Genomic DNA, 72089 nt, shown 5'->3' with positions numbered 1-72089 from the left:
ACTAGCATGGAAATACAGTAAGATGAAAATACAAAGGAATGGGGTTCTATTTATAGGTGAGGGAGGCCACCAACCAAGCCCAACTGGGATCTAGAGGCTTCCAACTTCAGTTTGATACAATATGGACAAGTTTTAGACTAGTTAAACCCACTTTCTGATCTAGTTTGGAAGAGGAGAGATGAGAGATGAAATATCCCATGCCTTTGGAATATTTTTGAATAAAAAAATGGGGGATTGATGGGACTTCTAGGCGCCTAAGAGAAGCCCTCTTCCCACTCCACTGAGGTGTCAAAAGGCCTCCAAAAAGTCTCATTTACATATCAGAAACTCATGCTTATGAAATTTTCACCTCATGTGAGCCTTTCTTTACTATTTTTTTGAGATTATCCAATTTTTTTCCATTTTTATTTTAAATCCCATTTTCCCATTTTTGGAATAAAAATATCACATTTTTAAATTCAAAATAATTTAATAAGGCTTAGAACTTTGAACTAGGGGCCTACTTGGTCCCGTCATCCAAAACTAATGCAACTTAGAAAATTCATACTAAAATTATGTTTCAGGGGATCACTTCGGATTGGCTGGAAGAAAATACTTATCTAAAAATATTTTAAATTTTTATTACCTCTTTCTAGAATATTTTCTCTATCTAGGCCAAAAACAAGGGAAAACAATGCCTTTTTACATTCTGAAAAAGGGGATGATCACTGGGGACTGAAAGGAGAACTTACACATCTTTAGGAGCTGGGGAGGAATCTTACATCCTCTCCCACTTGAAAAATGCAAGATTCTCTCATCTCGCAAACTGGGAGTAATCCTTTACCAGTTCATCTTCTTTTTCCCAAGTGGCATCCTCTAAAGGGTAGAACTTCCACTTAACCAAAAATTCTCTGAGGACTCTATTCCTAAGAGCCTTCTCCCAAACATCTAGGATGTTTTCAGGTTGGAGTTCCATCTGACATTGAGTCGAAAAAGTCAACTGCTCATTATCTAGCACATGACTCTAGCTGGGTACATACTTTTTAAGCAAGCTCACATGAAACACATTATGTACGTTCAGATGCGGAGGTAGAAGAAGTTCGTAGGCTAGATCTCCTACTTTCTTCGTAGTAACAACGTACGGTCCACAGTATCTAGGAGACAGCTTCTTGTACTTCCCTAGAGATAAAGAACTTCTATTGGGTCGTACTCGAATGAAGACCATATATGATTCTTCAAACACTCTATACGTTCTCTTCTTAATCAGCATACTACTTCTGTCTATCCTGGGCTGCCTGAATATCCTTACGGATTGACTGCATCTGCTGCTCCATATCATCTAGCATCTCTCTGGACATCTCGACCCTAATCAATGGGTCGGACCAAGTTAATGGTGTAAGGCAATCTTGTTCGTATAATAGAGCTTTAAAAGGGCTCATCCCAATACTCCGATGATAAGAGGCATTATAGGCAAATTCAACTAGATACAAGTAGCTTAACCACTTCTTGGATTCTCTACCACAACATGACCAAAGGATATCTTCTATCACTTGGTTCACTCTTTCTGTCTGGCCATCTGTCTCGGGGTAATAGGCTTTACTGAGATCTAGGAAAGTTCCCACTGCTTCGAAGAATAATGCAGTCTAGAACCTTGACGTAAACTTAGGATCTCGATCTCTCACTATCCTTCTGGGTAATCCATGCAACTTGGAAATCTCTTTGAGGAAGACTCTGGCAACATCTACTGCAGTGTAGGTTTCTTTTATTGGAATCAGATGGGCAACCTTGGTTAGTCTGTCAACTACCACAAAAATGGATTTGTAACCTCCAATAACAAAATCCATACTGACACATTCCCACTTCATCTGTGGAATGTCTAAGGGATGCAACTTTCCTGGCATCATAACTCTCTCTTCCTTGACTCTTTGACATACTAAACATTGACGCACATGATTACGTACATCCTTTTTTAGTCCTGGCCAAAAGAAACTCTTCTTTACAGACATGTAGGTCTTTATGAAACCTCGATGTCTAGCTATCGGGCTATCATGGGCTTCTCTCATAATTTTACCCTTTGTTCCCTCAATCATTGGGAATGCATAGCCGATTATTGTAATACATGCATCTATCGACCAATCTGTACCCATGGACTCGACTCATCTCCTAAGGAGTCTTTCTTTCCTGTATAAGTAGGGTAGCAATAGGAGCAAAGAAATTGTCCTGCATGATCTTCTCTCTTGCTTCACTGACCAACGGATTTGACACCACTGTTACTGCAAACAAGGAGGCTTTCCTACTGAGCACATCTGCTACCACATTTTCCTTCACTGGCCGATACTTGATCTCAAAATTAAATTCCTGTAAGCTCTGCATCCACCTTCTTTAACGCATGATGTTGAGATCCTTCTGAGTGAAGATCCACTTCAGAATTTGATGATCTGTCATCAAGGTGAATCTCTGTCCTCCCAAGAGATAATGTCTCCACAGCTTTAGAGCATAAACTACTGAGAGTAACTCCAAGTCATTGGACAACATAATTTCTCTCATGTGTTCTGAGCTTTCTAGATTCATATGCTACTACATGATCTTCCTGCATGAGTACTCCTGCTAAGGCAAAGCCACAGGCATTTGTTACTACTTCAAAGGGTATGGAAAAATCTGGCAATTTAAGAACAAGGTTGGTTACTAAGGTAGCCTTCAGGTTATCAAAAGCACTCTGACACATAGCACTCCATTGAAATAGAGTACTCTTCTTGAGAAGGTTGGTCAAGGGAGATGCTATCAGAGCATACCTGGGTATAAAGATTCGATACCACCCAGTTAATCCTAAGAATCCTTTGACTTCTTTCATTGTCTTGGGCTCTAGCCAATCTACGTCTGCTTGGATTTTAGTGGGGTTAGGAGAAATTCCATCCTTAGATACTATAAATCCCAAGTAATCAACATGATCTACTGAGAAGGTACATTTACTCTTCTTTGCAAAGATTTTGTGCTCTCTTAAGATCTTTAAGACTTTACACACATGACCTTCATGATTTGCTGCATTCTTAGAGTATATCAGAATGTCATCGAAGAAGACAAGAACAAAATCATCCAAGTATTCTCTAAGAATATCTTGCATGAGGTGATTAAACGTGGCTGGGGCATTTGTTTATCCGAACGGCATGACTGTAAATTCATAATTCCCATAGCGAGTATTGAAGGCTATCTTTGGCATATCTTGATTCTGATCTAGTAATATCCGAATTTGAGATCTATCTTGGTGAAGATCTAGGCTCCACTTAATCGATCCAAAAGCTCATCAATCCTAGGAATAGGATACTTATTATTGATTGTCAACTGATTAATCCTCTGTAATCAATACAAAGTCTTAACTTTCCATCTTTCTTTTTCTGAAAGAGAATGGGCGCACCCCAAGGTGAAACACTGGGTCTTACAAATCCTTGCTCTAACAACTGCGTTAACTACTTCTTAAGTTCTGGACTGGCATCTTGTATGCACGCTGGGCTATCACGGGTCAGCTCTATCTCATGATTACTTCACGAGTCGGAGGTATCTCAGTCAGCTCTTCTGGAAATACATCAGCATACTCACTTAACCACTCTGGCTCCTTAGCCTTGGATTGTTTACTATTGGATTCATTTTAAATAACAACGTAGACCGCTCACTTCTTTCTAAGTCCTTTCAGCAACTTAGAAGCTTTGACTAACTGCAGAACTGGGGATCCGAAAATTCCAATTCCTTGAACTTGATTCCCGTGAAGGTCGAGGAAAGAGATGGCCCCCTTGTGATTGACAATGAATTTTAGCCTTATTCTTATGGAGCCAATCCATCCCAAGGATTCCGTCATAAATTCCCAAAAGTGAGACTCTAAAGAACTGGCAGTCTATTACATTCCCATCTAGAGTAAATTGAATACGGTCTGTCTCATGGTGTGTGAAAAGAATCTTCCCACTAGCCAATTCTACTTGCATAGGTTTCCCTCCTTTCTGATCTAGGACTAACTTACGCAAACATCCTATAAAAGAATGTGTACTGCCTGAATCAATTAAAAGCTTAAAGTGCTTACCCTTGTACTCTGCCTACTGGAGTATGAATTACCGAGAACTGACGATTCTACCCTTCATGTTCAATGGCAGCATGAATCTGTCCTCTTTCTTCCTCCACTACATCAACTACTGTGGTGGCTCTGGTTGCTGCTGTTGTCTAAGGTGGAAGTCTCTCTCTCTGGCTTCCCCAATTCTGGGAGGGGGACTTGAGACTACTCTGCACTGAGTTTGCAGGGCTGAGCTAGCATTCTTCTAGCCCTGACTTTTGCAAGAGGGACCTTGATTAGATTGATATGAAGGGGTCGGTCTCCTTTCCTTCATTGTCTTCCGCAAAATAGCACTTCTCTATAATGATAAGTTCACACTAAAAATAAACCTTCCCTGGCCCACTGACATAGGAGTTGGGCAATCCTTGAGCTAGTGCCCAAAACCTTGACAGCCAAAGCATCTGTTCTCACTTCTAAGCTCGTCCTTTGCATCATGGAAAGAGTCGAAATTCCAGAGAATGTGTTCTGAGGAAAAGACCTTCCATTCTGAAACTTCCCATATCCTGGGTTTGATTAGGACCTTGCTTTCTCTTAAGACGACGCGAAATGTTGGAAGCACTTCTCGGGGTTTGGAATCTTTTGAAAGATGAGGGTGTTGGCTTCGGCGGGACCTTGACAATAAAGGCCTTGGCAAAATCCTTTGTCATCTACACTACTTCAGCCATAGAAACTAGCTTGGCATTCTTCACCAAGGTATCCAAGGGTTTGTTCATTCCCCGAATGAACCTGGCCCCATCAGCTGTTCTTCATCCAACAGTGGTGACCCGAGTATTTGAGGAGGAGAGCAAATGCCTGGTGATATTCCTCCATAATTCGGCTCCCTTGAGCTAGCTCAAGAAACTCATTCATCTTTGTTTTCGAGAAGCCTGGAGGACAAAATCTCTTTCTGAGAGGTAGGTCTTGAGATCATCCCATGTCTGGGTGTTCTGATCCAAGCAGTTTAACTTGCAGTGGTTCCTCCACACTACTCTAGCTGTCTCTACGATCTTCAACCTCGCAAAAGCCACCTTACTTTTATTGTTGTAACGTGTGACATCAAAGTACTCCTCCATAGCTTCGATCCACTTTTCTACGGCCTCACCTAAGTGTTCCCCTTCACCCTTGAAGGGACCTAGATGAGATCTGTGTAAAGCTTTACAAACGTCAGGATCAAGCTCATCCTCATCCACGTGAGGATCTGGCTGTCTACCACGATGCACACGGTTCATGATTCTACCAAAACGATATATCATTAAATTTTCTATTCGACTTTGTTCCAAGATTCTAAGACTTAAGAAGTTCCAAAATAATTCCTTCAAACAAAGTAATTCGTTCTACTATAGATCTACGACATACATTCCTGATAAAACAGAACTTATTCCTTCAAACTCAATATCTGGTGCTCTGAAGCTTTCAACAAGGCTCTGATACCAACTGTGAGACCCCTACCCTCTCTGCACACAACTCTGGAGTGCTAGCAGCGGAAGTAGCAACCTCACGTGTAGGGTAGAGTTTCCCACTCGGGGCCTCGCCCACGAATGTCCGGGCAAGAGACTAGTCCGGCGGCTCTTCCAAAACTGAACCCAGAAAAACCTTTCCTCGCTCAAAAAGCATAGGCGATTCCTCTAGGAAAATCTTCTAACAAAAATTTATCTAACGGGGTCAAGAATCTAGGCTATCCTTCACTTGGATGACCGACTTGAAGGAGGAACAATCTTTACACTTGATTCATAGAAACCAACACTTTTTTCCCCACATCAAAAGAGGCCTAGCCCTTGATCTGATCTTTTAAAGCAGATTGTCCAGGTTTCTAAGCTACTGATCACATCCTAAATGAACTCCTACCAAGATTAACCTTTATTATTTAATTTATAAAACTTTCACCGTTCTAACCTAAACCCATCCAATCCCATGGATCAGCCGACCGCCCAACCACTGTACTTGGTGGAATATTCAGTTACTCACACACCCATAATTGAAATGCCATTCTTAACTTTAGCTTTTGAAAACAATTACGCATGCACACCTCGTATGCACACACTTCTCTTTCAAAACATGGAAGAGTAACCAAATATCACACCAATACATTGATTACAAAATAACATAGCTCAAAAATAATCAAGTTCCATTGAAGTCCAATCAAGTGTCATCCGGACTCTCCGTTGAAGACCGGCTAGTCAACCAATGAGATCGAGTTTCGTAGTTTCCAGTTTACTTAAATACATTTCTCGCCAATCCATGAAGAACACCTGGGTGTCCTGGTATCGCGAGCCCGGCACCGTCTAGTCCTGGTAATCGCGAGCCCGGTACCGTCTAGTCAGAACTCTCTGTTGAAGACCGGCTAGTCAACCAACGAGATCAAGTTTCATAGTTTCTAGTTTACTTAAATACATTTCTCGCCAATCCATGAAGATCTCCCTCGACAGACACCTAGGTGTCCTGGGGGTAATCGCGAGCCCGGGACCGTCTAGTCAGAACTCTCTAGGATCCTCCTTAGGTGTCCTAGCTCTTCACTCAAAGGTTGCTTCGTCGATCCCTCGCCCATTATACTAAGAGCACACCATTTTTAACCGTACCAAGGTTGGTCAAGACCTTGGCAGGCTTTACCCGCCCGCAAAAGAGACGTCCTTCACAGACTCTCGTCGGCTGTTGCAACATAAACTCTCCTTAGGTCCACGACCTCATTTAAACAATAAACCAAATGCTTCCTCCTCCATTCTGGCGTTCCATTCTGGCATAAGACAATCCTTTACAAAAAAAAACAGAGTTTCTATGCAAGTAGGATTTTTCCATTGAGTTTGTTTTCATCTCACAAAAAGCTATTTCACGAGAAAACATCTCTAGTATTGGTTTCACAAGACCTTTCATTCAAAACCTAGACTTTCTTAATGGAAATCACAAATCTCGTATCTCGGGTGATCCATGTTGAGATTCAAGCTCGATGGCAGTGTGTGCCAGCTGTGCTATGTGCTGGCATGTTAGGTAGGAACATGTGTGAGACATAAATGACCGTGTCCACCAACTGGTCATAGTGTGTGGACATTAGCTAGGGTTAGATGTGTGTGGACACAACTCATAGTGTGTCTTGTGTATTATGGATTATGGCTTTATGCATTGTGTGAGAAGGGAGATGGCTTCCCTCTATGGTTAGGGTTTGCAATATACATTAGGGTTTGCTCCTGTGTGTGTGTCTCCTCTTCGTCTACCTGTTTTTCAACATGGTATCAGAGCCTGGTGCTCTCTATTAGGGTTTATCAGTGAGTGAGAGAAGAGGGAGAAGAAGCTGTGAAGCTTGCCATTGCTGCTGTGAAGCTTCGATTTCTATCAGATCTGAGAGCTTGGCCTACCAGGTAAGGTATTCTAAACATCCTTGAGCGGATTGCAGGTGATTCAAGCAGAAACAAAGCAAATTAGGGCAACCCAAAACAAAGAAAATTCTGGTTTTTGAAAGCTTTCCATTGAAGCTTGGAAGCGGTGATGTATGGTGAAATAGATGAAAATCTGGCAAAGAAACATGTATGTGACAAGCAAGAATGTATTGGAAACTCATGTACAAGCCCTACACTAATTTTGGAGCAATTTTTGATGCATTTGAATGTGTGAAATTTGCTGGTTTTTGAGCTCTCACAAAATAGAGAAAAAGAGGTCAAATTTTGATGAATTTGGAGCAAGTTTTTGGCAAAAATCAGAGCATTGATGGATTGCACACTTGCCTAGGTGTGTTAGGCAACTAATTACATCATCAATTAGCAATATAATCACTCCAATTCCCCCTACAGCAGGCGGCGTAGCATCATACAGAGAAACAGAGTATTTTTCATACTATTTGATAGGTGGAGGACCAAAATCAACTCTTGTGCTTGACATATTCCAAAATTGGGTTAGCAATTAGTTGCTACATACACTTGAGAAGGAGGCTATATGATTGGATTGATCAATTATGCCTAATGGAGCTGGAAATGAGCTGATTAAATAGACTGTCTCTACTGGTTGCAGTGAAACAGAGTGTGATTAATCGACTAATTACTCTTTGATCTTAAACAATTGATCTAATTCCTTTTACATGGAGTTAGTGGACATCATTGCTAAGCTAATGAATTCCTGGTTGCTCAATTTGGACAAGGATTGAAGAAATTAGAGCAAATTTGCTATTGGTTTTTCTAGTTTTTCTAGTTTTTCTGGTTTTTCTGGTTTTTCTCAAAATAGAGAAGGGGGTGTGACAAAATTGATATGTACGCATGTTGGATGGTGTTGATATTCAACATTGAGCTTGTTTAGGTGTCAATGCAAGTTATGCACACTTGATTGAACCACTACATTACAATTTGGAGCCTTGGAAAGCGCATCAAAACAGGGTATCTTGGACTGCATGAGCCAGTTATTTTGGATGCATACAGGTTGATTTTCTACATCAAAATTGAAGTTTGTTGACTACTTTGGAGTATCTGGAACACTCATTGGAGTGTGGTTGAGCTAAGGAAGGCTCGTTTACAGATTTGGACGTGTGCGGAAGGTATATTTGCATTGAGCAATATGTCGGATAATCCAGTACAAATTATTGGTGAAAAGATGGATAGGAAGAACTTCCAGGCATGGAAGTACAGGATCAAAAGTTTTCTGAAGGGAAAAGGTTTTTGGAATCTCATTATAGGTGCTGAGCCGGAACTACCCCGACAACCTACACAGCAGCAGCAGGTTATAGCTCATAAGCAATGGTCGGAAAGAGTATACAAAGTGTTGCATTATCTGTCTATATGTATTTCGGATGCTATGCTCATACACATACATGATGCTGAGAATCCCAAGGATGCATGGGATACATTGGTAAAGCTGTTTGATACAGACACGAGTGCTCTCGCAAGTCTCAGTTGCGACAAACAGATACATAATGTGAAGCGGAATAGAAGGAGCATCCATGATTATGTGCAAGAGATAAAGAAGTATGCAGATGCATTGGCAACAATCAATGCCCCCATGCCTGATGATGATTTGGTAGACATTACCTTACGTGGTTTTGGCAAGGAATATAAATCTTTTAATACATCCATCTCGGTTCGGAGTACAGGTTTACCAGACTTTGATGAGTTGGTTTCACTCTTGCTTGTTGAGGAAATCAAACTCAGTGATTCTTTTCATGATGCATCTACTAGCCATGATGATAATGGCAGAAATCAGGCTTTCTATTCTCATAGAGGATCTAGAGACAGGGGGAGATTTGCATCATGTGGCTGTGGTAATGGTCGTGGATGGTAGGACAGGTCACCACAACAGAATTTTCAGCCTACATATGGTGCTAGAGGTGGTCGTGGATATACACCGTAGAGAGGCAGAGGTAATCCTCGTGGTAGAGGACGTTGGCAAGGCCAACAAACATCTATGCAAGATGTGGAATGCCATTACTATGGGAAATTTGGTCATATGGCATGTGATTGTTTCCGCAAACAAAATGATTTGAGAGGGGGTAGAGCACAACATCGTGGACATTATGTAGAACATGGTGGAAATTATGCATCAAGCAATAATGATGGCAACGCAAATCACTTGTTTGCCATGAAACATGTTGTGGGATCTATGATGACAAATGCTGAAAATGATGACACTTGGTATATGGATTCTGGAGCATCAAACCATATGACTTGTCATGGTGAATGTTTTGTGCATATGAAACCTATGGATGTGAAAGGATATGTGGAAACAGGAGATGATACCCATCATGCCATTACGCATGTTGGAAGTGTACCATTGGTTATGCACAATGGTCAAACAAAATCTATGTCAGATGTATTGTATGTGCCTTCTATTACAGAAAGTTTGGCCTCAGTTAGTCAAATGGTGGAACAGGGATTACAGGTTCATTTCAACGAGCATGGTTGCTTCGTTGAGGATTTCAAACATGGATGTAGAGTCATTGTTGCTAAAGGCAAGAAAGAAGGCAGGTTGTTTAAGCTGTGGATGCTGGGATTCCTGAGTTAAAATCAGCCATATTCTCTAAAAGCCGAAATGTGGTACAGGACATTGATATGTGGCATAAGAGGATTAAACATGTGAATATACAAAGATTAAAGAACATGCAGGCAAGAGGCATTGTTAGTGGGTTGCCTAGATTCAAGTATGATGGGAATATGCATGTTTGTGAAGCCTGTCAGTTTGGAAAGCAGGCGAGGTTGTGGTTCCCTAGAGAAGGCAACATGAGTAGCATGCCACTTGAGATAGTACATAGCGATGTTTGGGATCCTGCACAAAACCCATCCATCAAAGGCAGTTTATATTATGTGACATTCATTGATGACTTTAGCAGAATGACATGGATATACTTTCTCAGAGAGAAAAGTGAAGTGTTGGGAAAGTTTATGGATTTCAAAGTTTTTGCAGAGAAGCAATATGGTTGTTGGATTAAATGTTTGAGGACAGATGGAGGTGGTGAATACACCTCAAATGCTTTTGAGCATTTCTTGAGAAAGCATGGAATAAGAAGGCAATTGACTTGCAGGTATACACCTTAGTAAAATGGTGTGGCTGAGAGAAAGAATAGAGTCATTTGTGAAGTGGCCAGGGCGATGCTCAATGAAAAGAGCATGCCAGATTATTATTGGGCAGAAGCTTGTGCTACCGCGGTGTATATACTTATTAATAAGACACCCACAGTAGCCATACATGGAAGTACGCCAGAGATGCGGCTTACAGGTTTTCGGCCAGACATTGGACACCTCAAAGTATTTGGTTGCATAGCTTATGTACATGTGCCTGACGAGAGAAGGAGGAAGTTGGATCCTAAGGCAGAAAAGTGTGTGTTTGTTGGATATGCACAAGATCGTAAGGCATACAAATGTTAAATCCACAAACTAGGCAAGTGGTCATCTCACGAGATGTGGTGTTTGATGAGCTTGCTAGTTGGTACAAAGCAAAGGATGAGGGTTTCATTGATTCACTTGAAGCTGATGTGCATGTGAACTTGCCACAAGCAAGTTCTAGTTCTACTTCTATGTCTGGGCCAGCAGAGCAGAGACTGAAAGTAACACTGTACGTCCATGGTCAGGACGGTTGAGGCATGAGAGTGTGAGCACTGGGAGTAGTGCTGTGGATAAAGGAAAGAAGAAAGTCGAAGGAATTGGAATTACAGGTTATGAGTCGTCAAGTTCAAAGAGTTTGGATGAGGAACTTGGCATACCTGTTTTACGCACACCTGGTGCTAGGCAGGATAGATATGTGCCACCACATGCTAGAGTGACAGGTGTTCAGAGTGATCCGCATACATTGAGGAGATCCCAAAGAGTCAGATATCTAGTTGTTGACAGGTTGACATACCGTGATTTTGCTATGCATTATGCATTATACATATATAACGTCTTTGGTGAAGCATGTGGAACCTACATGCTATACAGAAGCTATTGGAAAGCATGTATGGGAGAAAGCAATGGATGTTGAGATGGACGCATTGGTTCATAATGACACATGGGATTTGGTTGCATTACCACAGGACAAAAATGTCATTGGTTGTAAATGGGTTTACAAAGTGAAGTGCAAGTGAGATGGTTCCATTGAGTGACATAAAGCAAGATTGGTAGCTAAGGGTTATGCACAAACCCAAGGCTTGGACTATGATAAAACATTTAGTCCAGTGGCAAAGATGGAAACAGTGAGAGCAGTCATTGCTATGGCTACAGCAAATGGTTGGGAAACGCATCAAATGGATGTGAAAAATGCATTTCTAAATGGTGATCTACAAGAAGAGGTTTATATGGCACAGCCAGAAGGATATGTACACCCAAAGTATCCCACTCATGTATGCAAATTGAAGAAAGCTTTATATGGTTTGAAGCAAGCACCTCGTGCTTGGAGTGATAAGATGAGCAGATATCTTATCTCCCTTGGATTTCAGGTTTCTACAGCAGATTCTTCACTCTATGTGAAGAAAACAGATCATGGGATTGTTTTACTTGTCATCTATGTGGATGACTTGATTATCACAGGTGATCATGGTATAGATGTGATGCATGTCAAGAAAGCATTGAGTGGGCAATTTGACATGAAAGTCTTGGGTGAGTTGAGATACTTTCTTGGAATTGAAGTGATCAAAGACCATGTAGGTACATGGTTAGTGCAATGCCAATATGCATTGGATATGTTGGCAAAATATGGCATGACAGGGTGTAAGCCAATGAGTACACCTTTGGAGCAGAATGTGAAGCTGCGGGCTGATTTTGGTGAAGTGTTGGATGATCCATCTATGTACAGAAAGATGGTTGGTAGTCTCATTTACATGACCATTTACATGACTATCACACGCCCGGATTTGAGTTATGCTGTGGGGCTAGTAAGCCAATTTATGCATGTTGAGATATCGAGCTCGTCTAGTGAGGCAGTGGAGACTGATGACCCGCCTGGGGGATAGGCCCCACACTTACAACACTAGCATGGTTGGTGAGATCATGGGTGATATGCGGCCAGTGGGATGACAGGCTATGTGACAGCCATTCTAGAGACTAGCATAGTTATAGCACCATCTCATTTAGTTGGGTTCACACTATAGAGAACCCGTGTATGTATTGGTTGAGGACCTTTCATATTGTGTGTACTCTTATCTTGTATATGGTGTGTTGAGTGTTGAGTGAAGGAGAAGAAGATTTTCAGCCTCTCACCTTGTGTGTTCTCTATTAGGGTTTTGTGAGTGTGTGTGTGCTTGCAAGAGCTCAAGCTCTCTTCCCCCCTGCATCTTTTCAATGCAGAGCCCCAGAAAACCTTATTTGGATGCAGTGAGACGCATTATGCGATATGTAAAGACCACTGCACATTATGGTCTTCTTTATGAGAGTGGTAAAGGCTTGGATATACATGGCTACACAGATGCTGATTGTGCAAGTAGCTCATATGATAGGAGGTCTACTAGTGGTTATGCCTTTACACTTGGAAGTGCCGTGGTGAGTTGAAGTAGCAAGAAGCAACCTACAGTTGCTTTATCTAGTACAGAGGCTGAATACAGAGGTGCAGCCATTGCTACTTTGTGAAGGAATATGGTTAAAGAGTCTCTTGGCTAATTTGGGTGAGCCTATTGATGGTGTCAAAGTTGTCATTCATTGTGACAACATGAGCAGCATATAGTTGGCCAAGAATCCAGTGTTTCATGCGCGGACCAAACACATAGAGGTCCGTTATCACTTTGTCAGAGAGAAGGTGCTGGATGGTACAATGGATCTACAGTATGTGAAGACTGAAGAGTAGGTGGCCGATATCTTTACAAAGCCACTTAGCAGGGAGAAGTTTTAGTACTTCCGTACTATGTTGGGAGTACATGGGATGAGCTTGAGGGGGAGTGTTGAGAGCTTTGATATCCCAAGCTCATCAACATCTTCATCTATGGCAGTACATCATGAGCTTGAGAGGGGCTGTTGAGATTCAAGCTCGATGTCAGTGTGTGCCAGCTGTGCTATGTGCTGGCATGTTAGGTAGGAACATGTGTGAGACATAAATGACCGTGTCCAGCTGGTCATAGTGTGTAGACATTAGCTGGGGTTAGATGTGTGTGGACACAACTCATAGTGTGTCTTGTGTATTATGGATTATGGCTTTATGCATTGTGTGAGAAGGGAGGTGGCTTCCCTCTATGGTTAGGGTTTGTAATATATATTAGGGTTTTCTCCTCTCTGTGTGTCTCCTCTTCCTCTACCTGTTTTTCAACAATCCATCCATCAAATACAAATCAAAACGAATTTCTAACTTATTGCTAAACGATTTCAGGTCTTAGGGGAAACTTCTCTAAATCAGGGCGGGTATCCCTTCTTCATACTAAAGAAATGGGAATGGTCACAAGTCTTTAGCTTAATTGACGATTCAAGAGATGGGCAGGCATCTTACTGTCCCACTTTTCTCACGTGGTCATGGTCTAGCACCAAAATACTTGAATTTATTCCTAGATTTATTTCCTATAGATATTTCTCCATTTCTCATAAAATAAATGTGAATTCTAATCACATGGATAAACATCCAATAATATGAAAATTCATTCTACTTTGGATATAAAAGAATTATAAATAATTCTACTCATGAATAATGAAATTTAAACATGGATATTTCTTTTCTAAATTATCCTTCAATAAATATGCATGCATCATTTCATTAAAATATCCGCATGAAAATATTCTTAAACATTCTCTTTTCGATTTAAACCTAGGCATCAACATGCCATAAATATATACATGGAAATATGATGAAACATTCTCTTTTGGCTAAAATTAATTATGCATATTCATATTTAAAAATATGATGAAAATTCTTCTTTTGATAAACAAAAATATTCATGTATATACATATCATGAATATACATATTTTAAATATATTCACACATCTACTTGTAATATTTAAAATGTCTAGGCATAAGCATACCATGAATATACATAATAATAGATTCACATAACCTCTTTTGTCATCTAAATAATCATGCATACACATGCATGAATATAATTATGAAAATATAGTAAACATTTCTCTTTTTGACACTTACACATTTATGTATACACATACTAAGAATGTATACACATAAATATAATGAAAATCCTTCTTTTAGCATTTATAATATTTATGCATAGAAATACATAAATATTTATACATAAAAGTATCATGAAACTTCCTCTTTTAGCATTAGAGTATTTATGCATAAAGTATCATGAAAATTCCTTTTTTAGTAATATAATATTTATGCATAACATGCTTTGAATATGATGAGACTTCCTCTTTTAATATATAAATTATTTATGCTTAAACCTAAGCATAAACATAAACATAAATGCATCTAAACATCCTGTTTATTTAATAAAAATATTCAAATATAACTTCCATATGAAAATAGATATATAAATGTTATCATAAGCTCTCTTTCATCATAAAATGAATAAATATAAGATTTCTTATCATAAAAACAAGCTTAAATGAATTAATCTCATTCTAAGTAGGTTAATAAACATCAAAATGTTTAACCTTCATCAACAATACACTTAAGCATAGGAGATTAACATTACTTCATCTAAACAACAACATAAATCAAGAAGGGCATGGTTTTAAGAAGAAACCATGAGATAGAATGCTTCTTAAGCATGTAGAGGAGAAGAAGATAGTATAAACATCATAGTTTTGATTTGGACTTGATTCCTTATCTTGCAAGGAGATGTGTAGCCCTCAAGGAAGAGGCTTGGCCACCAAGAGAAGAGGGTAGCCTTCAAGAGAAGAGGGTAGCCTTCAAGAGAAGAAGAGGTTTAGTGAAGCACCAAAGCTTCACAATGGAGAGGCAAGGAAGAGGGATGAAGGAAATACACTAAAATGAAAATTACACTATCATGGAAATACACTAAAATGAATGGGGTTCTATTTATAGGTGAGGGAGGACATCAACCAAGCCCAACTAGGATCTAGAGGTTTCCAGCATTAGTTTAATCCAATTTGGACAAGTTTTAGACTAGTTAAACCCACTTTCTGATCTAGTTTGGAAGAGGAGAGATAAGAGATGAAATATCCCATGCCTTTGGAGTATTTTTGAATCAAAAAAATAGGGGATTGATGGGACTTCTAGGCGCCTGAGAGAAGCTCTCTTCCCACTCCATTGAGGTGTCAAAAGGCCTCCAAAAAGTCTCCTTTACATATATCAGAAACTCTTTATTATTATGAAATCTCCACCTCATGTGAGCCTTTCTTTACTATTTTTTGAGATTATACAATTTTTTTCCATTTTTATTTTATATCCCATTTTCCCATTTTTTGGAATGAAAAGGGGATGATCACTGGGGACTGAAAGGAGAACTTACACATCTTTAGGAGCTGGGGAGGAATCTTACACTCCGGGTAACCTGTATCCTCAAAACCAGGTGGCTGATCCATATACACTTCTTCTTTTGCAAGTCACCATGCAAGAATGCATTTTTTACATCCATCTGATGTAAAAACTAGCCTTTAGCTACAGCCACCACAATCATAGCTCTCACAGTTGCCATCTTTGCAACCGGGGCAAATGTCTCCTTATAATCAATCCCATGTGTTTGTGCATATCCTTTGGCACCAATCTAGCCTTGTACCTGCTTATGCTACCATTACTGTTATGTTTCACCTTATACACCCACTTACAACCAATAGCTTTCTTGCCTTTAGGCAATGGCACCAAATCCCAAGTCTCATTTCCATACAATGCATCCATCTCCTCATCCATAGCTTTCTTCGAACACACATTTCCAAAAACCTCATCAAAATATGTGGGTTCTATAACCTGCACAACTTTTGCCATATAAGCATAGGAATGTGCCACATAACCATCGTAAGTCAACCTCTGCACAGGATTTTTGACTCTTCCAAATCTTCATAACTTTGCATTCATGGCTTCCATAGCCTTCTTCACACCAGGTGTCCTCATTGGTGGAATCCCAAGCTCCATCAAGACTCATCTCCAAGCCACTAGACTCTCCATCAACAAGAGAATGCCCTGCAGAAATATCGGGCATACCAAGGGGATCAACCACTTTTTCTTTGCCTTTATGTGATGTACCAACATTTCTCGGACTGGTATTATGACGTAGCTTGCCACTCCATGGTCTATCACCAACAGAACTGCTGGATGAGGACTCTCGTGGTCCACTCAATGACTGTGATAGCTAACTTGCATTCTGTGCAACCACATTTCCACTTACATCAGCCCCAATAGCATCTTTTTCAACAACATACTAGCTACTCATCTCATCAAATACAACATCCATGCTTACCGTCAATTCACGTGTAGCAGGATTAGAGCATCTATATCCCTTTTGCTCAAGGGAATACCCAATAAACTTACATTTTTCTACCTTTGGATCCAGCTTAGTACGCAACTAATCTAGCATACACACATGCAATACATACAAAAACTTTCAAGTGAGACAAATAAGGTTTCTTGCCAGTAAACTTCTCCTCCGGAGTTACATTATGCTGCAGTAGGAGTCCTGTTCATGATATAAACTGTTATAGACATAGCCTCAGCCCAATAGGTATGTGGCATATTCTTCTCTGCCATCAATGCTCGTGTTATCTCTGCAATGTGCCTGATTTTCTGCTTATAGCAACTCCATTTTGTTGCCGAGTGTATCTACATGTAAATTGTCTCTGAATGCCATTATATCGCAAGAATTCAAAGAACTCATTGGAGAAGTATTATCCCCCTCTATCTGACCTTAGGCACTTCACATGCTTTCCTGTCTGATTTTCAGCCACCATCACTCTGAAATTCTAAAAATGAGTGAAAACTTCACTCTTCTCCTTCATGAAATACACCCCCACTTTCCTCGTGTGGTCATCAATGAATGTTACGTAGTACTTGCCACCCCCATAGACATAGTCTTCATAGGACCCCATACATCTAGTACATTCCTGCTCACATTTTTGTCATGTGGAAATACATGCTTTGTTTGCTTTCTAAATTGACATGCTTCACATACTTTCTGCAAACCTTCAACCTTAAACTTAGGCAACCCTATCACAATTTCTTTAGTCTGCATAGACTTCATTCTTTGCACATTTACATGCCCAATTCTCTTATGCCAAATGTATGTATCTGCAACAACTCCTGAACCATTTGCAAACATTGCAGCACTCACTTCACGCATACTTACATTCAATGTAAACATTCTGTCCACGCTGTTGCCTTTTGCAACCAACCTAAACTTATCTTTAAAGTCTTCTACATAACAGCCATAAGGGTTAAACCGGACCTACAAACTCTGCTCAATCATTGGGTCAACTGAAACCAGATTCTTTGTAATGTTCGGAACATGAAGTACATCTGCAAGGTACTTCACCTTACCATCCTACATAGACAATAGCACATCTCCAACATGGGCAATCAGATGAGCAGTGTCGTTCCCTGTTTCAATAAAACGTGTCTTTCAAGACTCTTCATTTCCTTGAACCACTCACCATGACTTGTCATGTGGTTTGAAGCACCTAAATCAACATACCTTACATCATCCTTACATGCTGCTACATCATTTCCAGACACAACATTAACTAAATGTTGCATAACAAACAATCTCTCATTATCCTCATTATTTTTGCTAGAGGACACATAGTTATTTTGCTGCACTTTTCCATTTCGCATGTCACTTTGTTTCTTATAGCAATCTACCTGCACATGTCCAGGCTTACCTTAATAAAAACAACCTCGTGTATCATTATGCTGCCTTTGCTAATTACCACGACCTCGTTGACTCCCCTGCCTCTAAACTGACCTCTTTCGCCTATGTGTTGTTGCGAATCCTAGGACTAGTGACCATAATTCTTATTACCTGTTCGGCCACCACCTTGGCCACGTCCACGACCTCTACCTACACTTGTGTAGAAGGCCTACTTCTCTGAACTGTTTTTGTTTTGTGAAGACTGTTGATCTTCACCCAAATTCTTCTCTTCAATGATCAGCATTAACACCAAATTTGTGAAGTTGGGAATGTTCTCCCGAGTCTAAATAGACGTCTTAAACGCCTTGTATTGTGGCCCGAGACCACATAGACACACTTCCACCTTATCATCATCATCAACAGAAATACCAATTGATGCAAGGGATTCCACAATACCCTTGATCTTCAAGGCATAATCATTCACATACATTTTTTTCTTCTCCACAATATAAAGCTCATTCTTCAACTGAATCTTTCATGCCTTGGTGTTGGTTTCATACAGCTTCACCAAGCTGTCCCATGCCTCCTTAGGTGACTTGGCATCCTGTATATGCTCAATCATAGTGTCATGTATGCTGATGGAAAGCCAATACATGACTTTCCTTGCTCCTTGATTCCAATCCTTGAATTCTTTTACATCTGCAGAGCAGTTGGATCAATCTTCAGTATCTCTGGTGTCTCCTCATGTTCACCTTCAATCTAGTCCCAGTAACCTTTTCCCATTAGTAAATTTGTCAATCTAAACCTCCAACCATGGAAGTTGTTCTTGTCAAGCTTCTCTACAACAATCTGGTTTATTCCATGATTCAATATCCTGTTTGCAACACAAATTTACCAAAAACAGCACTCTTGTTTGACCTGCACAAACTGTTATATTCTCTGCGGTACTATACTACACCCAACCAGTGACCTAAATGTGCATACATACACCCAATGGCAACTTTAACACCTCTTTGTAGTACACACAGTGTCTGCACAACCAATCGCCTTCCTGCAGTTCCAAAAACAGAGTTCTGTGAAGAATCAAAACTTACCCATAGTGTCCGTGAACGCCTGTGAACTAAAAAACGGAGATTCAGACGCACCGAAAATGCATTTTTGGCCTGAAAAATCACATCCAACACAAACGATATAGGTACTCTGTAGCTCTACTCTCACGAAGAAAGCTCCTCAATTGGAGTTCGTTTGTCGGTGCCTCCCAAAGAGCTCCCGCCGACAAGGGTGTAGTAGCCAACACAAAGGGGAAAGAGTAGATGAAGCTCTTACCCTCGTACCACTTCATGTGCTTCTCTTGCGTGCCGCTCAACCCTTAGCATGAACTAGGCTCTGATACCATGAAAAGATGCAATGGATAAGAGAGCTTGAGCTCTTGCACGCACACACACAGACACTCACATAAACCCTAGAAAGAACACACAAGGTGAGAGACTGAAAATTATTCTTCTTCTTCACACAACAAAAGAGGTCTACAAAGCAGATAAAGTGACTAACACACATAATAGAGTATATAAAAGTGGTCCATAATGTGAACACGCTAAGTGGAGTGGGTAGATGTGGACTAGTCGGTGTAGTCCAACTGTAGAATCTCTGGCGAAGATATGTCGATGCCAGCTACCAAACCCGCCAGTGATGTAAATGTCGAACGGTCATGCAGGCACCTCGTGAGTGTCAGCTCATGTTGAGCTTGACATCTCAACAAGGATCACCCTTGAACCTTTGAAGTATCTTTTCTCATGTAGACAACTTCGTTGTATCTCTCTTGCTTGTGCCATATGTATTGAACCGACCACAATCAGCTAAAAAGAGGCAAAGCATTAAGTGAAGAAAGAAGATGCAAACCATATAGTAACACAAGAGAGAAGTACAAAGAGGACAAAAGAACGAATATAGAAAGCAGGGCAAGGAACCATCACCTAGTTCTTGCTTTTGCATAAAGAATTCAAGTAACGTCCCTCCCATCCGAGTACCGATGAGAGAATCCCCTACAAGCGCATGTAGTGATTCAAGGATAGATCTATTTATCCTAGCATCAAGATTGTGTCCTTAATGTATTGCTACAATCTCTCCACCAAATTACTCATGTCAACATTGCCATGTGGAAACAAGCGTCCAAAATTTGGCCAACTTTCTCGCCATATGCATGTCTTGCACACCATCCATTCAAGATGTACTGTTATACATTCACATGCAAGGAGTAGCTCAGCATGAGAAGTTGATAGCTTGCTTTGAACATTTATAAGTGTGTGCATAAGTTCCGATAAGGCATTGTAGATATGGTCTCTCATCTTGTGGGACTTGAGGGAGAAGATTCTCTACCCATGCCTTCTTCGTGTGAAACCAACACACTAAAACATGGCATTCAATTCGTACTCTGACGCCCTTCATGATCTTCTGTTCAGCAAATGAGGATCCTCATTGACCACTTTCAAAATAGCCTCAAGCTCTCTCGTATGGACTTGTCTATGACAATAGCCTTTGGTCAAATAGCACTCATCCTTAAGAAGATGACCCACATGGTTACCTGAAGCAGATGCTCTCTTGGTTGGCGCCAGGGTCCTTTGTGCACATCACAAATCATATAAGCAAGCCAATGCCTTGTTGGTTTGGTAAGGCAGCAGCATAAAATGGCAATCCAAAAATGTCTGTTTTGAATGTGTTGTCCAAGGCTCGGTTGTGGAGGGAGAAACGAATAGCATTTTGTAGCATCCTCTCATTCTTGGCTAGACGTACAACACCAGACAATACAAGTATTAAGTGCACAAAGTCACCCATCCATCACAGGTTTATATTCTCACCACAACAAAGAAGGCATGTTTACCAAGCAAAGCAAAGAAAGTGACTTAAAATCTGAAAAATACCTCTTTTGGGCCCTCAGCTTCAATGACTCCACAAACATTTCCACCCAGTCATCCTATGAAGAAAATGGTTGTCACCGTCCCCGCTCATGTTAGCGAAAGTTAAAGAGCAATGCTTGCACATTTACCTTGTATGCGCAATTGGTAAGACATCGTTTAAACTTCCTTAGGCTCATGAAGAACCTGAGGGTGACATGATCCAATGGCGAGGCACTTTGCATGTGGAAGCTTTCTTTCGATGTGAATATCCTTGCATCATGATGTTGACATGTGCCGACATCGAACAGATCATTCATGCAAGACTGAAGCACTTGTGGATTCACAGGCAAATGATACAAATCATTGCGCAAGCCCAAAAAATGACCCTCCTTGTATTTTTAATTTGTGTTGCAAAGTGTTCTGTATTTTTTGAAAGTTTTGAAGTTATGAATATTACATGTGTAAATGTGAACGGAACTGAGACGAGGCGTCAAGTGTCTTTTAGAAACTTTTAATATTTCTTATTTTCCAATTACTTCTCTTGTGGCTACTTAAGTGCAATATTATTAGTAAAGCGAAAGAAGCTGAGGGGTAGAATTAATGTTAATGACCTTACTGGTTGTTCGAACAAGCAGAACTCTATAACTAGAGGCCTAATTGACCAAAATGAAAAACTCTGACAGAATCTAAGCCTAGTTAAGAGAACCGCTTCAAGAACTGTCATCAAGCGCGGAGGTGATCTAGGGCTAGAGAATATTCAAGAAGAGGGTTGTGTACAACTTAGAAACGGAAGTTTCAAGGGATAGATTCCACATAAGGGGATCTCAATTTTGAGAATGAACAGAGAGAAGGTCAATGCATAGACCTTAATGAAATTAGGATGGGAAACCAAGCCATACATATTTTCAATAGATTTGGTAATAGGAGGTTTCATGAGAGAGAAGACGCACCCCTTAGACTAGTATTCAAGAGGGCTAGGCTTTTTGAATTTGATAGGGTGTAGAAAATTAGAGAAGAGATCGAATCTTGGATCGAGAAGTTCGAAGATCACCTTGATTTAAGGGAGTTTGATGAAGTGGGAAAGGCCAAAGTGGCAGCCTGACAACTTAGAGACCAATCCTTGGAGTTAAAAAGATATGGCATGATAGATCCTAATCAAATTTGTTGAGAACTTGGATGATGCTATTTGTGTGTGTACATGCGTGTGTGTGTGTGTGTGTGTGTGTGTGTGTGAGAGAGAGAGAGAGAGAGAGAGGCGCACAGAGGTATGTGTGCATGTGTGTACATCTCTCACGATTGAACATGATGTTATGTAACAAGGCAAAAGCTAGACTAGCTCCAAGCACTAGTGCCATCTAACTACAATGGAATTACAACCTTTCAAAGGTCAAGATGGTGAGTTCTCATCAAAAGACATGTCCACAATCCCTCTTTGCACCCTCTATGACCACACCTCTGGGTAGTGGATGCGGTTCCAAGAATTTCATGTCCATGGGACAATATGCATTTTTGAAATGTTTGTGGGTATCTAGATGTAGCTTCTTGTATGTAGGTCGTCATTCAAGAGGCCATGATTAGTACTCTCTTAGACAGGTCTTTTGAGGCATATTCTAATTGTCCATGTGTCTCCAAGGTCTTATTATCTATTTCTCTGCCTCAACATTACCAAACATGTTTTTAAAAGCAAGGCATAGTTCCTTTGCCCCCTCCCAAAGTTTTTCCATGTGTTCCTTCATTTACTCTCTGACTTAGAAAAAGAAGATGAAACCCTTTACAAAACAGATGAAGGTGACCGCCAATTGCGTGTTGCTCAAAGAAGATTCTTGTCCTAGAGAAGAACCTCAATATTGCATACGCATAGCTTTACATGCTACTCAATTATTTCCTTGCATACTTGTACATTTAATGCTCCTCTTGCATAGGTGCCACCTCTCTCTATCATCATTTCGTATTCTGTACAGGAGTATAGCATACAAAGGAAGGTAACGCACTCAAATGGTCTCTGCAAGCCTTTTGCTTTGTGTGACAATACTGTTGCATCAAATGAATAGAAGAGAACGGTAAGCAGTGTCTCAATTAAGATGTGGACCTTGTCAATAAAGTCTGCCAGCACTTTGCCAAGCCAGCTCATCTCTGCATAGCCCAAAGAGTGTCCAAGTGAGGGCACCCTTGTTTCACCCCAATCCCAGGCCTAAATACTCTCTGGATACTCAACCCAAAACCCACTCTTACAGAGAGCAACTCCTCAACCCCAACATTTTTCAGCTTAATAATTTGAGGTCCTAGTTACCTGAAAGAAAACAGATTCTCTCAGTTGTAGTAAGGTAGGATGTGGTCTACCTCCATATTTTTATGCTTTCCCCACTCCGTCTATTGTTGTACTCTGTTAAGTATTTTCCAAGTGTGCAAATACTTCACACTCCAGCACAGGCCACATGCAAACCTATGGTACGGTGGCAGGGCTGATTTAAAACTTCTGGTTTGATTATTAAATTGCCCAAGCATGTCACATAATTCAAATCCATGTCACTTATGCTGGAATGTCACATAATTGAGACACTTGGTGACAAATTGTTAAGTGTTGAGTAGCTTGACTCAGGCATACAATTAGAATCTGCGATCTGCGAGCAAGGCTTTAGTGAGTAGGTTACCCCAAATAGGAATGCATGAAAGTGCGTTTGTTAGTTACAAGTAGTAGCAGCCACTTCTGGAAAGGGTCTTGCATCCCCATGTGCCACAAAGACCCCCGTTATCCAAGGTACATGGCAACAAATTTCAAATAGATGCCAAGGGTATATGTAGGAGCCAAAAGCTCACTACACTACACTTCTATCACACAAAGTTGTGACTTTATCCTCATAACCACCAGCACTTCCACAATTAAGAGGTGCCCGTGTGTGCTGCAAGAAATGTGGGAGAGAAACAAAGAGAAGGTAACATCTTGTGCAACAACTACATGCAGGAATGAAGAACTCATTTAAGACCACAACACTGGATATTTCAGAAGAAAGTATACCAGGACAAATCTATGCAATTACATCAGTTTCGTATTTATCATGAGACTATTAATCGCAATATCTTCCCAGAGTTCTTGAAAGACTTCTCTGTCTCTTGTAGGCAACGATTCTTCTCATCCCTTGTCCAGCCCTGAAATCAGAAAGGGATCTTTGTAAATAACTATGGAGGCATCACGGCCATGCTACTCCTATACCAACACCCGAGCACTTGTACCATGAGAATTGGTAATTACCTCAGCTACTTTGTTTAGTTTTTCTTTTACACGTGTAAGCATCTCCTTCAGATCTCCATCCCATTTGTAGAACTCCAGATCCACTCCATCCAAGATCTTGTTAGCAACCTACAAAAAAGAGCATTGATAGCCCAAAAAATAGAGATGAGAGAACCCACGCAAGTTTTAACCACACCTTTCTATCCGCACTCTGACTAAGAAACCATACCTGCTTTCCAATCATTCGACCCCCTGCTGAATGCGCAAAGTACACGTTGTAAAAGTGACAAATAAAAGCAGGAGGATCCTTATCAGCCAACTCTTTCAAGTAAGCTGAGTAGGTTAATCCAGGTTCACCAGGTTCGGGAATTTCATAGCCTTGGCTTTTGAACCACTCAAGATCTTTAGAAAGCGGTGCAGCCCTCTCCAGACCAGTGTTTCTAAATTCTGCATCTGCACAGAGACACTCCAAAGGTGTAAATCTCAACCATAATAACTCTCTGCAATCACGTGATACAAAAGAACAAAGTGATGTCAACACCCGAACTCTCATGCCGAACCTGATATAAGAGCCTGACCACTAGATAACAGCCTACATCGGTCTAACAAGACAATCCACGACCACTCCCCCCCCCCCCCCCCCCCCCCCCCCCCCGCTCTATGCAGGGGTATGGAGCCACAAAAAGAAAACAAATACAAAATATTTAATTCAAATTTTGGGGAGCTTCCCGGGCAAAGAATCCATGACTAAAACATAATAGGAAAAAATATAATTTTGGAAGTTTAAAAACTTCCCCTCAGAATGCATGTCGGTGAAGAGTAGTCTCTTTCGGCAACATTTCCATGCCAGAGCCAACGCAAATTAAAAAAGTCTGCAAAAGCTCTAAATTAGTAGCTTCAATTTCATGGGTTGGTGTGCTGGGCAACTTCATATAGTGGCCATCGGCAAGCAAAAAGTTGGTGTCTTGGGCTTAACACTGGCCCTCTGATGTGGCATCTACTGGGCAACTTTGTGATGTATGTTTTGTTGTATGAATGAGTGCACAGAGCGGAAGCAAACAAGCACTAGAGTGTGCAAAGAGAGTGCAAGAGAGAGAGATATGAAGCAACTATGCTGAATATACTGAAGTGATACAGTGCCAAGCAAGAGACATGAAGAGTCTCATAAGTGAGGGAGCAAAGCAGACTAGACTATGAGAAAAGAGGGAGGCCAGCCCACCTATTTATAGGTAAGAGGGGGTGGCCGACTGGACATCTGAACCTGGCCGACTGGGAAAAAGGTACCCGACCTAGGAAAAATGCCAAAAAAATATACAAAAATAGGGTGGCCAGCCCACAACCAAGGGCCATGAAAAGGGACCAAAAAGGGGACTCCAATGATGAGCAGAATCAGGGGATGAATGTGCTAACACCCCCTCTCAGCACCAGATGCTGAACATACTCCGAGAAGCTGAAGATGAGGAGCCAAGGAACCCTGAGAAACCGGCTTGGTGAACAAATCTGTTGCATTCTCCGCTGAAGGTCAATACTCCAAACGCAAATCTCCAGCAAGAACCCGTTCACGAACATAGTGATACTATATCTCAATGTGTTTTGTACGAGCATGAAACACAGGGTTCTTGGCAATGGCGATTCAACTCTGATTGTCACACCAAAGAAGAGTAGATCCGGTAGGAGGACAGCCAAGCTCCCCCAATAATCTCCGCAACCAAATCGCCTCACATGCAACATAACAAACTGCATGATACTCCGCCTCTGTAGAGGAAAGCACCACAGTAGGTTACTTTTTATTGCTCCATGAAATGGCTCCAGACCCAAGTGAAAAAACACAACCGGTGGTCGAACGCCGAGTATCTGGATCTCCAGCCCAATCTGAATCAGACCATCCAAGAAGAGTACATCCTTGGCCATAGAAGATGCCAAAGTCCAAAGTACCATGCAAGTACCGAAGAACTCTGAGAGCACACCGCCAATGCTACTGACAAGGTTTGGACGAGAAAGAGCTCAATAAGCTGACTGCGAAACACACGTCCAATCGGGAGTAGGTCAACCAAACCAAACAACTGACAAGAACCCGATACTATCCCTGATCAATCCCTATAGAAGCATCAAGAAGAGAGAGTTTCTCACTAGTATTCATAGGAGAAGATACTGGTTTGCATCCAGTCATCAAAAATCTGTCAAGTATCTCCCGTGTGTACTTCTGCTGAGAGAAGAAAATGCCCTTCGAGGTCTGCCAAATCTCAAAGCCAAGAAAATAATGCAAAAGGCCAAGATCCGTCATCTCAAACTCTATGTCCAAAGCATCCATGACTGAATGGATCCTCACAGAATAAGAACATGTAAAGATGAGGTCATCAACATAGACCATAATGATAACAATCAACCCCCTCTAAAGGAGGATATAAAGGTTCGAATATGCATGAGAACGGCGCAAGCCGGGCTTCTGAAAGAACTCATCAATCCACTGGTACCAAGCCCGTGGAGCCTGCTTCAAACCATATAAAGCTTTCTTCAGCCGGTACACCTGATCTTGTTTGCCTGGAACAACAAATCTCGGCAGCTGATCAACATAAACCTCCTGTGTAAGCTCTCCATTCAGGAAAGCCGACTTGACGTCCATCTGGAATACGAGCCATCTATGTTGTCCTCCAAGAGCAAGAACGGTGCAAATGGTAGTCATCCGGGCCGTCAAAGCGAAGGTCTCATCGAAGTCGACTCCAGGGCGCTGAGCATAACCGTTGGCAACCAACCTGGCCTTGTACTTGTCCAAGCTGCCATCAGCTCAGAACTTCGATTTGAAGATCTAGCGCACACCAATCACCTTACGCTGCAGTGGCCTAGGCACCAAAATCCAAGTGCCATTCCGTTCAATAGCATCCAGCTCTGCCTGCATAGCACGATGCCAAGGCTCATGTGAAAGAGCCTCGTCCACAGAACTGGGATCAGAAGGACCATGAATGATAGAGGACATAAGAGCATAGTTAACAAACATGTTGCCCTCGTGAATGAGAACCAGGCAGAGAAGCAGAAGAAAGCTCACGTAACCCAGAATCACTAACTGTCTGAAAATACCATCCAAGCAGCACAGATCTGCTCTAACTCGCTGAAGGTGGAGCAGAGTCATCATCATGTGACTGAGGAAGGAGGAGGCGGCGGCGGCGGAGAAGGGGACGGAGGAAGTAGAAGCTCACCACCCCCCTCTGAAGATGTAGGTGTCTCGTCGAACACCACATCACGGCTCACAACAACTTTCCCAGCTTGCTGATCATAAAGACAATATGCCTTGGACACAGTACTGTATCCAAGAAAAGTCATGCACTGAGACTTTGAGTCCAACTTGGAGCGATGCTCCTTAGGCACATGTGTTAGAAGTCATCTCCTGTCTATATCTATACACCAGGGCCTCTATTGTGGGTGTGCCCGCCCTTAAGTGTTTTCTCATTTTTCCCCACTCTCTGCATTTTTTCCCTATTTTTCTTGGCTTGGGGGGGTTGCCCTGTGTTGGCAGAAGGGCCCATGAGCTGGCCGACTGATTCTTCAGGTCCACGCCCTCTCACAGTTGCTGGCCGACTTGATACAGCTGGCCGACTGGTGCACTTTGCTGGTCGTGGAGTTTTCAGTCCATGTCGGCTGCCTTTCTACAGGCTGACTGCTTGTTTGGGGCCATATAAAATGGCCCCATAGCCCCTTGCCATTGTATCTTGTATTTTCTCGGGATCTTGTGTATATAGAGCAGAGTTACACGCCTCTCTCTCTCCTGCTCTCGTGCTGTCTATTTTCTGCACTGTTCTTGCTCGTGTTCTCAGATTTGGTCATCATCTCCGCTGCATATTCTGACATGGTATCAAAGCTCTAGGCTCTTGATAAATCGTGGAACTTGTGTGAGCAAGAGGGGGACTGTTGGTTGCTGATTGGTGTACTGTTCGGGAAGAGGAGAAGCAAGAGGACGGCGGGCTGATTTGCTGGACAGCCACTTGCAAGTGTAAGTTCTTTTTTTCCCCACCCACCCACTCTTTTTCAGTTACATCCCCGTAGTGGCAGATTTATTAGAGATGGCTGAGAAGCATGTGAAGATCCCAACTCTCCCCACGTTCCCAGTGGACCATCAGTTGGACGACGGAAATAACTACGGCATATGGAAGGTTATGATGGAATCTATTCTGGAGTCATATGACCTTGCTGATTTCATCGTTGTTGGGGTTCCACGGCTGGAAGCAGAGGAAGGGGAGTTACCATCAACCAGAAAGAACCACGAGGCACATGCAAAGTTGTGGGATCATGTCAACGCCAGGGTCCGTTCATTTATCTTCCTCAATTGCACACCGCAGGTAATCAATCATGTAAAGCATATGACGTTGGCCAGAGGCATATGGCAGCACTTGGCTTCTCTTTATAACAAGGTATCGCCCATGAAAAGGATTTCCTTGAAAGTACAGATGCGGGTTATGAACCCTGCAAAGTCATCGACGACGCGGGAGCATATTAACAAGCTGCAGGCCCTTCAACAGGAAGTCCTTCAAGCTGGGAAGGAGATATCGTCAGAAGATATGGCCATCACTTTGTTGTCACACTTGCCTTCTCAGTATTCCGCTTTCTACTCTTCTTTGATTACCAGTGGCAGGCTCAGCACCATTACATGGGAGGAGCTTGTGCCCATGGTCTTGGACCAGGAGGAAAGATTCACGAAACCTCCTCAAGGTGGGGGTTAAGAGGCCTTAACTGGCCAACGGTCAAAAGTCCGGAATAACAACAAGGGCAAAGGGAAGGCTTCATCGGGGAAGTCTTTAGAGAAGAAGCCTGATGCATACCGAGAGAAACTGAAGGCCGAGCGAACCTGCAACGATTGTGGCGAGAAAGGCCACTATTGGAGGAAGTGTCCTAAGCGGACTGGGAAGAGTGCTGATTCTTCAGCCTCAACTGCAAAGACTCCGGCATTTGTGCACTTAGAGATGATGGACTCAGATACTTCATCGTCTTCGAGCGAGGAGGCAGTTGGCTTCACCGCAAAGGATTCTCAAACGGCAATCAGGTCGCATTTTCATTGGCGACAACTCCACTATTCCGATTCACAATGAGGGCCGGATGGAGATTATTCCCAACGGCAAGGGGGGTAAGCATTCCTCCCATGTTCTTTACGTCCCTGCTCTTGGCTTTCATCTTCTGTCAATGCATGAAGTATGCAAGACTGGCTTTCGGGTGGAATTTGAGGAGCATTCAGTTGCTCTATGGGACCGCGAGACTGGCCAAGTTGTTTGGGAAGGTGGCGTGGAGAATGGTATCTACAAACTCTCCTCATTGACAGGTTCTCAGGTCGGAGATCTGTGGCACTTTCGGTTTGGCCACTTAAATGTGGGCGCACTACGGCGAGCTTTCCGGGACCAGATGGTGGTTGGCTTGCCAAATGTTGGCAACAGGCAAGGACGTTGCAGTTCTTGCATACGTGATAAGCAGCACAAGGAATCCTTTCCGAAGCAGGCTTCCAGGCGGGCTTCAAAACCATTGGAGTTGGTTCACACTGACTTGTGTGGACCTCGGCAAACACCATCATTGGGAGATTCTCTATATTTCATGCTGCTTGTTGATGACTGTTCCAGATTCACATGGGTCTATTTTCTTTCCCAGAAGGACCAAGCTTTTGCACAGTTCAAGGATTGGCATGTGATGGTGGAGAAAGAGTCTGGATTGCAAGTAAAGACTCTCAGGGCTGACAAAGGAGGTGAATTCTCTTCGAATGCTTTCGTCAGATTTTGTGCAGATCATGGTATCAAGAGGGAACTGGCCAATACAGGATCGCCTTCAGAGAATGGAGTGGTAGAACGCAAAAACACGACTGTGGTGGAGATGGCGATGCTAGAGCATCGTGATCTTCCTCGTCCACTTTGGGGAGAGGCTGTGGCAACGGCTGTCCATACCCTCAACGACTTCAGTACCTAATATGACTCCCTTTGAGGCATACTTTGGCAGGAAACCTGGTGTCTCCCACTTCTGTGTGTTTGGGAGCGATGTGTATGTACATATTCCGAAGAAGCAGAGGGGGAAGCTTGACTCCAAGTCCCGTAAGCTTATATTTGTGGGGTATAACTCTCTTTCCAAGGGATACAGATTGTATGATCCAGAAAGGAATGAGATTATTGTCAGCAAGGATGTGGTCTTTGATGAGCATGTTCCAGTTTCCACTGTCGAGGAGCCGCCACTGCTTGGAGACCCAGAGGAGTCTAATGATGATTCCCAGTCCATTGTTCCAGCTGGACAACCACAGTCAGTACAAGAGGTTAAGCCCGCAGTTGGAGTTGAGCCCCCGCAGCAGCAGGAGGCTCCGTGTTCTGTTCGAGTACCCAGGTGGTTAATAGACACCCTTCGGGAGTCGGGTGTCACGGAGCTTCCCTCTGAATGGACCACAGAGCACAGCCCTCGAAGATCGCACAGAGTCCGAGACAAAAGTCATGCAGCGGAGCTTCTTCAAGTAAACTATGCTTTGATGTCTCGTATCATGCGGGACAAGGAGCCCACTTCCGTCAAGGAAGCCCTTTCACAGGATACTTGGAAGAAAGCCATGCAGGTGAAACTTGATGCCATCGAGAAGAACAACATATGGGAGTTGGTACCGAGGCCGTCGAAACGGTCAGTCATTGGTGTCAAATGGGTCTTTAAGACCAAATATGCGTCTGATGGGTCGGTGGACAAACACAAAGCCAGGCTCGTGGCTAAGGGTTATGCTCAGCAACCAAGCATCAACTATGAGGATACCTTTGCACCGACAGCAAGGATGACCACGATTCAGACCGTTCTTGCCCTTGCTTCTTCTCAGAGGTGGCCTGTGTATCAAATGGATGTAAAATATGCGTTCCTTAATGGTGACTTGCAGGAGGAGGTGCATGTTGAGCAACCTCCAGGCTTTGTTGTTCCAAGATCAGAAGGGATGGTTTACAGGTTACGTAAGGCCTTGTATGGTCTTAAACAAGCTCCCAGGGCTTGGAATCAGAAGATTGATTCCTTCTTTCTTCGCACTGGTTTTCAGAGATCGGTTGCAGATCCCAACCTGTATCTCTTTCGGGAACGCGGCATGGTTGTATCATCCTTTATGTGGATGATCTCATTCTCACCGGCGGTCATGTGGAGCACATTGGCGTGACGAAGGCTGCCTTGTCAAAGGAGTTTGAGATGACCGACCTAGGCTTACTCCACTACTTTTTGGGATTGGAGATCTGGCGACCCAGAGGGGGTTTTTCGTCTCTCACAGCAGTGGTATGTTCATGAGTTACTTGAGGCCTTTGGGATGGAAAACTGCAAGCCTATTACTTCGCCGATGGACCCGAATACAAAGTTAACTGTTAATGATCCTTGTGAGCTAGTTGATGCCTCTCAGTATCGGAAGCTAGTTGGTTCATTGATCTGGTTGCTGAACACCAGATTGGACTTGAGCTTTTCCGTGGGGCTGTTGAGCTCATTCATGCAAACGCCATTGAAGTCTCATTGGGACGCAAGATTGCGGATCTTGCGGTATCTCCAGAGTACGAAGGATCTTGGACTCTTCTACACAGGAGGGGGATTGATGGATGGAGTTCGACTCCAAGGTTGGAGTGACTCAGATTGGGGAGGAGATCCAGACACGAGGAGATCTACTTTAGGTTACAGTTTTACCCTCGTCTCAGGAGCAATTTCTTGGAGTAGTAAGAGGTAGCCAACTATTGCCTTATCTTCGACAGAGGCAGAGTACAAGGCTGCTTGTGGTGCCGCTTGCGAGGTTGTGTGGGTGCGGAGGTTGCTTGGCGAGATTGGGTTTCCACAGAAGGAGCCCACAGTCATCCAGTGCAATAACTAGAGCTGTATAGCTATTGCTCGGAACCCGGTCTTCCATGCCCGGACCAAGCACATAGAGATACAATACCACTTTGTACGTGAGAAGATCTTGGCTGGTGACATCTTGCTACTTTATTGTTCGACCGAGGACAATGCGGCGGACCTCTTCACGAAGTCTCTACCTCAAGCTATGCTCCGGTGGCACTCCAGCTCCCTGGGGTTGGTTTCACAGCCAAGAGCTGAGAGGGGGTGTTAGAAGTCATCTCCTGTCTATATCTATACACCAGGGCCTCTATTGTGGGTGTGCTCACCCTTATTAGGTGTTTTCTCATTTTTCCCCACTCTCCGTATTTTTTTCCCATTTTTCCCTATTTTTCTTGGCTTGGGTGGTTGCCCTGTGTTGGCAAGAGGGCCAATGAGCTAGCCGACTGATTCTTCAGGTCCACGACCTCTCACAGTTGTTGGCCGACTTGATACAACTGGTCGACTGGTGCACTTTGCTGGTCGTGGAGTTTTCAGTCCCTGTCGGCTGCCTTTCTACAGGCCGACTGCTTGTTTGGGGCCATATAAAATGCCCCTTGCCACTGTATCTTGTATTTTCTCGGGATCTTGTGTATATAGAGCACAGTTACACGCCTCTCTCTCTCCTTCTCTTGTGCTATCTATTTTCTGCATTGTTCTTGCTCTTGTGTTTTCAGATTTGGTCATCATCTCCGCTGCATATTGTGACAACATGTACTGTAACACACGGAAGCTCTGGGGGTCTTCTTTCAGCCCTAAACACTCCTCGAAACCATCTGATGCAAAACGCAGATATAGAGAGAGAGTAGAGAGAGAGAGAGAGAGAGAGAGAGAGAGAGAGAGAGATGTGCTGGAAATTCAGTATATTTCATATGGTACAAAAAGGGTACTTTGCTACAGTCCTAGGCTGCCTTCATAAAAAGGTGTAAACACCCAAAAATCTCGTCCTACTATAGGACTCCTACTGACCCAATCCCTAGGAGATTGAATGAAAAGAATGATGAGCCTTGAGTGCCTTTTATAGGCCCTTGGGAAAAGAGAAGTGCTGGCCGACCAGCAGTCGGCCAGCCGACTGGCTAATAAATCCCAACATGCTATTATTTGCAGCCGCCTTGCCATGTCTGGATGCCCCTTGAGTCGCCTTGGTTTCTGGTGCAGCCGACCCCTCCTGGAAGCAGCCGACGGTACCCTTTTCATGCAGCCGACAGCATCCTAGTATTCTCCAAGTCCCCTCTAGCCAATCTGCACTCTGTGCTCCATAACCCTGGCTCTAATGGTCTTTTTTTGGTTACCTCTGCTGGAGAATCTCTGAGAATGTCCATGGCATATTCATGCACATGACATCCCCCTCTGCTAAACTTGATGACGGGATTCCAACCTGTTCTTGGATGACTGTCATCATCCCACTCTATTCTCGGAGTCCCTCTGTCATCCATCCATCCCTGGCAACCCTTTTCTCTCAAAGCCCGGCCCGGTCTCCAAAACCACTCTGTCTCATAATAAGATCTATGCATCTGTTCCATCTAGTCCACAATCCATTCCTGCCCTAACTTTGAACACTGTCTTGGTCTTCATTCCTGAGAAATGAGTCTGGCACTCTCACATCACCCCTTGGAGGATAAACCTCCCTTGGGACCGTTGCCCAAGAACCTATCTGGCTCACAGGACTGCCATCCCCTTTGGCACTGTGGAACACCACCAACAAACCTCCTAGGAGTTCTTCCCGGTTCTGTGCTCCTTGCCTTGGGCTTCGTATCCGTGTACTTTCCTATACCTTGGACTTGTACACCATCATATGGGACTGAGTCAGTGTTTAGCTTTGCTGAGCCTGATGCTCTGATACCAATGTAACACGCGGAAGCTCTGGGAGTCTTCTTTCAGCCCTAAACACTCCTGGAAACCATCTGATGCAAAACGCGGATATAGAGAGAGAGTAGAGAGAGAGAGAGAGATGTGCTGGACATCTCCATTTCCTGGAGCCACCAGATCCTGCATAACCCCCCACTTGCTCCACATGCTGCCAAAAAGGATCCGGAGTCCGAGCCATGTTACTTAACTTACTTGTGCGGTTCGAGGTCGGAAGACTCGGAGAGATTCGAGAAGTGGAGGCTGTTTTTCTGGTCCTGCAGGCTGCGAGCAAGGTGTGACTCCTTCTTGCTTGGTAGAGCTTAGATGGCAAAGGTGGAGGCCCCAAGTAGAGAGGTAGAGGGCGTGGTAGAGGGCTGATGTGGAGGTAGAGGAGTAGAGGGCAAGGTAGATGGGTAGAGCAGCTCCAAACAGGCGGCGGAAAGCGGCGGAAAGAAGGCCGAAAATGCCGGCGAAAGAGAGCACGCGGGTTTCTAAACCTTGGAAAAAATAAAACTTGGAAACGCCGTTAACGTTTCCGAAACGTTTCCACGTTTCGGTGGTCCAGAAACGCCGTTTCTGGAAACTATGCCTGGAAGCAGCCGACGGTACCCTTTTCATGCAGCCGACAGCATCCTGGTATTCTCCAAGTCCCCTCTAGCCAATCTGCACTCTGTGCTCCATAACCCTGGCTCTAATGGTCTTTTTCTGGTTACCGCTGCTAGAGAATCTCTAAGAATGTCCATGGCATATTCATGCACATGACATGTACATACGCCGAACAACCAAACACCCGTAAATGAACAACAAAGGGCTTCTCACCATGCAAAGCCTCATATGGAGTTTTATGTCAAAGAACAGCAGTAGGAGACCTGTTCTGAATGTAGACAGCAATAGAAGCCGCCTCAGCCCAGAAATGTCGAGGTAACGAAGAATGCTCAAGCATAGCACGGGCCATCTCCATAATGGTCCTATTCTTCCTCTCTGCAACTCCATTATGTGATGGAGTATACGCTGTAGTAAGCTGTCTCCGAATGCCATGAGCCTTGCAATATTGCTGACTCCTAGGATGTAAACTCACCCCCTCTGTCGGTCCTGAGAGCCTTGACGGAGGAACCGGTCTCTTTTTCCACCTCAACCCTCCAATCACAAAAGCGCTAAAAAGTCTCATCCTTGGACTTCAGAAAGAAGACCCAAGTATATCTGGAGAAGTCATCCACCATCACGAGCATGTACAACGCCTTACTCAAAGACGCGGTACTCATAGGACCACATAAGTTTGCATGAACAAGAGCAAGTGATATCGAAGATCTGTGTGTCGCCTCCTTCGGAAAGGCAGCTCGGTGTTGCTTCTCTTATAAACAAGAGGAACAAACAAAAGATGGGAGCCTTGATGGTCGGTAAACCCTCAAGTTTCAACCAACCCATCCTTCAAAGCTCGCTGTAGAAGCTGATAGCTCAAATGGCCAAACCGAGCATGCCAAAGAGCTAAAGAAGAACCAGAAGAAAGCAAAGCAGTCAACTTATACAAACCACTATCTTGGACTCCCTGAGCCAAGATGCTACCAGTCTCCTTATCACAAATGGTAATCTCATAACAAGAGAAGATCACCTCCGCACCCTGAGTTATAAGAGCACTCACTGACAAAAGGTTAAATGCCAAATCTGGAGTGTACAGAACGTCAGAGAAGTACCTCTTGTCCTCGGAGAAGCGGAAGATGGGGATGGTGCCATGTCCATGCACCGGCACGGAAGAAGAATCACCCAAAGTGATCTCGCCTGTCCTGGCAGTGAAGTCCTCAAACCAATCTCGATGGAGTGCCATGTGAGTAGTAGCACCGCTATCCACAATCCACGACCGCGACTGAGAAGTCACAAGAGCAAGTACACAACGAGTACCTAATAATAGAAGAATACCATCATCCTTCTTGGTCTGAGACACCGCTGTAGAGAAAGTGTTCTTTGCTTCTTCATCCCGCTTCTTCTTGTGACATTGGGGCAATTTATGACCCTTCGTGCCACAATAATGACACTCAATGTCCTTGTTTTTTGAAGATTTGCTTTTGTCTTTGTCTTTGTCTTTATCCTTGTCGTTATCCTTGGAGTTCTTGTCAGAACCCCCTTTCCCTTTCTTCTGTTGATTCTTCCCTTTATCTCGTGCAGCCAAAGCTCCATCAGAACCACCAGAGGTGCCAGACCGCTCCTCAAAGCGAGACTCAATTTGCATAATGGAGGGGAGAACTTCCTCCCAAGTGACTGGAACAAGACGAGGAGAAGAAACAAGAGACTGAAAATAAGCATCAAACCTCTTTGGAAGCTTGGAGAGAAGCCGAAAGCCATATCCTCTGTAGCGATATCCTTGCCACAAACAGCAAGCTCGTCCCAGAGAGATTTCATCTTCGAGATGAAAGCAAATAAAGATGGAAAGGCAGAAACTAACAAGTTCATAAGCTGCTTTTCCAAAGCCAAAATCCGTCCCGAAGACTTAATCTCGTAAAGATCTGCAAATGCCTTCCAAACTTCATGTGCAGTGTTTGTTGTGCGCACATGAGAGAGAACAAAATCCTGACAATTCAACATCCGAAAAGAAAAAACACAACGATCATTTTCCTGCCAAATATCAATCTGTGTCTGAGTCACACCACCGGAAGCAAGGGTGGGAGGGCTGGCATTGGCAGGTGTAACAAGCCAATCCCAGAGATCCACGCCACCCAAGGCTGATTTCACCTTCACCTTCCACAAAGTGTAGTTGGAGCCATCCAACTTTGCAGTGTAGTCGGGGCAGCCATCACAAGAGCTTGGGCTGAATCTCATTAAAAAATGCACAGTCTCAGAAGGAGTGTCCACCACAGGTACCAAAAGCCACCAATCCTCAACTCAAAACACCAAAAACTGCAAGAGCCACCTTTAGGGAAGGAAACGCAGCAAGACAAATGCTGCAGCCCTGAAAAGGAGCAGCCAACAGGTGAAAAGGGGGATCTCAGAGATCAAACCAGTGAGGGAAGACCAGAATCTGCAGTGGAGAGGCGCCGGAAGAAGCCAGCCAACCAGCAGCAGATCTGAGAAGAAAATGCAGATGTGAAGGTGCTGAAAACTGAGGCAGATCTGGGGTGGAAAGTTAAAGCTGACTGGGGCAGCAGATTAACGCTGAACCACGAGCGATGATACCATGAATGAGTGCACAGAGCCATAACGCGAAGCATGCCCTGACTTTTCAGATCTCTTGCTTGAGCTTTTACTTCCTTTAAATCCAAATGAGACCCCAGTGAGTAACGCATTTGCCGTCATAGCATTCTCTATCATCTGCAACATATTTGTTACTCCAGTCTTTATGCAATAGTCACGCACTTCCTTGGGCAACCCACAACAATACTTCTCCACCTGCTCAGACAAAGGCACTGCACGATAGGAGGTAACTGGGAGTAAAGCTTCCCAAAACTTCTCTAAATAATCCTCAAGATTTTCACACTTTGATGCATCCAACTTGTGCCATGTTGTCATTACATCCACCTCAAAAGTAGATGTGAGCCATACGGAGGAGAACACCTGCATAAACTGTACCCAAGTAGATGGTGCTATGCCTTGTAAAAGAAGAGTGGACAACCACTGCAATGCATTGCCCTCGAGAAAAGTCGCAGCTTTTCTCACCTTAGAGGATTCCGTGTAATTACCACCAGAAAAAGCAGCATCAAACTGCTGTAAAAAAGTAAGTGCCTTTAACTTATCTTTGGCCCCACTGAACGTGTCAAATTTCACAGCAACTCCCCCTTCCTTATAATCCTTCGCCTTACCCATAGGCGTTAGATTATCGTAAGGAAGTGGCTTCACAAGATTGCTACCCCCGGCATTCATGCCCATCATAGGGTCAATATTGCCAGTTCCCACACCTGGCATTCCATACATTCCAGCCATGTTTCCAAACATACCACTATGCATACCGGGCTGCATGCCTCCATACATGTTTCCTTGCATTCCGGGCTGCATGCCCCCAAACATGTTTCCTTGCATTCCGGACTGCATACCACCATACATATTCCCTTGCATACCAGGCTGAAAACTAGCTCCAAAATTCCCTGGAATACCCATGCCTCCCTGAGGATAACCCCCAGTCATGGATTGGAACACAGAGCCACCACCAAAATAGCCTAGATGCATAGACTGTTGTGGAATAGATGGCTGTCCGAAAAAGGAACTCTGTGAGTTAGCACCAAAGACATGTTGCATGTTCGAAAACTGTCCAAAAGATGGATCCTCTGTCCAGTCTCTGTTTCCACCCTTCAAACTGCTATACCCTTCCTCTCACAAAGGGCCAGATGAAACAACTCTGCAGACAGCAGACATAAGCCAGTGGAAAGAAAGAAAGAAAGATATGTTCAGAGCTTACCAACTTTTATGCGCAGTTCTGCACCGGAGGGATTGATTGTACCAGTCTATACTTGCAGCCGCCTGTATCAACAACTCTGCATCACACGTGTGCACTTGTCTGTATGGGTCTGTACTTGCAGCACGTGTGTACCTATCTGTACTTTCCCTCCCTGCAGTCACCTGACTGATGCACCACCTGAACTGCTGGACTGAACTCGACTGTACCCACCTGTACCTGTCTGTACAGAAGTGTACCTGCAGCCGCCTGACTGATGCGCTGCCTGCAGACATGGACAGATGTACCCGCCTGTACCTGCTGGACAGGACTGTCCGTACAGTTTCCACCTGTATCTGCTGGACAGGACTATCAGTTCAGTTTCCGTATGCGTAAGTGGACCGCAGCCCCCTGCGTCAGAAAGTCTGCAGTAGCCGTACCAGCCTGTACCAATCTGCGTCAGATGTCCTGCAGCAACTGTATTGTTCTGTCCGTATAGTACCCGCCTGCAGCACCTGTACAGTAGCAACCTGTACCTGGTCACCCTGCAGCCACCTGCGCCAGTAGACGTGCAGCAGCCTGTACCTGCTATCGTACAGCAGCCCTGCGCCAGATGACGTGCAGCAGCCTGTATGTCCTCTCCTCCACGCAGCCAACCAGCACGTCCTCTCTTCCACGCAGCCAACCGACCAGCATGTCCTCCCTTCCACGCAGCCAGTCGACTTTCTCCAAAAAGTAAAAGAGAGAGTGAAGGGGGAGGCGTGTACCTCCAAAAATGGAGTAGCCCCCTCCAATAATATCCTAGTGGCCCCTTTATAAAGTTTATCAAACTTTCTAAGGGCCTCTTATGCCTAGGGGCCACCCAAGGTTAAAACATTATAAATATTAAAGTCCTTGGTCCCCCTTCACACTTGAGGATATCCACACATATAACGATTTGACCGGGCACCCAAGTACGAATCATTAAATATTTATCTTGCTCACCAACCACCATGCTGACACTCATGCTGTTCCACTTTCACAGAGTCATGACAGAGGAACCGACTCGGGGTAGAGCGAGCCAATGACCTTGTCTTCGTCAGCGCGAATGCTTTGTAAGAGCGTGACCAAGAAGGCAGATTCCTTCACCGAGTGGGAGATGAGTCAACAAGAAGAGCAACAAGAGGATGAGGTGCAGGAGCAGCATGCCAGTGAGGATGAGGCTGAGGATGAGCTTGATGCTTCTTTGGCACAAGCTACCCATGACCATGAGGCAAGCACTTCACGTGGATGATCATTCATGGATCATGATTCATGGGCCTTACTACTTAGCTCTAGCCTCTAGCCTCTAGTCTTTAGCACTTTTTTGACTCATTTGAGACTGTCCATGTATTCTGCCTCCTTAAGGCTTAGTCCTGACTCCTGACTCTTGAGTCATGACTCATTTTGTATCTACTTAATAATTAATATGACTCAAAAGCTTACCATTTTAGTGTAAATTTGTGCTCATTTTGATGTACTTCCAAAGTAGAATAAGTGTAGAGTAGAAAAAATTTTAAAAAAAGTATTTTTTGAGTGCCGTTCCCTCCCCCGTCCCCGTTCCCTACTTATGGCCGTCCCCCATCCCGTCCCCGTCCCTTGTGACTATGCTTAGCTTATATGCTGAGCGAGCAAGTTTACGCTCATCAGGGCAGGCAGGCTTCAGGAGAGCTTTCTCTACCACTGACCATGTATTCACTTTGAGATGTATGATTGATCAGGCCAGAGTGAGGAAGAGAAAGCTCTATTGCTGCTTTGTGGATTTCCGCAAGGCATTTGACACAGTACCACGAGAGAGGCTCTTTCAGCGCCTGCAGTCTCTTGGCATACCAGCAGATATGACATGGGGCATCTATGCATTATATGAGCAGGTTTTTGGGCGAGTCAGATGTCCAGGAGGTATGTCTGAGACTATTGCTAACACCATTGGTGTGAAGCAAGGATGCCCACTTTCCCCCATTCTATTTGGGTTATACATTGATGAGGTGGCTGACTTCATTACACGGGGAGGCAGAGATGGAGTTGATTTAGCAGGTACCTCAGTACATATTATGCTTTATGCCGATGATATTGTATTAGTGTCTGAGTCTCCAAAAGGTCTGCAGCAGCATCTACATGCACTCGATGATTACTGCAGACAGAGGGGTCTTATTGTGAACCTTGTGAAAACCAAGGTTATGGTCTTTCATACATCAAGACAGGGCAGGAGTCAGCTGACGCCAGGTGGAGGTGGTGACATCATACGTGTACCTAGGGGTTACCTTCTCTGCAGCAGCCACACGCTTCACCATGGGTTCAACAGCCAGAGCTAGATTGACATGGGGATATGCAGCATGGAGTGACTGGCTCGCTTCAAAGCAGACACAGGCATGTTCTTCAGGGAGCTATGGACACCCCCTTCATTGATGTATACCGTTTTATAACCCCAGTATGGTACAGGATGGAGCTAGCTAGGTTGCATATCATGATTGTATACTCCATGCATATAGCTTTGCATTCTCCTAGTAGTAGAGCTCCATCCCCTCCCCCACTCATTGTACTTATTGCATTCTCCTAGTAGTAGAGCTCCATCCCCTCCCCCACTCATTGTACTTATTGCACACCCACATTCAGCTTTTTAGTTCAATACTTTTTCATTTTGTTGGGATGACAGAGGATACCCCATTCAGGTACACCGATTTGTCTCATAGACCGAGTTTGGTCTTTTGGAAGACGTTAATAAAATCTTTCTCTCTCTCTCTCTCTCTCTCTCTCTCTCTCTCTCGTTTGTTCATGATTAGCCCAGCCATGGACTATCCTGTCTTAACCAAATGAATGAAAGCTTGGGTGAGATAAATCAATAACAAGGCCCCACACATAAACCGGCCATCCCTCTTGTCAAAGGATCTCACGACACGTGGGGGTGGCTACTCATGCATGGGCAATCAAGCCCCTCCAGAACCCACCTATCCAACTGTTGCCCAACCCTTGATAGTAAAGCATTTGATAAGATCGCCAGCCTTATAGCCAATCCAAGGTAAAACACCTTAACAAAAATAGGCAAACTCAAGGACATTATTTTTACAACCCGCACAAGCCTAAAAGTCAAGACATAATCCGATAAACATTCTCATGAAAAGCCCACAAAGAATTAACACCAAATTAGGTCACATAGCCAGCACAAAAGCCTTATCATGATGGTAGCCAGCATGATATGGACAGTAAATGACCACATGACCACACCTGGGCACAAAAATTAACTATAAACCATTTCTAGCATGATTGTGTGTCCATAAGATGATTTTATTAGTATGTTCCAAAAATAATAATAGGTAATGTAATGCTGGAGTATGTAAGTAAAAAGCTGTTTATACTGGAATTCAGAAAAAGCTAGCCCTATTGAAGAACAAAAACAGAAGTTATTTACTTAATATACCCAAGATCAACAACAAGCTTGTGTAGCTTAGTGGTAGAGTGCATGAGACTATGAGTTTCGATGTATTCAAGGGCTCAACCCATTCTCCTATCTAGAGGATCAACCCATCCTAAGATAGAGGTATACCCTTACAGATCAATTGACCATCATAGATAAATTACTTCATTAAGCATTTTTTGAAGAAGAATTAAAAAAGCATAGCAGCCTTGAGACAAAACCAAGTGCCATGACCAGGACTTACAGCTAGGGTGAGGGGCTTCCTGCACAATGCTCTCCATGGTGTCGTACACGGCCTTGCTGTCGACCAGGAACTTGATGTAGCCATGGACGGATGGCTCCCACTTGGCAAGGGGCTTGTCATCAGCTTCAGCTTCTTTCTCGCCCTCGGAGGACTGGTCTTTGCGGTGGAGCTTCATAGCCACGAAACGCATCTCCTCGACGAAGCCCTTGTCCTCGCCCGGGTAAAATGCCTTGCGCTTCTCGGCCGTGGCGGCCGCCCGAGCGGCACCCACTTTCGCCCATCTCTGTTGTGGCAGCCTTCTGCTGTTGTTGCTCAGAAGATGCAGAACGGAGCGGCCGCTTCTGCTGCTACATAGGGTTCGTCGCCGTGGCTCGCACGAGAGCCTATTTGCGAGGACAGGCCTCGCGTCCACGAAACGAAGCTCGTTCATGGAGGCAGTGGCTGTGGCCATGGTTGTACGAATAATAGAGCAGTCTGAAAGAGGCAAAAATCACTGGTGATGTATACAAGTAACGTTGCCAGAGCGGACAATGCTATACGTGGTGGTGGTGGGTTGCGAATCTCGATCGCATTTCTGAAAGCAAGGAAGAATCTCCTAAATATGATTTTCTGATTGCGGTTTGCTCCGCGTGGGAGGTTTTTTTTTTTTTTTAAGTTGATAGTACCGCATTAGGACGCAGCTGCCTCAACACGAACTACTTGCACTGAAGAAAAGCAACGATAAGAACTATGCTCTCTTTGCCCGCCGCCATGGTTGCACCAGCTCTACTTGGCCTTGCGAGCTCCACCGATAAGCCCCGTGCGTGCCAACGCACCTCACTCAGGGTAGTATGTGCCCCACAAAAGAGTCCTAAGAGTCCCAAAACTACCCCTACTGCCTACACTATTACCAGAGCGGACAATGCTATACGTGGTGGTGGTGGGTTGCGAATCTCGATCGCATTTCTGAAAGCAAGGAAGAATCTCCTAAATATGATTTTCTGATTGCGGTTTGCTCTGCGTGGGAGGTTTTTTTTTTTTTAAGTTGATAGTACCGCATTAGGACGCAGCTGCCTCAACACGAACTACTTGCACTGAAGAAAAGCAACGATAAGAACTATGCTCTCTTTGCCCGCCGCCATGGTTGCACCAGCTCTACTTGGCCTTGCGAGCTCCACCGATAAGCCCCGTGCGTGCCAACGCACCTCACTCAGGGTAGTATGTGCCCCACAAAAGAGTCCTAAGAGTCCCAAAACTACCCCTACTGCCTACACTATTACCATAACAACCACCCATTCCCCGAATGACCCCCGTGAACCAATTGACCCTGATAGAAATCTCTGAGGGGGGGAGAAGAAATAGTAGGGGACACTAACTACCTAGAACCACTAGATGTTCAGCGTCCCTCAAGTCAGATTCTAAGCCACTATGTTCAAGAAGGCGATATTGTCTACCCTATATATATTGCCGCAGTACAATCAAATACAATCAAATAGGGAAGAGACATCAATGCCCTAGGATCCCACATACCATTATAGTGCTATCACTGTAAAGGACCCCACCAAGTGGCAAATAGGAAAGAGACATCAATGCCCTAGGATCCCACATACCATTATAGTGCTATCACTGTAAAGGACCCCACCAAGTGGCAAAGTGTTCCATCAAGACAGCTATGGCAACATGAACCAACCCTCTAGTCTTTAGTACTGTAAGATCCCTCCCAAGCCATGTAATGATTCTCTTTTAATATAGATTTCAAGAAGAAAGAGAGTGCACTTAGAGAGAGAGACTATAAGGTTAGAAATATTAAGAAAGTGATAGAGTACAAATATTAGCTCCAAAATCTGAAAATAATTAAGAAGACAAGAATAGATGTATTAAGAGATAAATATCTCCAAAAATAGAATTTCAAATTTAGGTGATAAGAGGTCGAATTTAGGTCATAAGAGGTGAATATTTTGCTGTAGGAACTGTTTAATGTAAATATTGTTCTTAAAGGCTGTTGTAAGGAACACTGTGGACCATCTTTAATTAAAGAATGTGTTTTTATATGTTTCACAGTGTGGTAGGACCTAATTAAATAACAAAAATGATCGGGTGCGTGGGTGGAAAGTGCGTGGATGGATGGATGCCCCGATGGTGCCATCCTATGGATGGGTGGACCCGATAAGTCAGGTAACATAATTATTTTTTACGATCCGTGATAGAATAGCACCCGAACAAGTTCCGTTTTAGGAGAAAGAGTTAATGGTCGTGCCTCATAAAGAAAAGAGGAAAAAGGCATTGGCTTCCACGCACTAAGTGCGAAGTTGTTCCATCCTCGATCACACACATTGAGTGCCGATAAATCAGAGGAATAGATTCCTATTAGAATATGTTTCCCTGTGACGAGAGAGAGTTATCTCCCTCTGTTTGCTCGTATCCTCGTATTTCCAAGAGATCGAGGTGTCGACAATCGAAGACAAGGGGACTTAGCTACCTATCAAAAGGATCCCCTTAACCTAGCTAGGGCGGGGACCTTACAAGTACCACTCTACATTGTTGAAAGAACGGTAGAGGGAGAGGAGACACACACACAGGAGCAAACCCTAATGTATATTGCAAACCCTAACCATAGAGGGAAGCCATCTCCCTTCTCACACAATGCATAAAGCCATAATCCATAATACACACAACACTCTATGAGTTGTGTCCACACACATCTAACCCTAGCTAATGTCCACACACTATGACCACCTGGACACGCGGTCATTTATGTCTCACACATGTTCCTACCTAACATGCCAGCACATAGCATAGCTGGCTCACACTGACATCGAGCTTGAATCTCAACAGCCCCTCTCAAGCTCATGATGTACTGCCGATGAAGATGTAGATGAGCTTGGGATATCATGACTTGAATCTCAATAGCCCCTCTCAAGCTCATGATGTACTGCCATAGATGAAGATGTAGATGAGCTTGGGATATCATGACTCTCAACACTCCCCCTCAAGCTCATCCCATGAGCTTGAGGGGGAGTGTTGAGAGTCATGATGTACTGCCATAGATGAAGATGTAGATGAGCTTGGGATATCATGACTCTCAACACTCCCCCTCAAGCTCATCCCATGTACTCCCAACATAGTACGGAAGTACTCAAACTTCTCCCTGCTAAGTGGCTTTGTAAAGATGTCTGCCACCTGCTCATCAGTCTTCACATACTGTAGATCAACTGTGCCATCCAGCACCTTCTCTCTGACAAAGTGATAATGGACCTCTATGTGTTTGGTCCGCGCATGAAATACTGGATTCTTGGCCAACTGTATACTGCTCATGTTGTCACAATGAATAACAACTTTGCCATCAATAGGCTCACCCAAGTCTGCCAAAAGATTCTTTAACCATACTGCCTCACAAGTAGCAATGGCTGCACCTCTGTATTCAGCCTCTGTACTGGATAAAGCAACTGTAGGTTGCTTCTTGCTACTCCAACTCACCACGGCACTTCCAAGTGTAAAAGCATATCCACTAGTAGACCTCCTGTCATATGAGCTACCTGCCCAATCAGCATCTGTGTAGCCATGTATATCCAAGCTTTTACCACTCTCATAAAGAAGACCATAATGTGCAGTGGTCGTTACATATCGCATGATGCGTCTCACTGCATCCAAATGAGGTTTTCTGGGGCTCTACATAAACTGGCTTACTAGCCCCACAACATAACTCAAATCCGGGCGTGTGATAGTCATGTAAATGAGACTACCAACCATCTTTCTGTACATAGATGGATCATCCAACTCCTCACCATAATCAGCCCGCAACTTCACATTTTGCTCCAAAGGTGTACTCATAGGCTTACACCCTGTCATGCCATATTTTGCCAACATATCCAATGCATATTGGCGCTGTACTAACCATGTACCTGCATGGTCTTTAATCACTTCAATTCCAAGAAAGTATCTCAACTCACCAAGGTCTTTCATGTCAAATTGCCCACTCAATGCTTTCTTGTTGACATGCATCACATCTGCACCATGATCACCTGTGATAATCAAGTCATCCACATAGATGACAAGTAAAACAATCCCATGATCTGTCTTCTTCACATAGAGTGAAGAATCTGCTGTAGAAATCTGAAATCCAAGAGAGATAAGATATCTGCTCATCTTATCACTCCAAGCACGAGGTGCTTGCTTCAAACCATATAGTGCCTTTTTCAATCTGCATACATGAGTGGGATATCTTGGGTGTACATACCCTTCTGGCTATGCCATATACACTTCTTCTTGTAGATCTCCATTTAGAAATACATTTTTGACATCCATCTGATGCATTTCCCAACCATTAGCTGTAGCCATAGCAATGACTGCTCTTACTGTCCCCATCTTTGCCACTGGACTAAAAGTTTCATCATAGTCCAAACCTTGGGTTTGTGCATAACCCTTAGCTACCAATCTTGCTTTATGTCTCTTAATAGAACCATCAGATTTGCACTTCACTTTGTAAGCCCATTTACATCCAATAACATTTTTGTCCTTTGGTAATGCAACCAAGTCCCATGTGTCATTATGAACCAATGCGTCCATCTCAACGTCCATTGCTTTCTCCCATACATGCTTTCCAACAGCTTCTGTATAGCATGTAGGTTCCACATGCTTCACCATAGATGTCATATATGTATAGTGCATAGCAAAATCATGGTATGTCAATCTGTCAACTGGATATCTGACTCTTTGGGATCTCCGCAATGCCTGCGGATCACTCTGAACACCTGCCACTCTAGCATGCGGTGGCACATATCTATACTGCCTAGCACCAGGTGTGCGTAAAACAGGTATGCCAAGTTCCTCATCCAAACTTTCTAAACTCGATGACATAACCTGTAATTCCAATTCCTTCGACTTTCTTTTTGCCTTTATCCATAGCACTACTCCCAGTGCTCACACTCTCATGCCTCAAACGTCCTGACCATGGACGTACACTGCTACTCTCAGCCTCTGCTCTGCTGGCCCAGACATAGAAGTAGAACTAGAACTTGTTTGTGGCAAGTTCACAGGCACATCTGCTTCAAGTGACTCAATGACACCCTCATCCTTTGCTTTGTACCAACTAGCAAGCTCATCAAACACCACATCTCGTGAGATAACAACTTGCCTAGTTTGTGGATTGTAACATTTGTATGCCTTACGATCCTGTGCATATCCAACAAATACACATTTCTCTGCCTTATGATCCAACTTCCTTCTTCTTTCATCAGGCACATGTACATAAGCTATGTACATAAGCTATGCATCCAAAAACTTTGAGGTGTCCAATGTCTGGCCTATAACCTGTAAGCTGCATCTCTGGCGTACTTCCATGAATGGCTGTTGTAGGTGTTTTGTTCAGTATATACACTGCAGTAGCACATGCTTCTGCCCAATAATAATCTGGCATGCTCTTTTCATTGAGCATTACCCTGGCCACTTCACATATGACTCTATTCTTTCTCTCAGCCACACCATCTTGCTGAGGTGTATACCTGCAAGTTAATTGTCTTCTTATTCCATGCTTCCTCAAGAAATGCTCAAAAGCCTTTGAGGTGTATTCACCACCTCCATCTGTTCTTAAACATTTAATCCAACAGCCATATTGCTTTTCTGCAAAAGCTTTGAAATTCATAAACTTTTCCAATACTTCACTCTTCTCTCTGAGAAAGTATATCCATGTCATCCTGCTGAAATCATCTATGAATGTCACATAGTATAAATTGCCTTTGATAGATGGGTTTTGTGCAGGGCCCCATACATCACTATGTACTATCTCAAGTGGCCTGCTACTCATATTTCCTTCTCTAGGAAACCGCAACCTTGCCTGCTTTCCAAACTGACAGGCTTCACAAACATGCATATTCCCATCATACTTGAATCTAGGCAATCCACTGACAATGTCTCTTGTCTGCATGTTCTTCAATCTTTGTATATTGACATGTCCAATCCTCTTATGCCACATATCAATGTCCTGTACCACATTTCTGCTTTTAGAGAACATGGCTGATTTTAACTCAGGAATTCCAGCATCGAGCTTAAACAACCTGCCTTCTTTCTTGCCTTTAGCAATGACTCTACATCCATGTTTGAAATCCTCAATGAAGCAACCATGCTCGTTGAACCGAACCTGTAATCCCTGTTCCACCATTTGACCAACTGAGGCCAAGCTTTTTGTGATAGAAGGCACGTACAATACATTAGACATAGATTTTGTTTGACGATTGTGCATAACCAATGGTACACTTCCAACATGTGTAATGGCATGCTGAGTATCATCTCCTGTTTCCACATAGCCTTTCACATCCATAGGCTTCATATGCTCAAACCATTCACCATGACAAGTCATATGGTTTGATGCTCCAGAGTCCATATACCAAGTATCATCATTCTCAGCATTTGTCATCATAGATCCCACAACATGTTTCATGGCAAACAAGTGATTTGCAGTGCCATCATTACTGCTTGATGCATAATTTCCACCATGTTGTGCATAATTTCCACCATAATGACCACCACGTTGTGCTCTACCCCCTCTCAAATCATTCTGTTTGTGGAAACAATCTCTCGCCATATGACCAAATTTCCCACAATAATGGCATTCCACATCTTGCATAGATGTTTGTTGGCCTTGCCAACGTCCTCTACCACGAGGATTACCTCTGCCTCTCTGAGGTGCATATCCACGACCACCTCTAGTACCATATGTGGGCTGAAAATTCTGTTGTGGTGACCTGTCCTGCCATCCACGACCATTACCACCACGGCCACGTGATGCGAATCTCCCCCTGCCTCTAAAACCTCTTTGCGAGTAGAAAGCCTAATTTCTGCCATTATCATCATGGCTAGTAGATGCATCCAGAAATGAATCACTCAGTTTGATTTCCTCAACAAGCAAGAGTGAAACCAACTCATCAAAGTCTGGTAAACCTGTACTCCGAACCGAGATGGATGTATCAAAAGATTTATATTCCTTGCCAAGACCACACAAGGTAATGTCCACCAAATCATCATCAGGCATGGGGGCATTTATTGTTGCCAATGCATCTGCAAACTTCTTTATTTCTTGCACATAATCATGGATGCTCCTTTTATTCCGCTTCACATTATGTATCTGCTGTCGCAACTGAGACTTGCGAGCACTCGTGTCTGTATCAAACATCTTTACCAAAGTATCCCATGCATCTTTGGGATTCTCAGCATCCTGTATGTGTATGAGCATAGCATCAGAAATACATATAGATAGATAATGCAGCACTTTGAATGCTCTTTCTGACCATTGCTTATGAGCAATAACCTGCTGTGCTGTGTAGGTTGTCGGGGTAGTTCAGGCTCTGGCTCAGCACCTGTAATGAGATTCCAAAAACCTTTACCCTTCAAGAAACTTTTGATCCTGTACTTCCATGCCTGGAAGTTCTTCCTATCCAGCTTTTCACCAACAATCTGTACTGGATTATCCGACATGTTTGCTCAATGCAAAAACACCTTGCGTACACTTCCAAATCTGTAAACGAGCCTTCCTCAGCTCAACCACACTCCAATGAATGTTCCAGATACTCCGAAGTAGCCAACAATCTTCAAATTTGATGTAGAAAATCAACCTGTATGCATCCAAAATGAACTGGCTCACGCAGTCCGAGATACCCTATTTTGATGCGCCTTCCAAGGCTCCAAATCACAATGTAGTGGTGTAATCAAGTATGGGTAACTTGCATTGACACCTAAACAACCTCAATGTTGAATATCAACACCATTTGACATGTGTACATATCAATTTTTGAAAACCCCTTTCTCTGTTTTGGGAAAAAAACCAGAAAAACCATAAAAACCAGTAGTAATTTTGCTCTAATTTCTTCAATATTTGTCCAAATTGAGCAACCAGGCATTCAATAGCTTAGCAATGATGTCCACTAACTCCATGTAAGAGGAATTTGTCCAATTGTTTAAGACCAAAGATTAATTGCTCGATTAATCACTCTGTTTCTCTGTAACCAGTGGACAGGCTTTTTAATCAGCTCATTCCCAGCTCAATTAGGCATAATTGATCAAACCAACCATTAGCCCTCTTCTCAAGTATGTGTAGCAACCAATTGCTAAAGCAATTTTGAAATATATCAAGCACAGAAGTTGTAATCGATCTCCTCTTTTGCAAAATATTCAAAAAACTGCCCTGTTTCACTGTTGATTCTGCGCCGCCTGCTGTAGGAGGGTTTGGGAGTGTTTAAAGTGTTAATTGAAGAGGTATACAAGTGCCCAACACACTTAGGTATGTGTGCAACCAGTCAATGCCTTGATTTTTGCCAAAAACATGCTCCAAATGCATCAAATTTTGAGTTGCTTTTCTCTGTTTTGTGAGAGCTCAAAAACTAGAATTTTTCACTCATTCAAATGCTTCCAAATTGCTCCAAAATTAGTTTAAGGCTTGCATAGGAGTTGCCAATACATTCCTCCTTGTCAGATACATGTGTCTTTTGCCAGATTTACATGTATTTCCACCATACATCAGTGCTTCCAAGCTTTAATGGAAAGCTTCCAAAAACCAAAAATTTGCTTTGCTTTGGGTTGCCCTAAATTGCTTTGTTTTTGCCTGAATCACCTGCAATCCGCTCAAGGATGTTTAGAAGACCTTACTCGGTAGGCCAAGCTCTCAGATCTGATAGTAATCGGTGTGCTCCAAGCTTCACAGCTTCAATGGCAAGCTTCACAGCTTCTCTTCACAGCTTCTTCTCCCTCTTCTCTCACTCACTCATAAACCCTAATAGACAGCACAAGGCTCTGATACCATGTTGAAAGAATGGTAGAGGGAGAGGAGACACACACACAGGAGCAAACCCTAATGTATATTGCAAACCCTAACCATAGAGGGAAGCCATCTCCCTTCTCACACAATGCATAAAGCCATAATCCATAATACACACAACACTCTATGAGTTGTGTCCACACACATCTAACCCTAGCTAATGTCCACACACTATGACCACCTGGACACGCGGTCATTTATGTCTCACACATGTTCCTACCTAACATGCCAGCACATAGCATAGCTGGCTCACACTGACATCGAGCTTGAATCTCAACATACATAGGATGTGACATTGACCACATATACAAGGATTTCTCGTTAAAAGTATCCAATCCAGGTTAGCCCATGAGCATAAATCAAGCACGAGCCTTAATTTACTAAGCGTTAGGGATGGGCTATTACAAACAAGTCCTCTCAATGTTGTGACTAGAATGCATAATAGGAGGAGAATGAAGCTGGACAGGCTCTAGATCCCAGTACTCAAAGGGCACATAAGTTGGCATGACTCCTGCCAATCGGATGAAGTTTCAGAACAGGCTAGAGTTTCCCCTAAGACTTGAAGATGAAGAACCAAGAAGATAGGACAAGGGGAAGACCACATGACAGTCTAAGAGGGATCAGGTGAGGACACAGTTTCCAACAACTCATCATCCTCTTCGGAGGAAGAAGTAAATCCTTAGCCCGCTAGAGACCTAAAGGAACAAGTCATGAACCCTAGCAACCTACCCAAGAAGCTGACTGAGTATCCCAATCCTATTGGGGGGGAAAAGCAAACTCAAAGAAGCCCAAGGATTGGTAAGACCATGCCAAGGTCAATTGGAGGCTAAAAGAACTAGTCTACCCCATGACCCAAGGAAACTTAGAACATGGATTACGAAATAAGGACAAAAGCTTTGAGACGAGGCTTAGCAACGAGTGAGTTTGGTGAAGGGAGCTATTGGAGGGAGCTTCTTGTGTCAAACTCTCTCTCTCTCTCTCTCTCTCTCTCTCTCTCAAAAAATGATATTCTCTCACTAGCCTTCTACAAGTAGCTCCTCCCATCTTCACCACCACTATAGTCGTCTCACTGCTCAGCCTAGCCCAACTCACCTCCACCACCACCACCACCACTGCTGCTCAACCCAGCTCAGCTCCTCCTCCACCAACTTTGCTCTCTCTCCCTATTTGTCGCCCTATCACCATCTCTCTTATTCTCGCTCTCTCTCCCTCTTGTCTCTATCTTTCTCCCTGTCTCTTCCTCTTTTTCTCTGTTACCCTTAACCCTCTCCCTATCTGTCTCCATCTCACCCTCGCCTCCCTTGCATTGAAGTTATCACCCTCTGCTCTCATGATTTCAGTGTAAGTGCACCCCTCTTATCTTATTTTTATATTGTAATCCCTCTCGCTCTCTCCCTCTCACCGTATGACTATGCTGTTTTTCCTCTTCATGATTTCAGTGAGCGCACCCCTCTTTCCTCTTTTTTATATTGCAATTCATCTCGCTCTCTTTATCTTTTCTTCTCCATGTTATCACCTCTTGCATCTCTCTTGCTCTTCATGTTCTTTGTCTCTTATCCTTTGGATCATTTGAGCCTACAAACTTATCATTAATTTATTCACACATTACACACAATGTCATAACTTCATTTATCCTACAATTCAATTATCCCCTATGGATCCTTTGAGTCTACAAACTTAACACTACTTTATTCGTCTACACAATACACACAATGTCATTACTTTATTTGTTTATTTGACATGTTGAGCACAAACATAAAAGAAACTCTTATTCACATTTCTCTTTTAAACCTAGCACACATCTCTCTCTCTCTCTCTCTCTCTCTCTCTCTCTCTCTCATGGCATAATCACAAACAATTGTTAAAACCAATCACTTGAATATTTGTAAACACATGTTTATTGAACTACAATGACATGTTTGTTTAGATAGGCTTCACAATGTCCTCTTCGGGATCAAGTGTAATCTCCACATCCTACGTAAAGCTCAACAATCACTTGTCCTTGTTTTTGTATGCTGCCTCAAGAGACTATCCCAAAGCTCTTTTCCACGTTGACATCCACCTGCAAGGAAAGCATTTCTCTAAATTTCAAATAATGTGCAATACCCATAATTTAGAGTACTCATATGTTTATTTTATTTACCTCGCCATGCAGTCCTATATCTAGGCATCTTCCCTAATGCATAGTGGACCAAGGATTAATGATATAATCAGGTGAAAACGGTTATGCATTGTTTGTTCCAACTATGCTCGAGAAGGTAGTAGTGGTAATGAGGGTATGTGTCTCTGCACAAGAGTATTAAAAGATTTATTGTAATAGAAAGTGTTGTTCAATGACAACCTTTTATGAGAATCATAAGTACCTCTATGGTTAGTGTTACTTACCTCTTATCCAAATGCTTTTCCAATATTCGTTGTACACTATACATTCAATAGCGTGTCCAATATGAAGCTATATTGTTTGGCCTTGCTTATCATGGTTGTCACTTGATACATTGTACCGATGACAATAAGGGAGCCATTGTCGTCAAGGATGGTCTCACAAAACCTGAGTAATAAAGACTCATCTCTATCTACGTGACATTGACGCAAAAACATGAGAGTTTGTAACAGCTTACACAGTAACACGTAAGGTTTTATATTGAATAATTCCTCGTAATCACTCACATGTACAAAGATTCCATGGTGGGATTACGTCATCAAGGAAGCCATAAACGAAACCTCCTACGGGCAAACTCACTATAATAAAATCACATCCTATGCTTGAGATCCCAAACTCACATCGAAATTCTGGACTGCGTTCTTTGAAGCAATAGGAACTTTCTTGGATCTCAGCACAGCCTATCACCCCCAATTAGATGACCAGATGGAAAGGGTGAATCAGGTAATAGAAGATATCCTTCGGTCATGCTGCGCGGCGGCGGCAGGGAACCCAAGAAGCGGTTAAGTCATCTGCATCTGGTTGAATTTGCTTACAATGCTTCTTATCATCGGAGCATTGGGATGAGTCCTTTCAAAGCTTTGTATGGACAAGATTGCCATACACCGTTGACTTTGTCTGACCCATTGATCAGAGTCGAAATGTCCAGACAAATGCTTGATGACATGGACCAACAGATGCAATCAATCCATAAAGATATAAAGGCAGCCCAAAACAGACAAAAGCATTATGCAAATAAAAGCAGGTCAGAGAGAGTTTGAAGAGTCAGATATGGTCTTCATTCAAGTATGACCAAAAAGAAGTTCCTTATCCTTAGGGAAGTACAAGAAGCTCTCTCCCAAATACTGTGGGCCGTATGCTGTCATAAAGAAAGTGGACGATCTAGCCTACAAACTTCTTCTGCCTCCCCATCTCAAGATACATGATGTAATCCATGTCAGTATGCTTAAAAAGTATGTACCTAGCCCGAGTCACATGCTTGATGATGATGAACAATTGATCTCTCCGACTCAAGGCTAGATGGTACTCCAACCTGAAGAAATCCTTGACATTCGGGAGAAGATTCTTAGGAGCAGAGTCCTCAGAGAATTCTTAGTAAAGTGGAAGTTCTTTCCTCTAAAAGATGCCACCTAGGCAAAAGAAGAAGAGTTGGCGAAGGATTACCCCCACTTTGCGAGATGAGGACATCTCGCGTTTTTCAAGTGGGAGAGGATGTAAGATTCTGCCTCAGCCTGAATAATAAATAAGCCTCTACTTCAACCTCTTTTAATCATTCTATGTTTCTGAATACAAGAAAATATTATTTTTTCTTGTTTGGCCTAGTGAGATAAAAATTTCTAGAGAGTGGTAAATCAATATTGGGATATTTTTGGATAAAAAAATTCTACAAATATCAAAAAAATGTTTTCGTAAAACAAAAAATTAAAATAGATTTTCCAAGGTACAATTGGAATTAATTAAAAATGATTTAGAAGACCTTAGCCTAAGGGTCAAGATTTTCTGAAAATTTTGGATTAAGGTTCTTATGGACCAATAAGATTAGTTCAAGTGTTGGGATAAGATAAATCCAAAGAATAAAAGAAAATACCCAAAAATGAGTAAACGCCCACATAAGATGAAGAGTTGACTAAGTACTAGATTTATTAGTTAACAATTATGGAGTATTAATTTAAAAAAATGAGATATTTTGGAGTAATCATTCATTTTTGACAAAAGAAGAATTTTAAATAGATTTAATTTATGGTAAAAGAGGAATTCCTATGATAATTGGATTGCACTCATTAAAATGAGAAAAAGAGGGATTTCAAGTTTATTCAAGAAAAATAGGTATGATATTTAGTTAAAAAGAAGAATTTTTATGATAATTAAGAAAAGATGGATTTGAATTAAATTTTAGTGTCAAAAGATGAATTTCCACCATAATTCTACCTAATGAATTAAGGTTGAGAAATTATGTGATAGAAGAAATATCTTTGGATATTTTAATTTGTAAAATCACTAAATGGATATTTACCCAAATCTAGATGTTTATCTGAAGGGAATCCTTGTAGAACTAAACCGAATGAATTTGGTTAGACTACGAGAGGGACGGACAGTAAACCTACTTGTCCATCTCTCTCGATCTGAATCAAGTAAAAACTTTGTGTGACCAATTCCAATTTCTAATTACAAAGAATAGACTACTGGAACTAAACTAGTTTTTCCTGACCGAACTCACCAAGAATCTAGTTGGATAATCAGACTAAATGATGGGTAGATTACCCTGATGAGAGATCAAGGATCCTCATTATGAAACTGGGAATTATGGAAAAAGGGTTTTGGAAACCAATCTCAAATTGGAATTTTACTTGCATTGGAATCTCTATTTTTTATTCAAAGGACTGTTTTATGCCAGAATGCTGGAGGAAGCATTTGGCTTATGTTTTTCTAAGAAGAGGTTCGTTGGAACAACTGGCGGGGAGTCGTCAAGGGACATCGCTCGTAGCAAAGCCTGCCAAGGTCTTGACCAGCCTCGGTACGGTTAAAATGGTGCACTTCCTATACAATGGACGAGGACCGAAGAAGCGATCCGTGAGTGAAGTGCTAGGACACCTAAGGAGGATCTTAGAGGGTTCTGACCAGGTGATGCACGGGCTCGCGGTTGTTAGGACACCCATGCGTACATCGAGGAAGATTTCGGATGGACTAAAAGGAAAGATTTTTGGGAACCAAATTTTGATACTGGATCTCGTTGGTTGGCCAGCTGGTCTTCAATGAAGAGTCCACAGGATATTATTGTAATACAATGGACTCGGAATTTTGGAAAATGATGATCAGAAATATTATGATTTCTATTAAAGGATTGTTTTAAAGCCAGTCAAATCTGTTATAAATGGTAATTTCATATTGGGTGTGTACGTGGTATGCCTACCTTAATTTTTGCATGAATCGCTGGCTAGGGGACCTGGGAACTCTTTTCCTCGCTACCCGGGCAAAAACACAACCAAATCTTTATAAAGGAATCCCACCAATACAGTGGTCGGGTGGTTGGCTAACCCATGGGCCGGATGGGGTTAGGCTGGATTGGGGGATTCGTGAGAAACAACTAGATACGATTAGTTACGTTAATTAGTTTAAATCCTGAGAAGACCTTCGTGTAGGAGGGGATCAGTGATGGCTGTGCCTCGTAAATGAGAAAAAAAGGCAGTGATTCCATGGACCAAGTGCAAGTCTCTTCTTGATCTGACTATGTGACTTCAGGTTCGGTCAGATCAGTTTAACTAGTTAAGACTTTGACTCCTTAGAGTAATTCCACCGTTAGAAGATTTTTCCCTTGGCGGAATCGCCCGTGGGCGAGGGGAGTCTTGTGGGCCCGGTCTCAGAGGGACCGCCCGGGCTAGCCTCTCGTCTCGGACATCAGTGGGCGAGGCCCGGAGTGTGGATCCCCGCTCGCGCGGGAGGCCGACGCCACTTCTGCCGCCGCCAGCATGGGCACCGCGGAGGGGGCAAGGACTTCACAGGTAAGATGGTAAAAGCACCTTAGTAGGTTTGGCAAGCAAAACTATGTTAACCAATAACATACCCTTCATAATAGTCCTCACATCGCTCGTGTCAATGGTGGTCAAGTTGCTGCCAAGAAGTGGATGGTGTGGATAGTCTAGGATATAACATGGAGGTGGCAGTTGAGGTGGAGTCATTAGTTCAAGACTGATCAACAATCAAATGATAGGGCAAGGTGATGGGTAGCTTTGGGTAGCCGCGATGGTAGGTATCGAGGAAAGTGATAGGCGATGTAGAGGTTGTTCATATCGGGCCTCTTTTGGGCCCTTGTTGGTATCGAGGAAAGTGGTAGGTATCGAGGCGACATGGAAAGTGATAGGCGAGGTAGAGGTTGTTCATATCGGGCCTCTTTTGGGCCCTTGTTGATTGTGGAAGTGGTGTGGAGCCTTCAACATGAGGTAGTTTTAATAAAATCAGGATTGCCTTGGAATGATTGGCATGGCTAGATCGAGACAACTTGGCACAATAGGGTATTATGCCTAGATGGGGCTTTTCTTGATGAATAGATTGGCCAAGGCAAGGATTTGTTGGTGGTAAATTGGAGTTGAAGCAGAGGATATAGGCATGGAAGCTTGTTTGGCAAGGTTAAGGGTTCTCCAAGCAATGGGTCATACCATGGGCCACACCATGGTTCTCCCATCTAGAGTTAGTGTTAACAAGGTTAGGTGCATCTATTTGTGTGTGACATGAGATGCAAGAAGCAAGAAAATTGTGATGCCCCTAGTGAAATATGCGGGTGATGTGCATGGGCAATTTGGATGGAAGGTGTGCTTGTGTGGGTGCACTTCTTCAACAACATAAGGACTGCTCCAACACAACTTATTTCTTCAACATAAGGACTACTTCTACACGACTGCTTCAACACAACTACTTCAACACAAATACTTTCTTCAACAACACAAGGACTGCTCCAATACAACTTATTTCTTCAACATAAGGACTACTTCAACATAAGGACTACTTCAACATGACTGCTTCAACACAACTACTTCAACACAACTACTTTCTTCAATTCCTGGTTTCATTTCTGTTCCAAACATAGATGGGGTCCGTGTCCCAATCATGGGCCATTCGGAGACACATAGAGAGAGAGAGAGAGAGAGAGAGAGAGAGAGAGAGAGAGAGAGAGAAAGAAAGAAAGATTAACGTCTCCAAAAGGCCAAAATTGGCCTATGAGACAAACAAGTAGTACAATGATGTTCCTCTAGTCATCAAGAGGAAAATGTGGAGTGAGAATAAAATGTACAAGTATAACACGACCATAGGGGACTCAATGGTGGTGTACAAATGAGAGGGTGTGGATGGAGTACTAGGGCTACTAATGCATCTCTATATGCTGAAGGGGTGATACAAGTATGATATGTTATCTACTCCTAACTCCATCCAATCCCATAGTCTGGGTACAATATGTCATACATCTGATCTGAGGATGCCGTAAATGTCTGGAACGTGCGTCCTGGATCAGAACGAAAATGTGCTAGCTGCTCCTAGACCTCCTGCTGGTGTTGAGACTGGATGGCTGCGATCTCTCTGTGGTGTAGTCGTGGTGTCTGGTAGCCGGCTAGTGTGGGTCATCGCCTAGCTCGAATCTCCTCCGCTCGCTCTGAGATGTCACTCCCAATGTGTGTGGCTGGGCTACTGGTGCCAATCTCTAGAAGAAGTCAGTCAACTGGGACTGTCTTCCTCTGCTATGATGTGCAGGTGTCTGAAGTAAGATCTCCCTGTGTCTCTATAGTGCTAGTAGTAGTCTGCCTAGCTGTCTCTGGTCCGATCTCTCCCAGATCTGTCTAAGTGATGTGGTCCCTCTAAAAACCTCAGGATAGCATGCCCTGATCTCCTGCAAAGCACCACACTGGCAAACAAAATGCTCCTCTGTCTCTACCCTCGTCGTCTGGCATAATCTGCAAATGCACTCTGCTCGAGGGATGCATGCTGCTCTCCCAGTCTCGATCTCCAGTTGGTGTGATGAGACCCTTAGTCGGCCAATGGCTACTTTGGCTCCATGTGATAAGTGGACCTCCAAGTATCGTGGTCGCTAAATGAAGCCATCTGTGGAGGTGCTCAAGAAGTGGTCTCTGTATAGTAGAGCATCTTCGTCGGGAGTGGCTGACTGGGAGATAGCCAAGTCTCCTGTATGTGGCCCTGCCAAATGTCATGTCTCATGACTCTGTTCCTCTCTGTCTGAGAGAGGCGTCTGTGTGGTGTAGCTAGGTCATACTGTAAGGGTGGTAATCTGTCAATATCAATCATGTGTGATGATATCCACTGTACCACGTGGGAGTACCATGACCAGGTGTGTCCCTCCTCAGCAAGCTGTCTAGATGCCTCAAAAGCAACCCGAGATACCTGATTTAGTGGGAGCTCCCGCATCTTGTGTATAAAAGATATAGTCTAGAACATGGCCTCTACTAACATAGGTGGTACAGCAAACTCCGCTCGAAGGATATCATGTGGTACTGAAGGTTTGCTGCGGATCATCCGTGAGACATCAAAATCTGAGGGCGCTCCATCTGAGGGCGCTCTATCTGTGTCCATGAGGATGTAGCCAAACCTGATGCCCATACTGCTGCTTCATACATCAATGCTAGAGTAACTAGTGTATCAAATAGCCACCCCTTAGTACGAGGCTCCTGGAATGGTGACACTGGCGTTCCAAAATTGCTAGTGCTGTGTACCCTCGTGTCACTCTATCTCTCTGGCTGCCTGTGCCATAAAGAATCTCCCTGATGAGCTAGTAAATGTGACCCCAAGGTATACATATGAGTCCACCACCTCTACCTATCCCCGGGCTAGTGTAAGGATAGTCTGGCATCTGGCTGCTGCTACTGATGTATGAAAGACCATAACCTTGGTTTTCCCAAGGTTCACTGTGAGTCCTTGCTCCACACAGAAAGTATCCAGGGCCTGTAGATGCCTTTGTAGCCCTGTCCGAGTATCTGACACAAGAATGATATCATCAGCATATAATAGAATGTGTATAGTCGTACCTGAGATGTCAATCCCAGAGCCTCCTCTGTGTATGATGTAGTCTGCTACCTTGTCGATGTATAAGCCAAAGAGTGTCGGGGAGAGAGGGCAGCCTTGCTTCACACCAATGGTGCTGGCAATCATATCTGATAGTCCCCCTGGGCATCTAACTCATCCAAACGCTTGCTTGTATAATATGTAAATCCCCCACCACATCATGTCAGGGGGTATGCCTAGTGTCTATAAGCGGTGGAAGAGGTGCTTTCTCGGGACTATGTCGAAGGCTTTGTGGAAGTCCACAAAACAGCAATAGAGTCTTTGTCTCCGTGCCCGAGTTTGGTCAATCAAGCATCTCAGGGTGAAAATGTGATTAATAGTAGAGAAGGCTCGCCAAAAACTTGCCTGACCAGGGGCATGAAGCCCCTCCCTCTCAGCGTGTGTGCTCAATTCTGCCTCCAGGATATACCCATAGAGTTTGGTATGACCAATCATGATAGTCCTGTAATTACCAGGGTCCAACATGTCCCCAGCTTTGTGGATCGATACAATAGTGTGCATCGTCCACTCAGCCGAGAAACCTTCTACCAGAGCCCTATTAAAGAGGTAAGCAATAAAAGGAGAGAGTGTGTCAGCTGCATAAATGAAATGCTCACCCTATAAGCCGGTGTGATCCTCAGCTCTCCCATGTTGGAATCTATGTATGCTCGAGATACCATATCGGTAGTAAAGAAAGCCGATGAGGTCGGTGGAGTCTCGGTGGGGTGAGGGATGAGTGGTTGGTGCGGAACATCATAAAGCCCTTCTGCATAACTCTGCCAGCGTTAAGGATCAGTAATCGGGGTGGGGGGGCGTGGCTCTCTAAGTCATCGTGCCAAGCAGTGGCTACATCTTTGCTCATGAGCATGTGGTAGATGTCCCAGTATTGAGCCTCCTCATATGTGTCTTACGGCGTGTAAGAGACCGCATCTGTCTACTGGCCTGCTGCTATGTTATTTCCCCTTTTGCTATCTGGGCTTGGAGATGTCGATAAAGCTCTCTGCACTCATTATCATACCATCTATTCTGGGGCATGTCCCCGGATCTAGGTGGCTTCCCTGTCTAGAGATGGTGTGGAAAATTGTGGCTAGCTGTTGCTATGTGCAGTATGTGTGAATGCTGGGCCGTCAGTACATCGATGGGTGCTGTAGGGTCCATACCAAAAAGGCCATCATGTACTTTTGAATCATAAACGTCTGCAAGCTCTCGGGTAAAGTGGAAGATGGTACGAGATGCCTGAGTGGTCGGGGGTGGCTGATCAAGAGAGCTCCTAAGAGAAAAAGCCAAAAAAGTATGATCCACACCAATGGGGCATGTCGAGATAGTGAAAGAGTCTATCAGGTCTGTGCTCTCCCGCGAGCCCAATATGTAGTCCACAGTGCTGCTGCCTCCTAATGACGGGAAACATGTGAATCTTCCCGATTCTGGCCATTGTGACATCTCGTTACAAATAACGAGATGATGTCTAGCTCCTAGGTCCAGAAGGTGTTGCCCATAACCTGTACTGTCTGGCCCACTGTCCTCTGACATCCTCGTGGTCCCTGCAACTACATCGTCTAGTGCCTGTAGGATGAGGGGATCTATGAAGTCGAATGATTCACACTGTCGATTCTGTGTGCGTGCATTGAAGTCCCCCATCAGGAGAACCTCCCCCGTGGTCGAATAGTGTAGGATATCTGCGGATAGAGTGGCATATGGAGACTCACTACTAGGAAGGGCCCCTCTCTCCTCTCCTCCTCCAATTTGGTCCTCCATGTGACCTGTGTTGAATCTCGACCCCTTCGGTGCGGGAAGTAGCATATTGCCAAGTAAACTTTTCTCACCTCTGAGAGCTGTAGGCTAATCCACATGTAGCGTGCCTCTGGGTCTCTCGACACCACCCTGATACGTTGGTGTAGTGCTCGTCTGAATAGTATAGCGATCCCACCTGAGCCTTTGGAAGTGCCCTGTCGTATCCCTTGTCTATACACTGATTCCCACTGGTACCCTGCTACCTGTGGTAAGCCTCTCTCTGGGCTTTCATGTGTCTCTATCATAAACATGATGTCTCGGTTCTCCATAACCTCCTCTAGTCTGCCTGGATGTGTCCATAGAGCCCCATTGCACTTCCAAACTGCTACATATATCTCCTTGTGCTTCTTGATAATTTCCTGTGTCCCATTGGCCATATGGCGCTATGCCACCATCTTGCCCTCTATGTATACATGGCCGTCTCTGTAATGTGCCTTTTTCCCTTCAGCATGTGCTGCTTTAATTTGTGGCATGCATGATTTCCTATGTTATCTCTGCATCCAAGTTAGGTCATCATCAAAGTAGATGGGGTCCCTTGAGAGGTTTCTCAGAATAACTCTCTTTCTCATGAAGGTTTGCCTGCTCACTTCGTCTGCGAATTGTAGCACTAGGGCTTTACTTTGGGTGGGGTCCTTGGGTGGGGTTGTCCTCCATATCTTGGTGAATGGAAGTGGTGCATCCTCCGCATGGCCTAATTTTATGCATAAGTTTCGGCCGTCCACCTCAGGGGTGCACCCCTATGTCTCTGGAATACCTGTCGCGTGTATGTTCAGGCGATGGATTCTTCTCATCTTCTCTTCATCTAGTGTGGATTGGACCATGTGCGTGTCCTCTTGCACTTCTTTCTTAATGTTTTTCTTGACCACTTCCACCCATCCTTCTCTTACTGCTTCCATCTTGCCCTCTAGGGTTTTGGTAATCGTCTGGGTGAGCTCCTCCTTCATGGCTTCTTTGTCTGTCGCCTCAAGGATTTCCCTTCTTCTGGTGGGCGTTCATGCAGTGAAGCTACTTCGCATTGTTTCCTTTTCTTTCTTCCATGTTTCTGCCTCGGTCTCCAGCTTAGCAATGCGATCGAGGAGGCTCTTCTGGACAGTGTTGAGGTTGCTGTCCGTGGTTTTCTTCAAATCCTTCACTTCAAATCCTTCAGCATCTTTTCGAGCTTTTCCATACGTGCCTCCATGACGTTTCTTCTCTCGCGTTAATCCTTGTGGGCTGTGACTGTTACTTCAGCAGACCAGGGTTGGCCTCAACATGGTGCTGACCTTCAGGAGAGAGAGGGGGGGCGAAGGGCAGGCAGCGGGAGGGGGGCGCAGGCAGCGGGAGAGGGGGGCGTAGGCAGGCAGCAGGAGGGGGGGCGCAGAGAGAGAGAGAGAGAGAGAGAGAGCGCATTATGTTGCTGCCTTGGGGGCCCGAGCAAGGGTGGCTGGGGAAAGGGGCGAAGCAAACAGAGCAAGGGTGGTTGGGGAAAGGCGCGAAGCAAACAGAAGGCGGTTGCCAATAGCAGCGCAGCGTGGGGCGAAGCGAGCAGAAGGTGGTTGTAGTAGCGAAGCGAGTAGTTGCGGGGGCAACGAACAGTAGCAGAGCGTGGGTGGGAAAAGGGCGGCCAACAGCAGCGCAGCGTGGGTGGGAAACGGTAGCGAACAGTAGTGGAGCGTGGGTGGGAAAAGGGTGGCCAACAGCAGCACAGCATGGGTGAGAGAGAGAGAGAGAGAGAGAGGGACAAGTATGAGAGAGGGGAAGAGTGGGAGATCCGAACATGGAGAGGAGGAGAGATATAAGGGGAGGAGCTAGGCAGTGAATGATGGTACCTAAGCTAGGGGGGATCAAGGAAAACAATGGAAATCGTGATTGGAAAATGATGAGGGTAATTAACTCTTAAAATCACTAATCAAGACATCAACTCATATTAATCAAGCTCACACAATGAGCCAAGGATTACATGTTTTTATAGCTCTCAAGGAGCTCCATCCCACAAGATATGTGAACCCTTGTGCCATCCATCTCTCTATGAATGCCCACATGCTTTGTGCACCCTTACACTTTCCATGTGCCTACTTTTTGACCATTGACCACCTTTCTTACATTCATCCATTCACATTCTCTACTATTAGCCTTCATCCACCTCCTCAAAGGAATTTAGGTTCTCCCAAGCCTTGCATGCCTCTTCAGTGATCTGGAAACGTTCCTTAAGCTCCTCCCATTTCTCAGATTTTTCTTTGATTTGTGTTTTCAAAAATGCACACACACATTCCATCGCCTTGGTCACAGTGACCCTTGGAGTGCTGAGAGGCTTGAATGTGGATGCCATTGTGAGAGAAAGAGAGGGATAGCTTTGATCAGAGAGAGAGAGAGAGAGAGAGAGAGGCAAAGCCAACGAGAGAGAGATCTATGTTGTGATATTAAATGGTGAGAGACAAAGGGTGAAGGCCCTTTATAAGAGGAAGCCCCATGCATGCAGGCTAAAAATAGGTCACTCTTTTTAGCATGAATGTATGCTAAATCGGGCATATGTTTTTAGCAAGCATGCATGCATAATATTGAAGAGAGCAAAGGGCTAAAATTTTAGCATGAATACATCCCAAAATTAGGCATATGTTTTTAGTAGGCATGCATAGTATTGAATAGAGAGAGCAAGGAGCGTAATAAGGGAAAAATCTTCTAATGGGGAAATTACTCTAACGAGTCAAAGTCTTAACTAGTTAAACTGATTTGACCAAACTTAAAGTCACATAGTCAGATCAAGAAGAGACTTGCACTTGGTCCTTGGAATCACCATTTTTTTTCTTATTTATTTACGAGAGGCACAACTGCTGATCCCCTCCCATAGAACAAGGTCTTCTCAGGATTTAAACTAATGAATGTAACTAACTGTATCTAGTTGTTTCTCAGGAATCCCTCGGCCCATGGGTTAGCCAACCACCTAACCACTGTATTGGTGGGATTTCTTTATAAAGATTTGGTTGTGTTTTTGCCTGGGTACCAAGGAAAAGAGTTCCCAGGCCCCCTATCCGGTGATTCATGCAAAAATTAAGGTAGGCATACCATGTACACACCCAATATGAAATTACCATTTATAACAGATTTGACTGGCTTTAAAACAATCCTTTAATAGAAATCATAATATTTTTGATCATCATTTTTCAAAATTTCAAGTCCATTGTATTACAATAATATCCTTTGGACTCTTCGTTGTTGAAGACCAGCTGGCCAACCAACGAGATCCAGTATCGAAATTTGGTTCCCAAAAATCTTTTCTTTTAGTCCATCCGAAATCTTCCTCGACATACGCATGGGTGTCCTAGCAACCGCGAGCCCGTGCATCGCCTGGTTAGAACCCTCTAAGATCCTCCTTAGGTGTCCTAGCACTTCACTCAGGGACCGCTTCGTCGGTCCTCGCCCATGTATCGGAAGCACACCATTTTAATCGTACTGAGGCTGGTCAAGTCCTCGGCAAGCTTTGCTGCGAGCGACGTTCCTTGACGACTCCCCGCCAGCTGTTCCAATGAACTTCTTCTTAAAAAAACATAAGCCAAATGCTTCCTCCAGCATTCTGTAAAATATTCATTTGAATAAAAAATAGAGGTTCCAATGCAAGTAAAATTTCAATTTGAGATTGGTTCCAAAAACCCTTTTTCCAATAATTCCCAGTTTCATAAAATGAGGATCTTTGATGTCTCATCAAGGTAATCTACCCATCATTCAGTTGGACAATAGTGTTTTTTGCACTGTTACCTTGCTTCTCCCAAGAGCCAAAAACTGTGAATTTACTCATAATTCATTAGTTTTTGACCTTCCCTCTTCTAAAGATTGGTGGTGGCCACTCTTGTTTCAAACAAGAGTAGATCCCTCAAAACATCAAGCCAAAGGAAAGCTGTCAAATTCTCCTTGTAAGTTGGAGATTCTTCTCTTTTCTATTTCATTTTATGGTTTTTATGATTTTTGTCTTCTCTAAAATGATTACGATGTTATGCCTCATTGAAAAAAGGCATTCCCCTATCTTCTTTAGTAAATCCAACCATTCTTTATCCTAGATGAATGATTAATGGATAAAACCAAGTTTTTCATAATGTTTCGCTTTGATAAGTAGAAAATGTTTACATTAGAATGATTTAAATACTCTTGGTGAACTTCCAATTGATTTTAGAGAATTAAAAATTAAAAAATGGTCAGCCCTATACAAAGGAGGTTATGGCAAAATTTTCTAAAATTGTGAAAAATAAGTTTTAATTTTCTTTATTCAAAAAGAGTAATTCCCATCGTATATGTATTCTTAAAGTGTTAATTTTCATCCTAGGTATAAGAAAATGCATACTAAAATTATTTTATTAAAAAAGTGTTACTTTCTTTAGAATTAAATTCCATGCATAGAAGGAAGTACATTGAAATTGTTATTTTGATTATAAAATTATGATTTTCATCATAAATGATTTTTATGCATATATAGATGCATAAAAGAAATTCATTTATATTAAAAGAGTGATTTTCATCATAAATGATTTTTATGCATAAACCTATGCATAAAAGATATTTTTTTATATTAAAAGTGTGATTTTCATCATAAGTGATTTTTATGCATAAAAGAAATTCTTTTATATTAAAAGAGTGATTTTCATCATAAATGATTTGTATGCATAAACATATGCATAAAAGATATTTTTTTATATTAAAAGTGTGATTTTCATCATAAATGGATTTTATGCATAAATTAGATGCATAAGAGAAATTCTTTTATTCTAAAAGTGTAATTCCTACTAAATTAGATTTATGCATGGAAAGATGCATAAAGAATTTATTTTAATCCAAAAGTGTTATTCTCATCAATTTTGATTTTATGCATAAAAAGATGCATAAAGAATTTATTTTAATCCAAAAGTGTTATTCTCATCAATTTTGATTTTATGCATAAATAGATGCATAAAGAATTTTATTTTTATTTCAAAAGAGTTATTTTCATCAATTTTGATTTTATGCATAAAAATATGCATAAAGAATTTATTTTAATCCAAAAGTGTTATTCTCATCAATTTTGATTTTATGCATAAATAGATGCATAAAGAATTTTATTTTTATTTCAAAAGAGTTATTTTCATCAATTTTGATTTTATGCATAAATAGATGCATAAAGAATTTTATTTTTAATTCAAAAGAGTTATTCTCATCGATGCATAAAGAATTTTATTTTTAATTCAAAAGAGTTATTCTCATCAATTTTGATTTTATGCATAAAGATTTTTTTTTAAAAATTCAAAAGAGTTATTCTCATCAATTTTGATTTTATGCATAAATAGATGTATAAAGAATTTTATTTTTATTTCAAAAGAGTTATTTTCATCAATTTTGATTTTATGCATAAATAGATGCATAAAGAATTTTATTTTTATTCCAAAAGAGTTATTCTTATCAATTTTGATTTTATGCATAGAAAGATGCATAAAGAATTTTATTTTTAATTCAAAAGAGTTATTTTCATCAATTTTGATTTTATGCATAGAAAGATGCATAAAGAATTTTATTTTTAATTCAAAAGAGTTATTCTTATCAATATTGATTTCATGCATAGAAAGATGCATAAAAGATTTATTTTTATTTCGAAAGTATTATTTTCATTGAAATTAAATTTATGCATAGTTAGATGCATAAAAGATTTATTTTTATTTTGAAAGTGTTATTCTCATTAAAATAGAATTTATGCATAGTAAAATGCATAAAAGATTTATTTTTATTTTGAAAGTGTTATTCTCATTAATATGGAATTTATGCATAGTAAAATGCATAAAAGATTTATTTTATTTTGAAAGTGTTATTCTCATTAAAATGAAATTTATGCATAGTAAAATGCATAAAAGGTTTATTTTTAATTCGAAAGTGTTATTTTCCTTAAAATTGAACTTATGCCTAAATAGATGCATAAAAGGATTTTTATAAAAGTGTTATTCCTACTAAAGTTATCTTTATGCCTAATTAGATGTGTAAAGAATCTTTATATCAAAAAAATTAGAATTCTCCTACATCTTATAAATAGATGTGATAAGATGTGATAGGAATCAGATAGATGTAAATGGATGTAGATGTGGAATGTGGATATGGATGTGGATGTATGGATGTATGTATGTGGATGTGGATGTATGAATGAGGATGTGAAAATGGATGTATGAAGGTGGATGTGAAAATGGATGTATGGATGTAGATGTAGATGTATGGATGTGGATGTGGATGTATGGATGTGGATGTATGGAAGTATATATGTGGATGTGGATGTATGAATGTGAATGTGGATGTGGATGTATGAATGTGGAATGTGGATATGGATGTATGAATGTGGAATGTGGATATGGATGTATGGATGTGAATGTGGATGTGGATGTATGGATGTGGGTATAGATGTGGATGTATAGATGTAGATATGGAATGTGGATGTGGATGTATGAATGTGGATGTGGAAACGGATGTATGCATGTGGATGTGGATGTATGGATGTGGATGTGGATATGGATGTATGAATGTGGATGTGGATGTATGGATGTGTATGTATGAATGCGGATGTGGAATTGGATGTATGATGTGGATGTACGAATGTGGATGTGTATGTAGAATAATGAATGTGAATGTGTATGTGAAATGATGTGTCGTCGATATGAGTGAATGAATGAGATGTGATGACATGTGAATTGGGATGTGAATATATGATATGTGATGTGAATGAATCTGAGGTGATGAGATGGAAAATGATGTGATTGGATGAGAATGAGTACACATATGAATGGAATGTGGAATAAGTAATGTGGACTGATGAGGGATAATGTGGAAAGACGAGAGTTCAATATAGAAACTGTATTTGTGACCTGTTTATAAATGACTGTTTTATGTCAAGAATGTTGGGGAAGCATTTTGACCGTCTTGTGATTAAGGTCGTGGAGACCTATCTGATAAAGTTGCAACTGCTGTGATGGAGAGTCAATGGAGGACGTCTCGCGTAGCAAGGTCGGCCGAGGTCTTGATCAGCATCGGTTCGATTTAAATGGTGAGCTTCCGGTACGGTGGATGAGGGACCAAGGAAGCGGCCTATGAGTGAAGCGCTAGGGGACCTGCGAAGGATCCTAGAGGGTGCTGACCATATGGTGCTCGGGCTCTGGGTCGCCAAAGATACCCACACGTGCGTCGTGGAAGATATTGGAACAAGGAGTAAGAGTTGTTTTCTGAAACCGAGTATTTATCTGGTTGATTGACCTTGCTGGTCCTCAATTGATGAGTCCATAGCTCTCTTATATGGATCTGTTGGTTGATCTTGTTGATCTTCAACGAGGATTCCATCTTGATTTTTATAAGTGATTATCTACCGGGTACTATGAGCTAGGAACTATAGAAGAGGCCCCTGAGTGAACAGGTGGTGAGCGTTCTGGTTGCCAATGATGCCATAGATACTCCGATGAAGAAATGATTGGAATTAAGATTCAACCGGATACTTGGAAGTTTATGATCAGTAACACTATGATTTCATTAAATGACTGAATTAAATACATTTGAATCTAGGAAAAAGGCAATTTCATATTGGGTGTGTAAGTGGTGTGACTGGAGTTAAATTTGCTTGAAAATCCGGCTAGGGAGCCTGGGAACTTTTTTCCCTGGTACCCGGGACAAAACCTAACCAAATTCCTAATTGGATCCCATCACTACAGTGGTTGGGCGGTTGGCTAACCCATGGGGCTGGATGGATAGGCTGGACTGATGGATCCGTAAATCGAGACTCAATTTCTGTTTAGTTCGATAGATGAAGTAAATTCCGGACAAAAATTGTCCTATGGAAAAGAATCAACGGCTGTGCCTCTCAATGAGGAAAAAAGCATTGGTCTCTATGATCCAAGTACAATCTTTTTCCCTGATCTGACTATGGGACTTACGGGTTCGGTCAGATGAGCTCAGTTAGTTAAAGCTTTTGACTACGCTAGGGAAAAGTTATCCTGGTGGAATCGCCCATGCTTTCCGGGCAAAGGAAGCTTTTTTGGGTTCGATTTTGGAAAAATCGATAAATTAGTCTCTTATCTGGATATCCGTGTGGGCGAGGCCTCGAGTGTGGGACCCTGCCCCGTGCAAGAAGTGCTACTTCCGCTGCTAGCACCCCTGAAATTGTTGCGCGGTGGGGACATGGATCTTACACCTTCAGATAAACATCTAGATTTGGGTAAATATCCATTTAGTGATTTTACCAATTAAAATATCCAAAGATATTCCTTCTATCACATAATTTCTCAACCTTAATTCATTAGGTAGATTTATGGTGGAAATTCATCTTTTGACACTAAAATTTAATTCAAATCCATCTTAATTATCATAAAAATTTAATTCAAATCCATCTTAATTATCATAAAAATTCTTCTTTTTAACTAAATATCATATCTATTTTTTTAATAAACTTGAAATCCCTCTTTTTCTCAATTTAGTGAGTGCAATCCAATTATCATGGGAATTCCTCTTTTATCATAAATTAAATCTATTTAAAATTCTTCTTAAAAATTACATAAAGATATCCATTAATTCCATTAAGCTAAAAATTTCACTTTTCTCATTTAAACATTTGAATTCCAATATGGTGGGAATTCCTCTTTCATCATTTTAACTTATCTATGCAAAAAGATAAATTTAACTAAATTTTCTCTAAAAAAACTCTCCATTAATTCCTTAACACTAGGAATTACACTTTCCTCATTTAAATATTTGAATTCCAATATGGTGAGAATTCCTCTTTCATCATTTTAACTTATCTATGCAAAAAGATAATTTAACTAAATTTTCTCTTAAAATTTAAATAAAAATCTCCATTAATTCCTTTACACTAGGAATTACACTTTTCTCATTTAAATATTTGAATTCCAATATGGTGGGAATTCCTCTTTCATCATTTTAACTTATCTATGCAAAAAGATAAATTTAACTAAATTTTCTCTTAAAAAAGCTCCATTAATTCCTTACACTAGGAATTACACTTTTCTCATTTAAATATTTGAATTCCAATATGGTGGGAATTCCTCTTTCATCATTTTAACTTATCTATGCAAAAAGATAAATTTAACTAAAATCCTTCTTTAATTTTTAAATAAAATATACATTATTTTAGCATCACAATTTTTCTCTTACTTCATTGGAATACATGGATTTCCATTGTCATGGGGGGATTACTCTTTTAACATAAAAATGGATTACTAAAAATTCCTCTTTTTCTTAATTACCTATATATACATAAACATAAAAATCAATTTTCCATGATTATAATGAGAATCATTCAATTAATCCAGGATGATTAACCTTGGAATATGGTAGGAAGTCCTCTTTTCATATTATGAATAAAAATGATTTATGTGTTAATTTTTCAAAATTTTTGCCATAGCTCCGCTGCTATTACTGATAATTCTTAATAATTTGAAAGCATAAAGTTTAGTAATATCCCTATGATTAGAATAACCATTAATTGGATCAATATCCAATTATAGGCTTGATTCTTAAATTTTCCATAAATTAAATAGCATAAAAGCATTAAAAAGCCACTTTATTGGCCTCAATTTGACAACCATAGAAATTACTTTTAGATTAGAGAATTGCTTCATGAGAAGCTTCATTTGAATATAGAATAGGTCATAGGAATGACCATTCTTTGGGGGAGAGGGAGGCATGCTTAAAAAACATTATAATTTAAGCATAAATGAAAATTTATGTGTTTTATCATTACAATTCATTAAAGAACTTCAATTGTATTCAAAAGCCATTCAATTAAATGCTTCTCAAGCTTGAGAGGGGTTGAGAAGAGAGAAACATTTGGAGATTAAAGAAAAAAGACCATAAACCACATTTTACCTCCTAGATTGCTTGATTCTTTGATCCAAGTAGAGGCCCCCAACCAATCAATTGGTTTGGTATGTTGATGAAGTCTCCAAGGAAGATTGAAAAGAGAGAGAAGCTTCAATCTCTTCAATTTGTAGAGGGTTTTTAGAGGATAATAAAAAATAAGCTTATCTTAGAGTAATATCGACATAGTTTAGTTCATAGATGAGAATACAAAACAATGAGGGTCTATTTATAGGCCACTAACTGAGTCCAACTGAGTTCTAGAATTTTCCAGCTTCAGTTTGACTGAATTTGGACAAGTTTTGGACCAGTTTGGCTCCCTTTTTGATTTGGTTTGATCTAGGAGAGAGAAGAGGTAAAAATATTCTATTACTTTTGAGTTTAAAACTCATCCACACATGTGAAATAGGTGCCTCCTTGAAGGGCCCTCTTCTCCTTACCAATGTGTCAAAAATGAATGATTACTCCAAAATATCTCATTTTTTATTAATACTTCATAATTTTTAATTAATAAATCTAGTACTTAGTCAACTCTTAATCTTATGTGGGCATTTACTCATTTTTAGGTATTTTCTTTTATTCTTTGGATTTATCTTATCCCAACACTTGGACTAATCTTATTGGTCCATAGGAACCTTAATCCAAAATTTTCAGAAAATCTTGACCCTTAGGCTAAGGTCTTCTAAATCTTTT

At 42.4% G+C, this 72089-nt stretch overlaps 1 protein-coding gene across 1 annotated transcript; it reads right to left on the bottom strand.

Annotated features, from left to right (window-relative positions):
- Nucleotides 1-24027: 24027 nt before the first annotated feature.
- On the bottom strand, nucleotides 24028-42565 carry LOC147622355 (heme oxygenase 1, chloroplastic-like). The gene is made up of 4 exons (XM_086823465.1): nucleotides 42001-42565; nucleotides 24527-24750; nucleotides 24319-24426; nucleotides 24028-24215 (listed from the first exon to the last, which is right to left on the bottom strand). Exons 1-4 carry the CDS (start codon nucleotides 42449-42451, stop codon nucleotides 24123-24125), a joined length of 876 nt encoding a protein of 291 aa, XP_086679591.1. The 5' UTR covers nucleotides 42452-42565; the 3' UTR covers nucleotides 24028-24122.
- Between the last annotated feature and the right edge of the window lie 29524 nt (nucleotides 42566-72089).

Source organism: Cibotium barometz, chromosome 29, assembly GCF_041138505.1.
Source record: "Cibotium barometz isolate CiBa-2024 chromosome 29, ASM4113850v1, whole genome shotgun sequence".
Lineage (NCBI taxonomy): Eukaryota > Viridiplantae > Streptophyta > Polypodiopsida > Cyatheales > Cibotiaceae > Cibotium > Cibotium barometz.
This window is presented reverse-complemented; position numbering and strand designations above follow the sequence as displayed.

Excerpts from the sequence above, each read along its gene's own strand:
- LOC147622355 (XM_086823465.1), bottom strand. The coding sequence starts at position 42,451 with ATGGCCACAGCCACTGCCTCCATGAACGAGCTTCGTTTCGTGGACGCG. Across the intron at positions 24,751-42,000 it reads GGAAGCCCCTCACCCTAGCT|ATGCAGAATTTAGAAACACT; the intron begins GTAAGTCCTGGT and ends GTCTCTGTGCAG. Across the intron at positions 24,427-24,526 it reads GTCGAATGATTGGAAAGCAG|GTTGCTAACAAGATCTTGGA; the intron begins GTATGGTTTCTT and ends TCTTTTTTGTAG.